The sequence below is a fragment of the Columba livia genome, chromosome 6, assembly GCF_036013475.1.
Source record: "Columba livia isolate bColLiv1 breed racing homer chromosome 6, bColLiv1.pat.W.v2, whole genome shotgun sequence".
In the NCBI taxonomy this organism is placed as follows: domain Eukaryota; kingdom Metazoa; phylum Chordata; class Aves; order Columbiformes; family Columbidae; genus Columba; species Columba livia.
The window spans coordinates 11,718,900-11,779,847 of NC_088607.1; the positions used below are offsets into that span (position 1 = coordinate 11,718,900).

The window sequence follows — 60,948 nt, forward strand, 5'->3', positions numbered from 1 at the left end:
TCCGAACTAATAAAGATGCTCTTGTGCTATGCATGTTATATACAAAGAAACTTCCTGATAATTTTGAGCTCTCCAAAGTGGTCAGTACTTAGCTTTTCTACAGTCCTTACTGTGCCCTAAATCACTAGATGGTGCCAAGTATAATGTATATAATTTTCTGGTTTGCATTGATAAAGAAACACCTATGCTGTAAGAGGTCTTTTTGTATGCTACTTTAACATAAAATGTAGGAGCTTTGTAAACACTTCAGTGGAAAAAAATATGCAAAAGGAAATTTAATACAGGCTTCTGTGTGGTTCTGCAGAATTCCATGATAACTTATCTGCATTAAGCTGATGTGGATTGCATTTGTGCTGGTTTTGGTGCAAAGGAAAAAAAATTGTTCTGATAGGAAGGAATAATGGGGGGAATTCGATAATACATGTGAAGAGATGAAATTTCATTAAGCTAATTTTAACTTAGAAGGTGGGTTAATGGACAAAAGCTCATCCCTAGTGGTATTCTTGTCTGTGATTTGCCCTTTTTCTTTATGAGTGAGGGACAGCAAGGAGCTATGTTCCTAGGCTACAACTGGGTTACAGCTATCTTCTATCCCCTCACATGGCACCTTCTTCGGTGTATATGCAGTGTCCAGAGACAGCCTGATACTGGTGGGCCTTTCAGGACCATGTCAAATACATGACCCCTTAAAAGCCAGTGTCTTTGATAACTTCTCTTGGGAAATAGCTAAGAAAGCATCAGAGATGGAAATTACTACAAGTGCACTATGGGGTCTCATACAGAACTGAAATCCAGCTAAAAAATTGAAAAGGCAAGGTTGAGATTTGAACTTCTGTTCCAGACCTACCACTTTTGCTGGTATCAAACTCCACTGCAGCTGAGGTTTGTCCTCACATACTCTGAATGTGACCTGAATAGACACGCTCATCACTTGATGAATTATGCGTTTGGAATGTATGGTTGTTACTTTTGTGTTATTTGTTACTTCTTATGCTAAGTTACCCCTTCAATGGTCTTTAATAGTAACTTAAAGGCAATAGCCTATAGGGAATATTTACTATTCGAAGTATCAATATCAACGTTCATTTAGGAGGGGGATCTGTTCTGAAAATTTTGCTTTGACCACACATAGAGCAATCCAAACATGAGACTTCTCAGAGCTTTACAATATATTTCTTGGTATATCCAAATTCCCCATCTGTCTAAGTGGTTCCAGAAAATCAGGGCATGCTTTATGGTGAAAACCTAAAAAAGTCAATGTTATATTTTGCACATAACTGTTTGTATCTGTGTGCAAGTGACCTGAGTGTTAAGCACTCCTGATCATTTCCCTGAGGATGCAGCAGCTGTTTTCCCCCCTTTTTTATATTTGTCTCTCTCATTTTTTGTTTGTTTGTGTATGTGTGTGGATATCTATAGCTTGGTATGAGTGCAGAGGGAGTGGAGGATGGAAATGTAATCTGGAAGAAGCTGTGAAGGCATGAAGGACCTGGTGAGAAGTGACTGATATCATCTGTTGTTGTTGTTCCAAGCAGCCATAGCGTAAGTGACTTGTGTTTCTTTTGAAAAAGTTCCTCTTATCCCATCTGTTGGCCATATGGGTGGAAAACATGGTTTTCAGCATGCCCACACCTATTCGCTGGCCAACAATCTGTCCTGGCCTAAACACTGCTGCCTACTGTGCCTTGGCAAATTGTTCTACTTAGGAACAATCAAGGGAATCTCTGCCTGAGAGGTGGGCTTGAGGAAAGATCTGAGAAAAATGAACATATGCATCAGGCTATTTTGAGCTGGTGAGATTCTTTAGCTTGCCTTGCTGCTCTGTCAGAGGACAGAGAGAGGAATTGTGCTGGATTTTCAGCCAACTGGATCAACTGAGACAGTTTTCTGAAGAGTGTCTGTGCAAAGACTTAGTATAAAATAGGCTGGCCACATTCCAAGTTTGAAGAAGCCAAAAATGGGTCATATCTTAGAATCCATCTCAGATTTTTCATTGGATCCATACATATATTGCTTTAGTATGCTGAAGATGTTGCTTTTAGGAGGGAATCTGCCTTGTGTTTATACTTGGAGTTATTTGATATGCATTTGAGTGCAGTGCTGCTGTCCTCAGTGTGGTTTTCTTCCTGGTTGAGCCAAAGTTGAAGCCTACACTTGAGCACTATCAGAAGCCCCCTGCATGCCAGATGGATCCATGCCTTCCATCATTTAGTCCTCTACATATGCATGCTCTACACCTGGGAAAATCAACTGGAGAAACTTCAATGCAATAACTACAATGCAGACATGTGATCCAGAGTCATAATATATTTCTGCAAATTAAACTCCTTCCCTCTTTCCATTTCATCAGGCTGAAGACGTACCCACTGAGATGTCACGCACCCTTTCTGGAAGGGTGTGTGGCAATTCATGTGGCACAGAAACAACAACTAAAATCCCCATTTGTGTGCCTGATTAATTAATCTGAAGACCTGATCCAAATGTTACTGAAGTACTGGGTGAAAAGCATTTTTAAAACTTCTTACTGACTTGTTTGGGTTTTGCTTTTGAGTTTTGGACTTTGACCTAATTTAGTGGTGACACTTTTCTCCTAAATATCAAATAGTGCTTTTCACAGCTGATATTGTTTTCTCATTCTTTTCAGTCCAGAGAAATAGTGTATTCCCATTTACAGTGGAAAAGTTTGCTCTCTCCTGATAGTGACTTTGTATAATTGTCATCTATGGGTGTAACATTTTTAGATAAGTTTTTCTCATAATATGATAACTCATCATGGCCTTCAGAACATCACAATTTTATGTTTGGACTCAATAAATCATTCCATTCTTTATATTGTGCAAGTCAGTGGGAAAATGGTCTCTAACATTCTATGCATTTGAAAGCAACAAGAACTAAGAACAGAGTCTAAAATTTGATCACACTTGTAACATGAATAACACCGCTTAAATATGAGGTCTGGGGCCCAGCAAAATCTTGCCTGTAATGCTTACTTCAAAAGCTGGGGGAATCAGGAAAGACTTCCAGGATTAAAAGTGGTTAATTAGTGAGAATCTTCTTCAGCTGATGCCCATTTTGAGAGTCTGTCTCTACTAATTCTCTTCCTGACTGTGTTCACCTGTTTCTCCCTGTGTTTTGGACTGTGTTTACTTGCTGCATCCATCAGGTATGCTGATGCTTTTTTTTAAGAGGAAAACAAAAAAGTAAAGTATCAGTCTTAAACTTTGCAGTATGCTCCTTATACCATAAAACTACATATGGAGACAAGATCTGGAAGGCCCTGGATAGTAAGTAATCTGAATCATTCATTATTCTCTTAAGTGTAGATGCGAAATGCAGGTGCCTGAATCCAGTGAAACAGGCACTCGTGTATACTCTAAATACAACTCCAAGTGGCTATAAAATGTTAATGTTCCATACCAAGGAAGTATGGAATAATATATGAAATGGAATAACACTTTAGTGACTCTACTTATCTTTGGGCTTCAAGTGATAGTTTTTACAGGATTACATGAAGTTTCTTGTGTGATTATGAATACACCTATTACTGTTGGAAGCAATTATTTTGCTGAGCCTATGTGCATGAAATTGTTTCCTCTCCTTTTTAGGGTGTGCAGAAGTCTGTTTTACCAGGACAAAGGGAGTGCTACCTGTCTGTATTATTTCCAATAAATCCTGAATCCCTATGTGATTCCAGTCATCCTTGAGCACTGTGGAGGTAGGTCAATACTTTGGATGTGCTGGAACCTTGCTCTTAAACAGCAAGATGTATTGAAAATTCCAACTATTGAAAGTGTTCTGAGTTAGCAGAGAAAACCTTAATATTATTCCCCTGCTAATGATTTTCTGGGAGCTGTATCTTGGGGGTGTTCCTTTGCCCTTTCACTATCTCCCCGTAGAAGAGCAAATAGGCTGTCCTTATCTCAGCTTAGAATCAAGCTATGAGGAGGAGGAAGGTGAGCAATACCACACCCTGGTGTTGTCTCTTGGTCTGGATTTTCGTATCAAAAATCACCAGGCTACTTTTTCTAAGAGAAAAGTTATTGTCAGAGTCCTAGTGATGTTCTGTATGCTGACTTGACTGCATTGAGAGGCCACACCAAAATCTGAGACAAAGTTACAGGTTTCAAAAAGAGAGGAAATCAAAATCCATTTCAGAAGGTACATGAGCTGTGACCAACAGTCTTTTTTGTTTGCTCTACTTACACTGCAGACTGGTGTACTCTTCACAACAAGGGAAAACATTTTTCTAGGTTGTTAACTAACGTTATGAACATATTTCCTTTTGGTGGAACCTGAGTTTTTATTGCTCTTATTCTGTCACACAAAAGCAAGACTGGGAAGGACAAAAAAAATCCCATCATAACATACCAGATTTATTAAATTGGGGCTATTTGCTTACAGATTGGTGCTGAAACTAGAAAAGGCCTTGTTCTGTCAGATAACTGGTTCTGAGACATAGCTTTTATTAAAACTTAACACCCACGTAATCATCTCTTGCAGTGGTGTAAGGAGAAAAGAAAAAAAATAACGACAAATGAACAAAGAAACCATTTAAAGTGAAAGTAACTGTGGCTTGCATGGTAGCTTATCATGTTGAGAGGAGGACTTTCATGGTAGAAGAATCAATTAATTAATGATCATCTTTGATTACCTGCCCTTGGGGTTTCTTTGCAGTCCTGTGTCCTAGAGTGCTCTAATGTGGCTGAGAAGTTCTGTGTGGCTATACTGGAATATTTCCATTTAGGATATATAGTCCGAAACTGAGAAAGCATTACAAGTCTATGAGTGTCCTGCTGAAACACGTGGAAAAAGGAGCTGTGGTATTGTTACCTGCTGTAAGTTATGGCTGTTAAAGAACAGACTATATGGCCTAGTGTCTCCTAAATATTGAGTGACCTCCTCAGTTCTCTTCCTAGTCCTGCCTGCATGAATCTGAGCAAATCTAGTTTTGTTATGGTTTTTCCCTCCCTTGCACCTCTTGTGTTGTCTCCTCTGTCTCCCAAATGCTCTGGAAGCTAGAAATTTGCTTTTTGCAAGGGACTGTACTTTATTCAGCTCTTGACTTATTTAATGTCAATTTTTTGCCTGGTGATTACTTACAAAATTAGGTATTTGTGCATGATGTAGAAACTCTTTGCAAGATGGAAGCTTTGCCTTTGTGTTGTAGGTGCTTCCTGGTGGCAGAAATACCCTGTGTATCCATATGGATAAGTTCGGGCTGCACAGATGACAGCTGATGTGGCCTGGGTCCAAAGATGATCTGTGTCTATCTTATGCCTTTCTGCTCCTAAAAGTTCACCAAAGTTGGAGGCAACTGTTGTACATACTTTAGGGGATTTCCAAATCTCTACCCAAGCCACCTAATGGAAATCTAACAAAAGTTACTACATGCTCTTGTCTTCTAAAAACCCACGTTCTCTCTGCTTGGGTTGCATGGGGTTAAGTATTAGAGTTATCTCTTCAGTGACTGAGATAATTCAGGGCCCTTCGGGATGGCAGAATTGTCACCCAAGAATGATAAACTGTTAAAGGGACTTCTAGAGAGTGAGAGGCTGAGCTGTCCTTCTGTTTGGGGAATGCCAGGGACACACTGTGCCTTGGTTTAGGAGATAACAAAGACCACAGAATTTGCAAAGGTTTGTGGTGCAGGTCAGCAATGAGAGTCAGTTTGTATTTGTCCTCTATGTGTTTGGAGAGTACCCTGCAGCAATGCCATTGTATTGCCATTTCAGAGATGAACAGAATTTCAGCCAATAGTTTCCCTTTATGCTCCCTTTCCTCAAGAGCTGAATCCTTATCCTCCAGTCTTAGCTGCCTTTCACTTCTCCAGTTAGCTAAGTGCTTTTGGAAATGTATATTGGAGTCAATGAAGGGTAACAGGATCAGATCCTCGGTGTCAAGCAGTATTGCTCCATCGTCATTGAAGAAATGGCACCAATTTATATATATTCTATTGTATTTCTCCCGAGGACTAACATCAGTAATGGGTTTGTGCTCATTAAATGGTGTCTTCCTGACTTTGCTTTTCTCTGCTCCCATGGAAATACACCAGTTTAAAAGTTCAATCCCTGTAAAATACCATGTGTAAGGCAGCTGTTCACTGAGCGGAAAATTATCTGGTTTGTTACAGGAATGCATATATAGATCACTGTTGGGAAACACTATGTTAAAACTTACTGTTACTGAATCCTCCACATTCTGAATTGGAAACATTGTTAACTGAGGAACTATTTTTCCTTGGCATTTTGTAAGAGAATCCTAAAGACGTCAAGAGGAGGAAGGAAGTGGGTGCTGATGAATTTGATAACAATGTGTCATTTTAGATCTGGGACAGTTTTGGTAAACATAATCAGATTTTTGCAATTCCAGTAGAAATTCAGGCTTCATCTGAATAGGTTTTACTAATGGCCAGGACAGACAGTTCCTTGCTTGGAGAGCTCAAGCTCTGGGTCATTGTGGTAGGAGGTGATGGTATTCAGTGTGGTACAGACTGAATGTGCGAGATGAGAGCTCAGAAAAGAAGAACAACAGAACAGAAGAGCCAGACTGGTTTGCAGGTCTCTTGCCCACAGTAGCCAAGTGACTTTTTTTTGTTGTTTTGTTTGTTTGGTTGGGTTTTTTTTTGTTTCCTTTTTTTTTGACTCAGCTGTTATAGGAGCATATGTTTTCTCTTATAGCCTCTGACAAAGAATTCCCCATTGTCCTAAATGGCTTGGTCTCCTCAAGGCATGAGCCACTCAGGAAGAGGTGTTCACTGTCACATGTCTTCTGCCTAATTCCTTGGTAGATCACATATAATAATCTGTGTTTATGCTTTTGCTTTCTCCTTGCCATGGGGAATCATCAGTTTCTCCTAAGACTTCTGTTAAAATTCAAGAGTCCTTTGATAAGTGAAGTTGGTGGGATAAGCACCAGTACAACCAGTGCTGTTATATGATGAAAGTATATTGTAAACTCTAGGCAGAAGTCACATTTGCTTTTTCCGTCCTTATCACACCTGTTTGCGTTTCTGAGAACACGTTTTCCAAACCTTGGGGGAAAAAAAAAGGTATCTGACCAAAAGATGGATGAGAGCACTCTCTAGGAGACAGCCTGAATTGTGTTGAGTGCCCTGCAGCCCTTCAACACGTCTGTCATCTCTGTGCTTCTCTTATGCATAACAAGGTAATTCTGGGGTTTGAAATAGGTGAACTATTTTTGTTTTGCCATTTGATGACATAGTGTAGTTTATTCAATTTGTGTCTTTCCATTGCTGGGTTTCTGTGGCATCCAGGTTTGCTTTTTAGTTTTCTGGGTTGATTTTTGTTTATTTTGTGCTTTTTGTAATGTGACTTTTCTCTCTCTCTGCCTGTCATGACATTTCAGTTATTCATAATCACTACTATAACACAAGACATTTCATCTACCTGGATTCTTTTGACATTCCTCATGCTCTATGTGCCTAAATCTTTCTAGATGTTGATGTGGCACAAAATCTTGAAAGCACCACAGAGCCTGCTTTGTTCTCATGGTCTTTTCTAAATTCAGACAGTTTTAGGAAGCTATATTTCACCTATCTTTGCAATTAATTGCTGTGAACTCCTAATGTCTATTCAGTCTCAGATTAAAAACTAAACATAATCATGATCTTTTAGGTGAAATTATTTACTTGCCTCGAAGCAAAACATTGGCAAACTTCTTCTTTGGAGATGGGGACTGAGTGTCTTGTGTTCATGACAGTTATATGCTTTCCAACTAGGAAAACAGGCGACAGCCTCCTTCATATATTTGTATGCTTCCTAATTCTAGTGACACCTATCAGAAAGTGGTGTACAGAAAATGCAGTAACAGATGATGATAGCAAAAAAATCTCACTATTGAGTTAAATACCCCTCTCCCATCTGGGAAGGCATAGCAATAGCATGTCGGTGCCGAGTCTTTCTGTGCTAATGTGTGTCATGCCACAGACACTGACACCACGTTTCTTCCAGGTGGAGATTCTCAGCAAAAGTGCTCTGAAGTTGAGAGAATTGTGCTTGGGTAAAACAGCCCTGAGTGAGAGCACAGATGTGATGTGAGAATGTGACAGCAGACACGACGTATAATAAAGGTCTAAGCCCGGCACTGCTCCTCTCCCCTGGCTTTTTTTAAGGTCACTGACTCCTTTTGGCTTACGTGGTAGATGATACCTATTTTATTTATTTCTTCTCCACTTATATAATGTGACACTTTTTAATAATAATTGTGTGACTCTTTTGGGTGGAGGCACTTTGGAGCAAGGAAACATTGTTCCGTCCCTGAGGAGCAGCTGAAGGGTGGTCAGAGACTTCACAGCAGGGCAGGAAGAAGAGACCCCCTCCATCAGCTGCAGAGCCAGGAGGGCTGCTCAGCAGCAAGGGGAAGTGGGCATGGACACATAGACAAACATCTGCAGTTACAGGAGAAACCTCCCAGGGAGCACACAGGACTGCTATGAGTGTGGTGTGTCCCAGGTGCCACTGAGCTGGCAGCAGCCATGCCAGCAATTGGCTTTGACCTGCCATCCAGCATGTGAAACCCTCCAGGTTGTAAAACTTTCTAATGCTCCTTCCTCATCAAGTCACTTTGAGTTGCTGCTTCTTTACAAAAGTAATTGCTCTAGTAAAACCTGGCTTTTTGGTTTAAAAGCATTTAGGGAACTCATGAAGAAAAGAATAAGATTAGTTGATGAGATGCTCTGTGGCTTGGTTCTCAGGGATTTTTGGCCAGGGAATTGTGAAAGGGATGGAGAGCTAAATGTTTTGCTTGTGGGCTGCAGAAGGTATCTGTAAGCTGCAGTTCTGCATGGGCAAGCCACGGGACCCTGCCGCAATCATGGGGAACCACAGAAGTTTCTCACATGGATGATTCCTGGCTGCTTTTCTTAAAATGTGAAACATAAAGTCCTTCCTGAGATAGGTACCAGTCACCATAAGTAATGTCAAAGATTTTTAGGGAAATATTGAAATCACTAGGCAAAGAAAAAACAAACTTAGCCTGTCTAAATCATGTGCAGTCCCACCTGTCTTCAGATCCAGGTGATTTTTATTCCGTTAGAGATATCAGAGGGGAAGTGGAGGAGAGTCCACTTTTTTGGTTTTTGGCATGAATTTGGGCCATTTGTTTCTGGTTTCCAGCAGTGTGTTGTCACAGATGTTACTTTATCACTTCTTTAAGACAAAAGAGCAGGTCTTCTTTCCTCACCCTCTCCCCTTAATTTTCAGCAACAGTTGCTGTGCTTGAATCCTGCTGCCATTTTTATGACAGTGGAATGTTCTACCTCCTTCTGGCTAATTGGTGCTCTAACAGCAGGAGGTTGTGTGGAGACAGCAGAATTCCCTGACTGTTCAGCATCTGTAGTTTGCTCACATATGTAATTTCAAGATGAAGCTTAAATGTTATAAAAGTGAGACAAATAGTAATTGGTTGAAATACACACAGGGATATCAAAACTTGTGTAGTTGCATGGTTTCACTTAAAGTTGCCAGCCTCTTAGAAACAATCATGAGGAACAGGCTTAAAAGGAAGTCCCTTAACTTATACAGCAGTATGTTAGAATTTCAGGGTTGATAACTGTAGATACATTTTTTTCAGAAAATATTCTTTTTGTCTGAGTAGCTACTTCTCAAATGAAGTGTTATGTATTTCCAGCTTAACAAGTACAGATATATATATTCACATTCCCCAGAAACTTTTTCTCTTTTAGTGTAGGCTCAAGAATTGGTCTTTATCATCTTTTCTGTGTAATGTGCTGTTAGAATATTGAGGACTAATGAGGTAGGCCATCAGAGCAGCCAAGGAATCTCCCTCCTTCATCAAATTGCTTCTTCCTGGGCCTCAGACTGAGTGTTGTATCAAAAGAAACTAGGGAATCTGTGGGTTTCAGTCCAAAATCCTATTTCATTTCTGACCTGTAACATTCACAGTGCACTGAGATCCACCAGGAACATCATATCAATCCCCTGTCACCTTTTCTGCTGTTAAAGGTGAAGAAGTGATGACAGGGGACAGAGCAGATTTGAAAACTAGGCTTGTGGAAATGGTTTATAGACAATAAGATGGATGTCATCTAATCACCTCATAGTGAATTTGTGCCTGCTTCATGCTGTGTTGTTCTATTGCTGTCCTCTTGTTGATTCTCATTATCACCCAGGGCATCCCTCTCCCCTTCTGCTGCTCTCCCTGCTTCTGAAACCCCAATCTGCATTTAGTAAATATAGAGTGAAACAAGTTCTCATCCACCTGACTGATGTTTTAGGTCTGAAATGAGAAGGCCTCTGCTGACAATGCGGTGCCCAATTTAAAGCAATATCACCTGTCAGTTTGAAAAAAGACATGGAGAAAATATCCAGTCTCTGCAAAAGGGGAAAAAAGTGTCATCTAAAATAAATGCTAACCTTAGGGAAAAAAAATACACAAACAAATGGCTAGGAATTGTTTTTATAGTTCTATTCTCTGGGGCTAGTCCTCAAAGCATAGATTACTGCTTATTTCTAACTCAAACAGAATGTCCAGGCATGAAGCTTGCACGCCAGCAAAGGTGCAGACTTTCTGTGGGTGCTTTTTATCATAACTATTGAAATTTACAGTGAAAGGTGCATTTGCAGAATCTTAGGCTCAACTGTCTCAGCCCTTTGATCTTTCTTTTTGCCAGAAAATGAGTCAGTATATTTACCTTTTGTTCTTGTCATCCTGAGCTTCTGCTCATGTTTCAGTCTATAGAACTGCAAACAGTGTCCTGCTTGGTGTGGGTTGGTTGGGCTTCTTTTGTTTGATTGGTTTTGTTTTTAAATAAGCATCTTGCTTAGCACTTCAACGCTTTCTTTCACCGTGTTGTAGCAGAGCTGCTTCAAGGGGAACAGATGTGGCTCTGGAGTTGATGCTGTTAGTTTATGAACACCAGTTTCACCTTCAGTTGCAGATTATGATACAAGAGGCTTTACAACTTGAATACAGTTCACCATCCTATTTGAAACTGATCCAGTCACTACCATCCATCAATGATTGCTACCCCATACCTACAGTTTGGAGGGTTTTCCATCCAGATGACCTGCAACACTTTTCCTGGATCTAGTCAGGTCTCTCCTACTTGGCTTGGCCAGACTGCTGCAACAGAAAATATCTATGAGATATATAAAGAAGTATGTGGTATACTGCAAGATAAGAAATCATCATCCAGGAGGTTGCCATCTATCTTGAGCTGGCTAAGAAAAATATTGCAACAGCTATGCGTAAGAAAAGGTATTAATTGGAAAGTGAGGCAATGAATTTAGTCCTAGCAGATGACAAATAAATGTTTCCACCTAAGAATGGTAAAAGATGAATAAGCAATAGATCCAGTCTATCCGCCCTCTAAAGAGGGGATAATTCAACCTAGAGCAAGGCCAAATTTGTTGGCAAGGCTGTGTTTTGGACTCAGGCACTGAAATAATTCTTATTACTGTTATGTTACCTATTAGACTGCAGTGAGGGTAATCTAAAAGCTTTTACCAATATGAAATGGACTGGAAACTGGACAGAAAAAACTAGTTGTATTTTTAATGACAGAATCTTTAGGAACATTTTGTAATCTGGAAATAGTGAAGTTCTGTACGAAAAATTTAATTATCAGAAAAATAAAATGACACTTTACTACCAAACACTGTGGGAATTTCAAATGTAGAAAGAATATGGCCATGTACAATTAAGTCTATTTTTCCCTCCCAGAGTAGAAAGAAGCATATATTTCTTCTTCCAGAAGGATGCTGTAATTAAACAATTCTGCTGTGACTGAGGTGGACTTTGGAGCCATTAGTGAAGAATCTTTCCCCAAGATATCTAGCATAGAATTTCGATTTGGCCCTGGATATTTTAAAAACACCAGTGATAACTTATAAGTTTATGGACACAGTCAAAAGCTTATATTTTGCTGTCTTTTGATAGTCAAAACCTAGTTTTCTATAATTTCTTTGCACCCTCTCAGGAGGATGCAAGTGTCGTAACTTTTATAATGGGAGTTGGATCCTTCAGGTAGCTCAGTGCAGGAATATCTAAAAGTTCAGACATTATGCTAAATGTAAGCCAGCCAAACTGTAGTTTGTGACTTCTAGTAATTATTCTTAGTCTGGATTCACCATCAGTTGTGCTGCACTAATTGCCGCTGCAGAACCCACTCCAGATTTCACTGAAATCAAAAGGAGTCTTCTGGATTCAAAAAGCTTTAAATCATATCTTTACTGTAGATGTGGTTAAGTTTCATTAAACATTTTAATTAACTTCCATGCCTAAGCCATATTCATATTTGCCTCCAAATGGATCATGTATTTTCTGTTTAAATCCCCGAAATGTCAGGATTTGGCCATTAAAGAGGGACAAATTTTTGCTCTAAAGGAATGTGGGAATGTGGTAGCATGAGGATCTAAAAAACTAGTGCTGGAGATCACTGTTAAGACATCTATGGGCAAGATATCAAGGAGCAGTAAAGCCCATATTAAGGTCAATAACATCTGTGAAGAAAGTCACATGGATTGTGAGAATGTCTCAGAAAGTGAGTTGCCTGGTGTGGGGAAGGACATGTGGAACCTATGAATCACAGGGAAGAGTTAAGTATATTCATAGCTCTCTCACCTCAGGGTTTAAGTTTTACTCCAAAGCCAGTATGAATCTGATTCCAGATGAATGCTTTTACTCAATCTGTAATGCACTGTGATATCCAGCAGGTAGAACTCATTGAGGAAAATTGCTTCCTGTGATGATATATGATTCATTCAGTCACATCTCTGAGCTATTTAAGGGAAATTATCCATGGGATCGTATCATTAGTTTAAAAGCTGCCTCAATTGTTTTTCTGTCAGGATAATTTTAAGCCACGCAAGAGTATTAGTTGGAAAAACATGTTTGAAAAGGAGTCTAAATCCTCCCATATTTCTCAAATCTGGTTTTCAGGTATTATTTTTCTCTTCATTTGTAACCACTCTATTGAGGGATGAAGAGCAGAGTTCCGTCTCTGAGTTGGTCAGTGACTCTCTCTGAATACAACTATCCTCTATTATGAGGTACTCAACTTTCATGGGTTTGTACTTCAGCCACTGGCCTTGTCTGCCCTTGCTACATCAAAAGGAATACAGCTTTGAAAATTTCCAACCGCAGTCCTGACTAATGCCAAAACCCAGGAAATAACAAAGTGCAAACAAAGGAAAGACCCTATTCTCATTAATCAGTAATGTGAGCTGTTTCTAGAGGAGTTTTAATCAGAAGTCTCTAGAGGGAGTCAGAAAGGAAATTTAGACCAAATGATGAAAGTCTCAGAACTAGAGATACTGAACAACAGATATGATTGTTGGCATGTTGATGAGTTGCAAGTTGGTGGAAATACCATGTTAGAAAGCAAACAAAACTTTATCCGAGGGAAAAGTTCTGTACATCAAAGAGAAAAACTGAATTGATAATAATGGTAAATAGAAACGTGACCTAAAGACTGAATGAAAGACAATGCAGACAGACATGAAGGCATGAGAGGAATTAGCAGGTAGCTGTTGGCAAGTTGCTTTAGCTTCCAGCAATAAAATGAGTTGGCATGGCTATGTTGTTCAACTGGAATATAAAGTAAAAGACACAACGAGCTTGAAGGGTATAAGTACTCTGACAGTAAGTGCTCTCTGCGTCTGAAAATGTAGCTTTTTTTCCTTTAGTTGCAGCCTGTTTACTGAGCCTTTCATGACTGATTTCTTCCTTGAAATTTGGATGCATGTTAGGAAAATACAGCCAAGGATTCTGCCTTGGGATGGATGACCTGGACTGGCAGCTGCTGCAAGAACAGGCAGGCTGGCATGACAGAATTTGCATGCTTGGTTTATCACAGTGATCTTGAGGTACATGGCAGGACCAGTAGCCTTAGCGATGCAAAAATGTTTTGTAATAACTGCTGTAAGGGCAGATATTGAAGAGGGATCCCTCGATATCATCGACAGCACAGCAGAATTTAACTTTTCTCATGATAGGCCAGCTGTGCTTGCTTGCTCTTCTATGAGCAACAGTTCTTGACAAGCTTGACTGTCTTCAGGTCAATAGAAATAATTCCAAAATTTCTAGTCCCAAAATTGGTATTTCAGTTTGATTTGTAATTTAGATTTTTGCTGTCTGAATCCATAAGACTGATCCAAAGTGGTGTGATGTACATTCAGTTAGCAGAAAGATGTAGCTACAGGTATCATAGACCACATTTATCACAAAGCAAGACAAAAGAGCTTTTGAAGTTTGCTTGGCTCCACTTGCTTTTCACCAGAGGGAAGATAAGACACCGTCATGCACTACCGGCAATATCAATGTTTCTTGAATGGAGTCTGTGATAGATCAGCAGCATGGATGTGTGTAGCTGGAAACACAACCAGGAGCAAGTAACTCTGATGCAAGGAGCATTTGCTTGTGCCTTTTTAATTTTTCCGCGAAAGATACTCAGCATTTAATAGAAATCTCTTATTCTCACCCTGAAATAATTGTATGCCATCAGACCACAAGAGACAGACTGCATTTTAAAAATTCATGCAGGCAAAAGGGGAAGAGTTTGCAAGATGGTGCTTTATTTTCTGGGAAGAGTCTGGAAATGGACCATTAGCATCCTCCTTTCTGTCCTCTAATGCAATCCCTCAGCATTTAGGAGGCTCAAAAAATAAAAAAGGCTCATCTTATAAGAAATCTCTTTCTGAAATTGGTCAATTGGAGGAGAAATATTCAATGACAAAACATTTGAAAGCATTAAATGTATATGACCTAAAGGACCCATTTATAGAACTATACATATAATCATATTTCCAGAGCTAACTCCAAGGTGTGCCTCAAACCACTGTATGGTGCCAAACAAATATTTGGATATAAATAGTACCAAGGAACAGCTGGAGTCTGGAGAGACTCTGAGACCAGAGTGTGTGGAATCTATTTCATCAAAGGCCTTCTCCAAACCTCTGGGTTTGTTTGGCTTTGAGATTAATCTGACTTTTTCAACTTAAGATCTTATCTGATTAGAATGGGATGTAAATGCTGTCTGTTCAAAGTTTGGCTTTTATGTAGCTGAAAAGCATACCCAGGATATCTCTTGCCCTAGACTTCCCTCTCTCCTGTTGCCAGTTAGCATTACAGTAGGCTTAGATGGGACTCCTTGCCTAGGCAGTACATTGTGTCATTTCAGATGTTCTAGGACATCATACCTGCTTTCTAACTGCCTAAAGAACACATGTCTAACAGGTGAGAAAATCGTACCTGGCAGCCCTGTGCATGCTCAGCACATCAGCATTTGTGCAGCTGACTCTTAATTCCTCTCTCAGTGCTGTTGGAATTAAATCCTGTCCCCCAACACGCAAAACCTGCAGATCCTGACAAGAGCACAACTCCCTGTCCTCATAGGTGGTGATGTTAGTCAGAAAAGAGCAAGCTGTTACAAGGGAAGAAGTCCTGTCCATGGACAGAGAGATGTTACAAACACTAAATCAATGTCCCTTAAACAGATGCTCAGGGTAAAAACAGCAAGAAATACCAAGACATACCAAAATCTGTGTAACCTGGATGTTACCAATCACATCAGAGCTCAGTTCAGCTCATTCAGGCTTTCTGTCAGCTTTGGGAAATTTCAGCAGATTAGGAAAGCCTACAGAGAAAGCACCAAAGTGTAAAGTGTATTTTAGTGGATCTCATTTCAAAAAGAAGTAAATGAAGTCTCTGCATAGCTAAGGGAAAAAAGTCTTCACAAAAACAAAACATTACCAGAGGACAAACAATTATGCATTATATTCCAGTTGTTTGTTGTGTTCCTCGCAAATCAAGATTATCTGCCTGTGTATTGTGCTCCATCCTGGTTACTGATGTTGTAAAAAATTTCTATAGGAAAAAAAACGTAGTAACAACCATCCACAAGAAAGCCACTTTTCAAGCTTCTTGTTGGGAGAGACTTTAGGGAAGGATGGCTATTCTGCATATGCTGTCTGTAAGATAATTGAAAATAGCTACTGGGAGCCTGATTTTTTTTTTTTTTTTTTTTTTTTTTTTTTTTTAATGCACTACTAATAACCACCTGCTGTAGATCTTGCCTCTAAAATCCACAATATGCTACTTCCGTGTTATATTAAAAAAGCTCTTTTTTTCTGTCTGAGCACCATTAAGTAGCGATGTGCCTAGTGATCTTGAATACAAGGACATTTGGCATCTAGTATTGATGGAGAACAAACCCCATCATCTGTCCATAGCTTATAATTATCCCTTTTCAATGATTTTCCTGACTACATTACTTTGTGAAAAATTAACCATCTGCAGCTCAAAAAGTGATTTCCATTTCATCCTCCAGAGGTAAAATACTCCACAAGAGATCGGTTCTTCACCTCAGCTGAGGTAGCTTTGCATTAGCAAAGTGTGTGTTTTGCATATCTGTCTACTTTGCTGCACCTCAAAAAACCACAAATGTAAACAGTAATTACATGTATTCAGAGATAAACTATAACTAGCATGAACATTACTGTTTATGAGAAAAATGGATCTCAGATTCAGAGTTAAATGTACTATAAGCCTATAACTAGCATGAACATTACTGTTTATGAGAAAAATGGATCTCAGATTCAGAGTTAAATGTACTATAAGCCTAATTGAAACACATGTGTTTCTGATAGTCACACCTTCCCAATTTGTGACATCAGTACACCATATATCCAACGGGACCATTGTACATAATTAGAGTTCATACTATACTTTTTAAGTGACACTTATTCAATGTTCAGCCATGATGGAAGTTTGGGATGAAAGTGTGGCTTCTAAAAAATGTTGTAGATCACATGAAAGACATTGCCATAGCAAAAGTAACTCTGAGAAGTGCTTGGTAGAGTGAGGATGACATATATTTGGAAGATGCCAGATATATAGCAACTGACTTGGCGGGACCCAAGGAAAAGACGTGATAAGTGAACACCAAATACCCAGAGATGCTACAAGTGTTGAGTGATAGCAACATTTCAGCATAATCCTTCTCAGGAATGGTGTCATATCATCTGATATATACTGATTTGGTGCCTGGCTCTGCTCTGTACCACAGAAAATATTCAGACAATAAGAGAAAATATTAGTGTGTGAGCATGCATGTGTGAGATAGACCGAGTAAGAGAGGGAATGCAAAACCGTGACCTTTAACTGATGGAGTCAGAAGCAATCAACTTTACATCATAAGATCAACTGAACGTCAGAAGTTTTTCAGAGTGGCAACACTGTTGGAAATTCCTCCTTAACTCAAATTTTTGAGCTTCGTAAGTAGGATGATTTCAGTATCACACCAATATCTCTTCAAAGTTTCTGTGAATCATGACATGAAACATAATGGAAAAGGTCCTAGACAATGGTTGCTTTGTTCCAAGATGTCTGCATCTGGAGTATTTACAAATATCAACTCCATTTTAAGAAAATTGAGGGGTGTGGGGGTTTTTTGGTTTGTTTTTGTTTTGTTTTGTTTTTTTAATGTGTGTGGTGTGTGTTTTTTTTTTTTTTTTTTTTATATCACTCCAGTTATCTCCCCCTCCAACCTTTGAAGGACCAAGGTGCCTATGGACCATATTTAGTTACCCTGTATTACGACTAGTTTTCAGTAAAAGTAAGTTGATTCAGGTTTCTTATACACACCAGAAATCTGTAAATGTACAGGTGTTTGTCCAGGCCTTCTTTTTCCATTTCAGTTTCTTCCTCTCTTAGGATTTGACACTTTTGCATTTCCAATGTTTCCAAGACTTTTGTTCTACAATCCATCTGTTTTTAGACTCTCTGTTTTTTTCTTTTTACTTTGTCTTTTTTAATTGTTTTTTTCTTTGTTTGTTTGTTTCTTTACATAGAAATTGTTGAGAAAAGTACTTGAAATTCTGGAGTAGGCAATACCAAAGCAGAACAAAGTGGTATCACCAGTATTTCTCTCACTGGATTTTATAGGACTAAATATGCCTCTCTACCCCTTTCTCATTTGAACCACTTTCAACTCTGGAAAAACTGCTGCTGTGGGATTGACTAGGTACCTCTGAAGTATTTTTCTAATGCAAAAGTTTTCTGTGAGGAAATGAGGATCTAAGGTGCTATATTTCACAGATGAGTCGTGATTGCAGAGAACTTTTCTGTGCTTCATTCTGAGAGCCTCCGCAGCAGTGCTTCAGCTTCACAGTATAATAACATGCAATTCAGTGAGCACAATCTAATCCAATCCATTGGAAGCACTTTCACAAAGGCATTGTGGTATTACTTACAGTTTGAAACTTCTGATTTCTGGAAAACCTCAAAGCTTCAACCTTTTGGTCAGATTTGGGAATAGCCCAAATGTTTGAAATTCTGAGTTTTAGTCGGTTGTAACATGAGTGGTTCAATAGTATGCTGAGGTTAAGTTAAATTCTTGTGCCTTTTTCTTTTTTACAACCTGTTGGTTACTAATTCAACACTGAATATTACAGTCATAGAAAATGCCACGTGGACTGAAGGGAACTGTCCTTAGGTTTCTGATGCAAGTTTTAAAAAAGAAAAGAAAAAAGAATGATCAAGATATGATGTACCACAGGGTTAGAATGATATCTCTTAGTGTGGCTGCCAGTTTGTTAGGTAATTTGCAGTTGAAGGAACCTGGGAGCCATATCAATGTCTGATGAACATTTGAGGAATCCTAAAAGTGCTCTTAGCTCTCTTGCTACTCTCTTGTGTTTGCCCCAGTTGCCGCTTACAATTATTGTTAGTGGTTGCTCCCTGGGGAGAAGAGAAGTTAGTGCAAAAAGAGGTCAGAGAACTGAGAACAGAGCTAATGGGCAAATTATCTTTCTCTGTTGTGTGTGATGGTGGTGTGATCCTGCACACTAGTTAATTCTTGGCTGGATTTTTGGCAGGGCTGCCATTTCTTTGGGTGGATTTTGGTGATGCTAGAAAGCTCCTTTCTTCCTTTGTTCAGGATATTTGTCTGTAATTGAAGCTGGAGATCAATGGACAGATTCAGAGAGGAACAAAGAACTTTTCCATGTGTTAATGTCTGTTTAGTGAGTATCTTCTGGAGGCAGAAAACTCCCAGGTGTCTGGAAAGCTTTTTCTCCTTGCTCAAGCTGCAGATTGAAGACAGTTAAATACCTTTGAGTTAAAGATATTCTGTGAATTTTCCAAGGGCGAAGTCCTGAGCTCCCAATGTACTTCATTTATCTGTATTTTTGGACCAAAGAATACCTTTAAGCTCAATGACTTCTACCCAAGTTAGAGTGAGCCCTGAATGTGGGCTGAATATTGTCTAGTCATTTTAGACAGATCAAATCATGATTGCATGCATCACAGTTTTATTGTGTAATGGCTGCATCTATAATTTACAAAGATCTCAGTCTTCTGTAAGCTATAAGGACCTCAAAGTTTAGCATGATTTACAATATACAACCTGCTCTTCTCCACGTTAGAGCTGGACTACTCCCTCCAGAAATTTGCTAAACACCCTGTGCAAGACCAAGTATCTCTGGCCAGAACATGTTCCTTTTTAACACTCAGGTCATAAAGTGCCTATTAAAAGGACATTAAAGCCAAAGAAAATCTATTCACAGCCTCAAATAGGCACTAGATAAGGCCTACACTACAGAATATGCTATATAAGCATGCTTATAAATCATTAAAATTAAGATTAAATCCATCATTAATAAGTAAAGTTCAAGGACAGCCTTTATCTTGTTAAATTATCCAAATTTTGCTGTCTATTAGCATACCATTTAGAATGTAAGAGTGGCTGCAGGGATTTTTTTCACCCTTCTTGGTAATGACATATTATGCAGAGTAAGAAGCCTTAGCAACTGTTCTAAGATGCTGTAATAATGCTGGAATTATTCTTTGGGGGAGGTCGTTGCATTAAGCAGTAAGTAATTAATGGTAAATTGCACTGGAAATTCTTGGAAAAAAGACAAATTACATACGCTCTTGTACTCATACCCAGCAAGTCCCATGTAATTAACAATATTAAGATAAATATGAGAGGAATTATTAATGATGAGATTAACTTCAAATCATCGTGCAAACAGATGTATTTCACCTATGCATGTGGTAGGAATTGAGAGTTAGTTGTAATTGCTAAAAATATCTGACGTTATTGCTTCATGGAAATTAATTGCAGAACTATTGATTATTATGCAATCCGTGACATTTGTATTGTGACTTCTGTCCCCACAGATCTTGAGTCACAAGAGCAGTTTTGCTGGGTGGATTGAGGGGTATTTTGTTAAAGCTGCAACTGTTTGAGAATGTGAAACATTCATTCTACATTATGTGGGTCAGACCCTCAGTAAGCTGCAGTGATCAGGTAATATATTACAAATCAGCAGAGAAGGGGGCTGACCCACTTAGCACCATATTCAGCCCAGTTCATGAGTTAACTCACCATTAAAAAACAAGGAGAAGTAGGGAATTGCCAGAAAAGGCAACACATCACAACAGAAGGTAACTCTTTCAGATGGGAAGTGAAGAAGGTTAGTGCATCCAGATGAAACTTCAAAGGCAAGGGACAGAAACAGCAGAATAATTTCTTCATTTTAGTATGTCTTCAATAGCGATAGTACTTGCTCTAGTGTATTTGCTCTGTGTGTCCGGGATCTTTCCAATGTAAGCGGAAATCTACAGATTATTTTTGAATTCAGAAAAATCCAGGTTCAATTTCTAGCCTTAGTTCAGTTTCTTTGTGCCTCAGTTTTTCAACCTACACCAACTAGTATCTTGATATACATTATCAGGAACTTCAAAGTCTGTTGACAATATGGACTAAGGTATATAGTTTTATTCTAGTTTCCAGGCAGAATCATGTCCGCTATTATGAGCTGAAGGGCTATGGCCTCGGGGGAGTGTCTCTCAGATCACTAAGACCATTTCTATGAGCTTCCTGGCCCGATTTTCCTGTCTCCCTAAGGGTCAACTTGGATCCTGTTCAATTCTCTGATCTGACCTGTTGTTACAGTAAACTCCACCTGTGTCAATGTTGAAGCACACCTTTCACATAGCAACTTTTAATTTGATGATCAACTGGACATCACTTTGGTGCCAACTAAGAGCATTTTGCTTTGTTAAAGCACCACCAGGAAGAAAGAGAAATGTGTCTACTTTAGCACAAAGGCCTAGGGGTGGTGCTTATAAATCTTGCCTCATTTGATCTCACTGTCACGTACAAAGGAGCAGTCACCAGACTTAGGTTAATGAATCAAGACTCTCAGAAATGAAGATTCTTAATGGCTTCAGGTGCTTTCATCTTTCCTGTAGGTCTAGGTTTGAATCCAGCTTAAATCAGTAGGGATGGAGGGATTCAAGTGACTTCTGCCTGCTTTGTTCAGCAGTGGCAAGAACTGGTGACCTCAGTCGAGTTTTCATTTCATTAGGCTCACTTCATTAGGTTTAATATCAGAGTAGTAATTAGCCATCTCAGTGGGCATACTTGGGCTGAATGTATGGAGTCCCTTCAAGTCGTGCTGGAGGGACACTCCTCCATGGTTGACCGGACGCTTCAGGTAGCCGAGTGTGCTCTGCTTGTGCAATTTTCCATTGCTTGCTCTCTTGCATGTTCCCTTTCTGAGGGAAAGGGGAATTAAAGGACAGCATCTTCTCTGTCAATCAAGTAGACTGGTGTCTCTCATGAGAACCCAACTGCACTCAAAGTCATTCAGCTTATTTTCTAGACATACAAATAATAGAAAATTGTTCTACTCTTTGCTTATATTTCTCCTTGATTATTTTTTTTTTTTTTTTTTTGGTAAACATAAGGATACTTTGGTGATTTTTTTCAAAGTAAAATAATTATCTCGTGGAGGTGGAGATGCCAGACTGTGTGCATCTCCATGGATTTTTAAAGCTTTACTATGGGGTCTGTATTTTCTGATATATCTGTGCAGTGCTGGGCACAAAAGGATGATGCTCATGGTTAGAGTCCACAAATTGGTCCTTGAAGGGGTACTGTATCATTATTGAATGCAATTTTATGTATTCTCATGTGTGTACACTGCACCTTTGACAAACTACACCCCTTTATTAGGATTCAAAAAGTCTTTATGCAAAACGAGCCAAGGCAGACACAGAGGTGGGGAACAACAGTGAAGACCATGGGAGATAAGAAGCAGCAAAATTATTAGAGAAGAGAGGACCTTTGGGATACATTTTCTGCTTTTCTTCTCTCATAGTACTGAATTAAGTTGTTTAAGTCTATAACTTGAAGGTTATAGGGAGGAAACCATGTTCCCTGAGATTGTTTAATGCAATTTTTCACCTGTTTGATGTGTTAGCAGGATTATTTTTCAGCTGTCTCTGGTGATTACCTCTCACATTTCTTTGCTACCCAAGATGATTCTTTGCTGTTATACTGTGGGATTTCCCTGGATATTTTTAGTTTCTAATGTGCCTGACAACACAAAAATTAAAGATTTTGGGAACCTATACATAAATGACCCCTAGCATTCTTCTGGGAACATAAAAGGTTTAGACTTTAAAGCCCTGAGGAAATGCAGCATCATTCATGTATGACCTCTACAGTATGCTGAACTCTTGAATGCTTACATCCCTCAAGCCTGGCTTGATGTCCTCATCAGTAATAATGACTGAGAAGTCACTGAGAATGGTGTGGTTTGTTTTTTTTTTTTACTGTGTCCACAAAAGTGCTGTTTTAGCAACTGTAACTTCTGCTTTAAAAGAGGATGTCATCAATGCAAAGGGCAGCTCTATATTTTTCTGTGACTACAGCAGTACCATTACTGTCCAGAAAAATGACAGAGGAATGGATTTACTGTTTTAAGAGCTCCTCAATAAGTCATTGGTTTCAGTGAAGAAGCGATTGCCTAATTTATTGAGGAAGTAATCAGTCACCAGAAAATACATCCCATACACTAAAGTAAGCCTTTGGGTCTCTGCCCAGTTCAACCAAATGACCCGACAGGTCTCTGTAAGGTAGCCCAGACTGCTGGTCCCTAACATTAGGTGGGATTTTTTTTGGTTAGTGGCTTCAGAAGCAACATGAAAATGCTAGCATGGGGAAGACACAAGCCTTGAGAGGTATCTGAGAGCATCTTTACAGAGAAAGGGGTTTGATCAGTGCATCTGCTGTCGAAAGGACAAGGAGTTGTGGTCTTACATTACAGGGAGAGATCCAGGGTAGGCTTTATAAAAAAAAAAAATATGTAACAGTAAGGATCAGTGCAGTTTTGAAATACATTATCTAAGTATACTAAGTGTAGTTTAGTCACTGAAAGTTTTAAGACCAGGCAGGATGTGGTATACTTCAAGATAATTATGGTAGCTTGAGATGGATGTCACTATGCCAAGATTTTTACACACCTTAAAAGAAACATCCGGAAAGAAAGGGGACGTTGAGATTTAGAAAGATGAAGCTAAAGCCCTGTAGTCAGCTCATGGTGGAGCCATCCCAGCATTCATGGCCCCAGGCTGCTTGCCCAACTGAGGAGATGGAAGAGAGGGCAGCCCATAACCACAGCCCTCTGCTCCTTGTCTCTACCAGATGTCATTCTTCACTGTAGTGAATCCACAATAAAGGCCACACAGGGCATCCTCTGACCCCTGTAAGACTTGTTACCAAGGTTTGTCCTAACTGGCTCTCATGACTGCTTTGCAGATCTCTCCCCTCTGTCAGCATTTCTCTATCCCTTCATCTGCCATAGGTAGCAGTTCCAGGAATCAGAAATGGTCTGTGACCTTTCTGGAGGACACGATTTGGGTATAGATACTAGATAGTGAATTAACCGCAGGAGATGAAGGAAAGTTAATGCACACTGACCTGATCCTCCACTGTTGTTCTTGCCCAGCACTATGTCAGACCATCAGACAAATGTAGTCCTTGCCCCTGGTTTGAGGAGACCAAACACAACAGCTACTAGCAAGCAACTGATGCAGAACACATGCCACCAATCCTGCAGCATGCTCAAGAACAAACATATTTTACTGCAAGCTGATCAGCTCTACAGTGATTATTTTGTAGGTGACCTCTGCTCTTATGAGAGCTATTTACTTCTCATTCAAAAAAAGGCTAACTGCAGCAGAATAAATTATAGCTTATAAAGCTATTTAAACTGATATAACAGTCTAATGAAAACATTTCCGAGGTTAAACATTACTGCTTCATATGTGCCTTTTTGATTGAATGTCCTGAATTTGTACTCTAATGGACAATAGTAGAAGAGGAAAGAGTAAAGTAATAGATTTTCAATATTGCAAACTTAGGACATTTTACTTCACTGATTTTGATATTTTTCTCAACAGTCATCTCTGAATTATTGCTATGACTAACATCAACTTTCATGAAAAAGAAACATTGATTTTGGCCCTTCATAGTCACAATGGAAGGCAAATGTGTGAGCTGTGATCAAAACACAAGGCACAATCTTTTTTAAAAAACAAACTAACGAAAAAAAAAAAAACTAAACCACACAACAAAAACAAACAAACAAAAAACCAAAACAACCACCCACCACAAACAACACTCAACATTGAAACACCAAACTGCAAAACATATTTTTCCTTGACTTTCCTCCTTTTAACTCAGGTCATGATTTTGAGACATGATTCCCTGTTGCTGAAATCATTAGATTAAAAATACTGCATATATCAGCAGGCAAAGAGGTATCTCTTCTAATGGTCAGGTCCCTTCTGCAGAGATGTTGTCATACTATTGATTTCTTTTGAAGTCTGCATCTTTACTATTGACTTTCCTAGCAGTGGAGATATTTCCTATATTTCCCGATATTAGTCGTTCTGGGATCTGGAACTGAAGCACAAGCCCTTGCCCTTTTTATTTGTATTGCAAGTGGTGTATAGCAACTACATAGCTAGTTGAACAATTCCTTTAAAAAGTGGGTAAAAAGACATTTTTTTTAAACTAAATACTCAGTTTCTTAGTTTTCAATTAAATGCTACATTAATGTCAGAAAGTGTGTCTGCTGTGTTGAGGAAATGTAATCTTTTGGTCAAAATATTAAATTTCAAAGTTAAACCAAGAAACTGTATTGCCATGAGTGTCCAACCCATCTTCTCCAGGATGCGTCTCCACCACTTCCTGCATCTCCAGTAACCGTTCCTAGTGAGCACCTGGTAGATCTTTTCCTTTCCAGAGAAGCACTAATGGTGCGTCATAGAAAATGCATTACCCTCAAGATGCTTCATTTAGAAAGGCATTTGAGGCATTTCAGATACAAGTCCCATGAGGCGTCATGAAAGTGTTCAATATACTTCCCAGTACTTTCTGTAGTAGTTCCACTGCGTACACTAATCCTTCCAAGTAGATGTCCTCAGTCCTGGGATTTTCTTTCTCATTCTATTGATCTGACGAAGTAATTCAACATATTGTAAACCTTATGTACTCATACAGGCTTTTGCTGGAGGCCAGTAGTTTGAGAAGGTTGAATTTCATTTTGCAGGTGTGAGGGAATTTATGTGAGCTAGTTCTTAGTCAATTTTGTATCTTGTTAATTGGTGTTCTATCAGTCTTGTACATGCATCTGGAGGGAATTTGCTCTTTTTATGGTGTGAAAAATAAATGAAATGACAGAGTCCCTGAGGGACTGTTCATCACTTTTATCCCTTTCACCAGTGTAGTCTTCTGTAAAAAATAGAGATGATTCCTCAGCGGTCACTAATTCTTCCAGAGGTCTGGTGGAGATCCCAGGAGAAACCTCACCTTGTCAGATACATCTGGTGTTAGTTTGCCTCTAGGAACATACCCTGTATATCTGGAGTTGCTTGCAGCATTTAACATTTTCTAGCACAAACTCTGGGTGCACAAAAACAGAACCGTGAGGGGGAGACTAAAAACATTTTTCTAAGAAATGGCAAGATGTTATTTCACAGTTTCTCATAATGGGCCCTACTTTGTGGGACTTCTTCAGAGGAACTTGTGATCACTTTATTGAAAAAGAAAAGTGAGTGATGAGAGGGCACAGAATTGTTGGCAGAGCACATGCTTTATAGTATTCAAAATTTCTCCTCCATGGTAGCAATCGTGTTACAAAGCTATGCGTTTGCCATAGCCAGGCAGTTTAAGTAGCAGGACTTCACTTTTATCTGAATCTGCTAGCCAGAAAAGTCAGGTCTCCATGAATACAGTTTAAAAAAAATTAACCAACTGCTGCTGATGGAAGCAAGCATCTGCTAGACACAGTCTTTATCCTCCTAAATTACATTCCATTCATATAATGCATGTAACTAAGTGTTCAGATACCTCTCAAGTACTTTAAGGTCAAAGAGACCATTACAATTGATGACTTATGCTGTCAATAAGCACATGTATTTCAGTAAGCTCACCACATCCCCTTCAAAAACATTCTAGACAAAAACTGCTTATTATGAGTTGTTTTTACTATTTCTAAACCATTTATAACGTGGAGAGACTAGGAACTTAATATAGACCTTTTCCTTGAAAACTTCTCTTAAGGGATCATTCACAGTGTGTGCATACAAGGCCATTTCATAAAGCTTCAGTTTAAACTGATATTAAACTCCATGCCACTTTATAACTAGTCATCTGAGAAAGAAATTTTGCACAGATTTTTGCAGATAACTGGGCATTTTATTTCCCCTGTATGTTTTCTGCATTTTCAACTCCATTTTTTTTTCTGTTTTATTTACTGGAACATATATCTTGTCAAATCCTCGACTGGATATGGAAATCTCTTGCTGAATCTCCAAAGAGCTGATTGGTGTGAAGATGCTTTTGTTGGAATGAGCCCCATGTGTAAAATAAAAGCTTTCAGTAGTAATTTCCCTTTTGTTATTCCAGTACATATGACCAGCACCGCCTCAAATTGTGCAAATTGTGAATATTTCTGATAATTTTTACAAAAATACCCTATATTTGAATTCATCCAGGACTCATCTTTTTTGATGTCTCTCATTTTCCTGTAACTTTTTTCTGTCTTCTGATTTTGCTCCTCAAGCCCCTTGTTTTCTTTCCCGTATTAATAGAGGCTCTTTATGCATTTCTATTTCTTTTGCATTCCTTTCTTTCCCTCATTTCTTTTTTTTCCTGTTTAGTTCTTCTATTGCTTTTGGGGCCTAAGGTCATAATTTAGTCAGCCTGTTCTGCTGCCTAAAAAAATTCTTTCTCTTCCTGGAGAGTAAATAATTCTTGAGCATGTCTGCCTGTCTTTCATAATCATCGTTGTTGTTGTTATTATTATTATTCCTTTTCCTACTGCTACCGTGTCCTCTGATTATTCAGATGAAATGTCTTCCTTCCTCTGACCTCCCTGCCTTCTATGCTTCATGCCTTACACTTCTGGGCTGCATGGGATGCCACAGAGTGGGATGTCTGTTGTTGGAGACTGCAAACAGATTATCAACCCCAGGGCCATCTCTTTACGGCTATATAGACAGCAAAACCTTCTCGGCATTTCCTGTGTCGCCAGCAATAATTTGAAAATCTGAATTCTCATTTAAAACCTCACACCCCTGCAGAATGATAGCTGTAGTAAATCAGATCCTGACTTGTTTTAATGAAATGTAAATGAGAGCCAGTAGTGGGCTAGAAACAACACAGCAGGTGGAATGAACATGAACAATGAAGGACCATCTGAGCAGGGGGTCTGGGCTACCTGGAAGATTATTGCGGTTATGAGTTGATTGAGCCTTTGATCATGTGCCTTAATGGACATTTTTATGGTCAATTACCACTCAGTAAGTTTGTTTTCAGGACGGCTGTTAGAGAAGCTTTTATGAACACTTTTGCAATTAAGGGCAGCAGGCTAGTGCTCCATTCTTGAGTCTGACATATTTACCTTGTATGATTCCAGGTAACTAATTTAAAATCTTTATACCTTAATTCTGTAAAATGGCAATGGCAGTCAACCTTTGGCTGACCTTGTTCATTTACATTGTGAAGTTTAGGAGCCATCTAATTGACCAGCACCTAGGCAACAGTCCTCCTAGTACAGAAACTGCAGAAAACATTGAATCTAGAATCCAAATTCCTCTTTTGGTTTGTGATTTCCTAGTGTCATGAATCAAGACCTCTAGTACTGCACTAGAAATTTTGATGATCTGCAGGTTAGTTGGAACTCAGATTGGGATTTTATTCTTGCTATTGAAACACATCTGGAGTCTTCCTGCCACCAATGACTTCACTGATATACACAAGAAAATACTGGAGAGCAAGGACTTAAGAAAAATTTCCAAACTTGGAAAATTTAAGTCCAGGATGCAGTAACCATCAAGAGATTTTTGTATAGTTACAATTCAAAGGAACATAGTCTATGCCTATTTTTTAATAAAGAAACTTAATTATCCATGTGTACCTCTATACCTCTGCTTACCATCCTAAGGAGAGACCCTGCCATGATAGATTTTGACATGCACGTTTCTGTTTGCATACATGCAAACAGATTTTTTTCTAGTATTTAGTGTACTGGAGAACAAAGAATATATTATATTAGGGCATATATTCTCCTTTTACATACATACGTAAGCATATGCAGCCTCACACATGTACACTCTCCTATTGTGGATGTTTTTAAGAAAAAAATCTTTGTGCTATTCACTGCTACTTTGTACCTCTTGATGTTTTTTAACCTTTTGAAAAAAATTAGGCCCTCAAAGGCAAAAAATCTCAGTCAGAAGTGTACAGATGGAGGTTTTTCTTTTAAGGCAAGAATAAAAAGCAGAAGGGATTGGAAAAATGTAGCATGAGTATTTCTTATTTCTTTCTCTCTCACTTTCTTTGCAAGAGTCATTCAAAACTAAACCATTGATGAGTAAGTTAACGTGGTAGAAAGGGATTTTTAAAATGGATTAAATATCAATTTGAAGTTAACAACCCAAGAATTGGCTAAATCCACAGAGATTTCTGAAACAAACATCAAAAGACACATTTCAGGACAGGTAGTACTAGGAATTAAAAAGGGAATTTGCTATTGATTCTGGGCTGCCTTCTGTGACAGTCCCATTACTGCTCAAGTCTGAGTGGCTTGAGATTTTCCTCACACTGCTTGCCTTATGTGTTCTATCTTCATGGTCCCCTTATTGTTCCTTCCCATGTCTTCCTCAAAAATGTTGCTGTTTTCCAGTGGGTAGAATAGAGTGGAGAGTTGCTGGGAACCCTTCATAGAAGGCCTGGTCAGCCCTATCAGCAAGCTCGATTGCAAAAAAGATCTTAATCCAAGAAAGGTAGTAAATAGTTTTAAGGAATATATCCTAGAAAAGATATGAAAGGCTTCTGTATGATGGAGTATGAAGTTTCCAGAGCTGATGAGTGAAGCAGAACTTCAAAGTCAATGGATAAACACAGTGTATTGGGCTTTTGCAGAGCTCATTTGCGCAGTACTGTGAGTTTTAGGTGACTCATTGATCTTGCAGTAGTGGCACCAGAGAAGAAAGAGCGATGAGCTTTCTTCCTAGATTTCAAAACATGGAAAACAGAAGTGAGAAGATTCTGGAAAGAGATGGCTGGCTGGGTAGGGAGTTCTGTAAAACAAAGTGTTTTTTTGGTAGCAGCCATTGATTTTTGCATCATCTTCTATCTCAGTAACAATCTTCTAAAGGTTATCATGCTGGCCAGGCTGATCAGGAAAAGACTGAAGAAACAGCATAGGAAGGAGGGAAAATGTCAAAGATTAATTGTTTTGGCACAAAATTAAGATATCATGGAAAAAATAAAAGAAACACAAAAATAATTAAAAAGACTGGGCTGCATAATTATCCGTACTCTAGTATTTGGAACTTTGTTTACAAACAAGTGTAGTTTCACATTTATGAACCCAAATTTGTTTTGATGGGTATTACTCAAGTCTAGCAAGAGTGTTTACATACCGAAATTATGATAATCGCTATTTATAACCAGTTTAGGAAGGCTCAAATAGGCAAATTGATTTTCTCAGGAATATCATAATCCGTGCCATTGACAGCTTTGAGAATTATCTTCCGCATTTACAGATAATATTAAAATATTCAAAGAACAATATGGATATTTGTTGCTGCTATCTACTACCAATCACAAAAGCACAGAAGAACAATGTAAACACTTCCTTAAAGATCCCTTTGTGAGGCTTAGAGTGGAAATTGTTGCAGGGAGACAGGCACATTCAAAGTTTCACACTGATCGTACTAAAATACCCTTTGTAGCACACAACAATTATATTGCATTCAACACTGGGGAATTCTATATTATGCTTTATATTCACAGTCAAAGAGAAACTGATCTGGAAACTGTGAGTGAGATGTGCATGATCATGTCCTCAATGCAAACAGAATAAATTCAAAATTGTTTATTTATACCTCATGCTTTAAAAAGATCAGATTGTCAGAGAGAGAAGCAATTATGAGCAAAATTTTCAGGGAGACAGCATTTAAATGGAAAAATGTAAAAAATAATTTGGACTTGTTTATGAACATTTTAATAAATGTCAAAAAACACATACTTAGAGGAAAAAGCTATGTTGCTTTTAAAAGACCCCAACTCTGCTTAGAATGAAAAGGAAAATAGCCAAATCTAAATGTGTATGTGTATGTATATATGAGTGATACATGGAAGCAAAAACGCACATGTAGAAATTCGTAGTCAGCAGACGTAAAGATAACACCAACATTTTTATATTTTTTTGCAAGTATATAAAAAACATGAGAAACATAACAACAACATTATTGCATTACTGCAATTGGAATACAGTTTAGTAAGATTTTCTGTTCCATGCCTCAGAGTTAATGAAAATTAATATCAGATGGTGATCACAAGGAAGAAATAATTTCAACTCCAACAAAATTCTAGGATAGTGTCAAGCGGAACTTCTAAAATCAGCAGATATGGATAGTTTACAGCTAAGGAAAAAAAAAAAAAAGAGCAGCGGTCTATGACCATTAATATTGATTGATTTTAGGAAGGCAGAGTGTAGCCCAGAGAACTTGAATAAAATCAGCACAATACAAATATTTGAAACCAACAAACAACAACAAAACCACAAAAAAAAAAACCCAAACAAACAAAAACAACAGGATGATTTTAGATAATTACAAGTTTTTCAGCCCACCATCAGTTTGGGGCAAAATAAAGGCATGACTGACACATGACTCTAGTAATAAAAGAGGTAATGAGAGGGAAATAAGAAATGCCAATCAACATATTTTTATGAAAAAGGGCCTTGTTGAACTGAATTGCTACTATATTCCAAAATGAAATTTCATGTCTGTTTTATAAATGTAATATTGTTGAGATAACAGACTTTTCTTATATATTTGGAATGATACTCACATGATGTATTGATTTGTAAGCTAGAGTGATACAAAGTCAACAGGGCACACATGGAATGCATTGAAACCTCATTAAACAATGGATCAGAAAATCTAATAACAAAAAGAGGATTTTTGTCAAATGTCTGTGTTTCCTATAAGAGTCTACTCAGTCATACACTATTCAACAAATATATCAAGAACTTGGAAATAAAAATTAAAATGTAATTATGGATTAAGTCTATAAATAACACAGGCTTGGGGGAACTTGGAAGGGAACAGATTGCTGAGTGATCTGGCAGTTTGAAGATATCAAACAAACAGTATGTGTTTCAGCTGAGCCAAATCTAAGTTTGTATGTCTGAAAAAATAAAAATACAAAATATGCACATGGCATGGAAGAGTTCTGAAGGCAGTGGTGGAAGGAAGTCGTGGGGGTCGTAGTCTTAATGCTCACTGAGTGTGGTTCAAAAAGCTTGTGTGATCTTTGAATGTTTAAATGTGAGAGAACTCACCAGGAGTAGTGAGGTTAAATTATCACTGTGTTTGGCACTGGTGAGATTGCTGCTGGAATGCTATTTTGTTCTGGTGTCTATGCTTCAGATGGATATTGATGAATTGGAAGGGATTCAGACAAGAGCCATGTGAATGCTTACAGGCTTGGGAAATGTGCCTTGTGAAAGACTCAAGCAACTCTAGTTATCAAAGAATACTTAGAGGGGTGACCTGATTGCAGTCTAAATATATCTGCAGGGGGAACAGAAAGGGCAGAAGGAATAAATTTGATAAGACTCTGCAGTGTAACAAACAAAGGTGAAACTATGACTGGTAGTTCAAACAAGACAAATCCAACTGAAAATGAAGCGTGAATTCAAATAGTGAGCAAACTAACCGCTATAACAACTTGCTAAGAGCTGCAGTAGATCTATCATTGGAAGTTTGAAATTCAACATTGATTGGGTTTATCTTTCCTAAAGAGAGGGGGGGGAAAAAAAAAAAAAAAAGTCAAGAAAACAGCTCTCTGGTCCATGGATTTAGTATCAAAATGAGTAGCATGAAGACCCATGCCTTGTGTTATGCATATCACACTAGACAGTCACTGGGGTCCTTTCTGGCCTTAAGAAAAAATCTATGAATCTTTTTCTCCACACTGACTTCAGGGGATGAAATTGAGCCAAAAGAAATAGACCCAGAATATAAAGTAAAACCCTCTAGCGGTGACTTCCATTAATTTCTGGAATGGTCTCCCAAGAGAAGTCAGGGCTGGCAGGAGGAAGGGCCCTTGCTAGATTATTTAAAAGGAAGGTGGTAAATGGAACGGAAGAAATATCTCAACATTGAGACAGCGACCAGGGTAATAAGCTCAGGCATCTTTTCTTACCCTGTTTTTTAAACTGCTGAGCATTTAACTGAGCTACAGCTGGAAATGAAACATAGTGTCTTCAAAATTTGCTTTATTCCCCAAAGCTGTCCATCCCAATATTTTCTTGTCCTTTTAGGAGAAAGGAAGTCCACCTTTCCAGGCTCTAGGGGGGACCACTGTTCTCACCACTACTTTACAGCTTGAATTGTGAACAGCCTGTCTTTTAGAGGGGCATTAAAGCAATGTGTCTGGTTCAGCCCTGTAGAACAATGTCTGAAGTGCATTGCTCTCAGTTTATACCTCAATGGGTAACCATTACGGAGGAAGACAGGTTATTTCAGTTAAAAGTATATATTCCCACAAAAAGAAACATACAAATTTTCTACAACCAAATTTCTGCAGTCGTCTTGCAGAATCTGGGAATGAAAAACCTAAATAACTTTAAGATAGGTCCTAACATTATCATCAAGTCATTACCTGCAGAATCAAAGAACCGGTGCAGCTAAGATTCTTTAAGGTTCTGTGTTTCTGTGAAACATGCTGCCATTTCTAACCTTGCATTACATATTCCTCTACTTCAGGAAGTCTCTAGTGGCTGTGTATTTCGTATACAGTATAAACCCATAAGCCTAGTGCTGTCTGTCGTATTTAGAAACTCACTGCTCCCATATTCATGACACATCTGTCACTCAAACCTGCTCATAAATCCAAATTCACTAATAGGAGTCCTGCATGTTCCTATTTATCAAGGAACAGAATGGTGACCCTGGGCATAGAAGTAAATGGCAGCAATAATGCAGGTGCAGCTTTATAAATCTGTAAAAATTCTGGTGTACCAGAAAGCTAAAATTTCAGAGTTGTTAAAAACTCCTCAAACCCTGCATGTTAATGGCAGTCTTTTGCAGTGAGAGGGAAATTAATTTCTCTAAAAAAATTAAGAAGACAAAAACCTATTTATTTTCCCACAGTGTATGACCACAAAGCCTGAAAATATGTTCAGTTTTTCTGATCCCGACAATATAAATTGCCATAACTTTTAGGTTTTTCTGTGCTCATTTTTATCTTGAAGCAATCAAAACAAACCAAGCAAACCAAACAAAACAAACAACCAACAGACAACAACAAATTTTTCTCTGAAAAAGAAAAATCGGTGTTATTATAGTCCATGTTCAATCTGTGACAGTCATCGAATTTCAGGGATTCTGAGTGTTGGTGGCTCCTTCCAAAAGCAATGGGACATCTATGAGGAGAAACTTGGGATTTTACCCAGACCTGAGATTCCCTGAATGAAAGTTAAGGAAGTGCTGAGCAATATTTCCTGTAACTTACAGACACTGTTATTCTTTAACCCTGGACTCCTGAGCTTGCTGAGCTCTGCTGGCTTGTGCTCCAGGGAAAGTTGCAGTAGTTCCAGTGTTTTAGGCTAATTGAGTAGGGTTATGGTAGTAACTTGCTGTTGATGAGGTTTAATTGAAAATGCAAGGCTTGCTGCATTAACACCATGTTCTGAGCATAAGCAGAGTGCTCACCACAGCCGACTGCATCGTGAGCTAATGCCAGCTCTCCTTCAATCCCAAGAGGAAAAAAACATGGCCTTTATGAACAAGAACAACCAAATAACACTGAGTAATACCTGAAGGGGGTGGGGAAAGTAAAGGCTTATGGTCTTTGTGCGTGCAAATGTTTTTTTTGTCCTTTTCAGAGCAAGTTTAAGTCACTTCAGAGTGGCAGGTGGGTAGGTCACCTTGTTCACTAGACCCCAGCATTAGGATTGGATTTGGCTCTAGCTGAGAATCAGTGTAACTCAATACCCATCAGATAGTGGTGACACTTAGGTGTTGTCTTGAATATTTTTCTGTCTCCTTTCTAGAGAAAAGTGATGATTTAGATACCAACAAGCCTCAAACAGTCAGCTAAGGAACACAGCTGGTTTCAGGCTCCCTGCCCAGGAGCTCTGTTGTCTGGGGACATACTGGTTTTGTTCCATGGTAACTCTGGAGTTTCTGCCCCATGCAGTTAAAATTTATGTGATTAACACCATCTCAGTGAGGATGAAGCTTCTTAGGGGGTAGGATGTTGCAATGTGGAGTGCAGCAATACCAAAATATTTTAAAGTCTGAGATTTAGCCAACTACTTTTCAAGGACAGGGTATTCTCAACTCACGCCCAGTGTCTCTGCAGCAAACACATCTCTGACTCATCAAAATCTTCCTTAAGCCAAATTGATTATTTTTTTTGCTTACTTATTTCTTTCACTTTGGCCACTGAAGCCAAACAAATAAATGTGCATTCCCTTACCAGCAGGCAATTTATGATGGTTGTGTGGCAGCCCCATGGTTTGGAAGGTGACTCTCTTCTTAGGGGGCTTTTCTCCACAATGCTGGGGACCAGCTTTGCGGAGCCTTCGCATTGCATCCAAAGCAGTCAGAGCAGAGCTGGGAAGGATTCCCATTGTTCATTCACCTCAGATCTCTTGTTTCTAAGTGTTTTGTGTAATGCACATCCACATCTATCCTGAAACTTGCTCTTCATGTCCTGGTGCTTCTTGTTACATATTTGGGATAGATCTAAATGTAGTCCTTTCAGACTTAATCCCCATATTATCTGGAGTGACACAGTGAAAAGCTGACAGCCATACTGTATTTTATCACCCTTCTTGACTGCAAGGAAAAGAAAATTATCATAACTCAGGTTTCCCCACCCTTCTCCTTCTCCTTTTTTATAGGGTATCCTACCAGTCTCCTCAGGGAGACCCATCTTTGCAGATAAATGGTGCTTGCAGAAATATACAAAACTATGTCTTTTTGATACTAAGTTTGACTTTTTAGAAGTTAACCTGTGGTTTAGTCTGGGCCTTGAGCATGTTTAGAGGCAGATTCCTACCACAAAGCTTAGAAGCAGAACTGGAGTCTAAAGCTGGTACGTAAGAAATACCTCTCTGTATGGGCCCACTTCCAAGGATATGAGACATTTTCAAATCATGCATTGCATTTAGATTCAGATTTAAAATACTCAAAAGTGTTAGTTTACTAAATATTTTCCTTTACACTCAGGCTCTATACGCTATATATAGTACAAAAGACTGTCTGCTTAATCATGTACAATTCTATTTTTAGCTCAGGAAACCTTATGTTTCTGTTTTCCTGATTGTGCCAGCACTGATCACAAATCTGCTTCATGGTATGCTTATAGTGATACTGTGCTCCAGTTTCTGTACAGTAAGAAAGTCCTCATAGCATTAATGCTTCAGAGACTAAAGCATGGCAAGGGTTATGGATGTAAGGATGGGAAGATAGGGACAAGGAGACTAAGAATGAGAGGAATCACAGAGAAAAAAATTTGCTGGAAGTCCTAAAAAATAAGTGGCTTCCTAACAAATGTGAAGAGCATTGGTAGTGAGAGGAATCTGCCCTCCCTTTTTCCATCTATTTTCCAGGTGGCAGATTGATAGAGATTTTCATTCTCCAGCTGTAAATCTGAAGTCATATACTAGGGCACACTCACAAAAAAAATCACTTAAAAAGAAAATAATAATCCTATTTGCTGGATAATTAACAGAGAGTAATATCATTCTGTGCTTTATATTTTCATTGAAATTCTTTATCTCACAGTAGTATGGACAGAAAATTTATTTCAATTATACAGCTATGCATGTCTTTTATATTAGGTGGAAATGTTTCAATAGATGTTTCAGTTATCCGTTTATTGATCTTAATGTATTTTTAATATGCAGGCACCGGTCTCTGCTAACTGAGATATATCTGCTTTTCCCTAGTTGAGTTCTACAAATTAAAAGTAACTCCTTTTCTCTTCCAATAAGTAGTATATGGTGGGCTTCTGTCTTGTGGGCAATACCTGCTATGAGCTGCCTTTTAATTTATGCAATTAATCTGTGTTCACAAAGGGAGATCTGAATGTGAGTAGCAGAATTTGGCTATAGACTGCAGAAGAAATGAGATCAGAGAGAAATGTTGACGTAGGACATTTCGCTGGGGTGGACCTCCTGTATTTTGCCCTGTATAGGAGGCCACAATCCTCTATATGACCTCTAAGGATCTATCTGAGGATCCTTACTTGGGAATGGTGACATCCCATGTTCAGGCTATTTCAGTGTTTGTGATTATACAGACTTAATTTAGATAGCTGAGTGTGGGAAGATTTTCTTATCATCCATTTTGACTATGCTTTCTTCTCTCATGGGGCCTGATTTCAAATGCTTTTTATCCCAGAAATTCCAGAGGGATGGCCTCTGGACCCAAATGCACCTCCCATGAAACACTGGATATCTACCTGCTAAAAGCATTTCTAATTACTTGGAAAAATATTAAAAATCAGTGAGGAATTTTCTTTTAGCCTTCTGGTATAGATGAGAATGATAAGGACAACATTCTGCATTGTTTTTCAATGTGGATATTTTGGTCATTAGACTGCTAGGTTAACAGGAAACCTTCATCCTGTGATGACCTGGTTTACTCCAGCCGTTACCTTTATATTTCATGTCTTGTTTTTTCTGTTGGTCAATGGGAATTATAATTCCTGTTTTGTAAAATGTTTTCAGATAACCAGTTCTGTGAAAGGGCTATGGATTCATCATAGTTATTTCCTATGCTAAGGTTCTCGAAGGAGATATCCTTTCTCCAGGCAAAACTGAGACCTGATTGTGCTGAAATATCTTTGAAAATATCATCTTTGATAGGGTCAAGGACATATTTCCAGGAGTCCCAACATGACACAGTAGCAATGAAAACAAAAAATGTGATGAGATTTGATGCACAAAGGCAAAACACAATAAGAAAACCATCCAAAGTAAGTATTATTCACACAGGAGACAGCAATCACAAGGAACAGTAGCAGTAAAGAAAATAATGAAAGGAAGATGGCTGCTTGTCTTTCACCTGGGCAGATTGTGAACAATGAGTGGAGCCAAGGAGGAAATGAAGGAAATTGTAGGTGCAAATGACAAACTCAACATCAGGAGAAATATTGGAGGTGTTAGAAGTACTAAGTGTGAAACTGGAGGGTGGTAAAAGACATGAAAGGTCCTTTGAACGGCACACCAACCAACACAGTAATAACTGTGACAGATTTTTGAGTGTAGTGAACTTGCTTAAGTAGATGGAGATATTGTTTCTTGTTACTTTTTTCCCCCTTCTCATCACTTTCCAGAGTAATGAGGACAAAAAAATGGGGGAAAGAGCTTTTCATCATAGAGAAAAGATATGTCCCTTGTGCATTATCTTTCACCTGCTCAGTTCCAGCCTGGATGTTGCTGTCAAGTATTTTTGTTCTCTAGTCAGACATCTTTAAACAGGGAGTGATTCATCAGGACAGCGGGGTGGCTGTGACCATCCTTTGGCCTGTATGAATCCACTGGATAACCACCTTGCCACTGGGAACAATGAGTCTGTTGTTTGGCAGTAGCATCGTCCCCAGGGAGGCTCCAGGGAAATAAAAGAGATCTTCCATTTGCAACCCAGAGCACTTCCACGCAGGAAGATGAGGGAAAGAGCCTATTTTTCACCCTCACCAACTCAATGCTGTTGTGTTGATACACCTTTCATCTATCTTAGCAGTTGTATACTGAAATGGATTTTCTTTTCTAATCCTGTCATCTCCTAGTTTGTATCAGTTTCAGTCTTATGCTGATTATAATTGTAGAGTTTATTCTTCCCCATGCTGATATTTTATGGAGCGTTGACATGCTTTGCCACCTCAATGCAGGACTGGCTCATGAGTCAGGGTGTTAATATCCTCATTTATACTTACACGAAGCTGGGAATACATTTCTCTTCAGAGAACTATGCCAGCAGGGTGTAAAAAGGATAATTTTCTTGCACAGTATAAAAATGATCTTTCTTTGTTCTGTGAACTTGGGGGTCTGGATTCAGAATGTGAGAGCATGTTCTTGCAAACTGAAAAAAAAAAAAAAAACAAGCCAGGATTCAAAGAACTTGCTGTCATCCTAGGGAGAGATAAGAGCTAGTGCCCCTTATATAATTAGTTGACCCACAAGTGCAAGGCAAAAGGTGGGAGCACCAATACATGCATCTATAAAATAGAGTTTTTTATTAGTAAACTGTCATATTAGTTGTCATAAAGATGCTTACAGAGGGAAAACAGCATGTTGCACTTGGTAATGCACTAAATTAAGAACTGAGAAACACAATTCATTCTTAACTCTTCCAATTTGTGTGGCTTTGGCAAATTTGCTTCTGTCTTTTAACCTGTGTCCCTCTACCTCAGCAAGTTCCTTTCTAATCTTCATGTTCACTAAACACAACACAAAAAAATATGCAATTCCGTTGATGAACTCGACATCATGCTATGATACACGTAATAATGCAATTGAAAGGATAATCATGCCTTTGTGTTAATCCTCTTGTAAGAAAAAAATTATAATCTCCCATAACAGAATGTATAGGCTGTTAACTTGTTCCTATACCAGTCTTTTAAAAGACGTTAGCCATGGAGCATTAACAGATATATTTCTCATAGTTTTGTGATTAGTTTTCCCAAAGTTATTGAAAAAAATGTATCTACGTGACCAGAGGTGGAAGTTTTATAACTATAAAACTTTCAGATCTATAAAAATGACGTATTTATAATTGAATATTCCTAGGGCATTTACTCCTTTATCACATGCATATTATAAAGATGACATGATATAATATCTGTGTACAGTGGTGGAAGCATTTGTGTATGTGTCTGTGTGTATGTTAAGCATACTATTATCATTCTAGAGGGGGACAATACCTTGCTGTTAGCTCTCCAGCAACTAGCTAGAGAAGGGATCCTTCAAATTGTGGCAGTGATTCATACAGAGAAGGCAGCAAGAGCAGAAAAAATCCTGAATTCTATTAATTATAAACAAATAAAAATTACAGACTAAGGAAAGAGGTGAAAGGTTCAGAAAAAACTCAGGAGTATGGAGACACCAACCAGAGAGACCCAGCCTGTTGCTGCATCATGCATTGACAGAGGGAGCTGGTGGATACCTTCTGCTGAAGACCTACCCAGATGGAGGAATGGGTGTGACTAAGGGAAACATCCTCACTGTGCCTGTGAATGCCTTGTGGATTTCAGCATGCAAGCTGGTGCTGGAGTGAGCCTTTGAAGAAGGACACTTCAGATACAACAGAAGACCTTCTCTGTGAGAAGGTCTAAAAAGAAGGAACTCACTGACTGTGGAGGATAATTTTAAAATAAGAAGCAGCCTGGGCTGTCTTATCTGGCATCCCAGAGTACTCACTAGGTCATGGAACAAAGAGCAGGAATCATGGTGTATACAGTTTTGGGAAACTGATATATTTAGACAAACCAAGACTGAAGGTGGCAAGGTTTATTAACCAAGTTCTGCATCAGTATGAATATTGGCTACTGGGTATGAGAGTGGTACTTAGAAATGCATTTGGACTTTGGTAACATACGTATATACTTGGCTTTCTTTGGTGACACGAGTAAATTCTGTCCTCTGTCCCTTGAAGTAACTGCTAATCTGGCTGGTTTTCAGCTGAACCACTTTTCCATTCTGATTCTCCACCTGGCCTCACAAATTCTCAGGCTGGCATCATGGGTGGTGCACAGGAGTAAGAGCAAGCAGACACGAGTATCAAAAGCTGCTTAGGCACTACTGACACCAAGTTCTAACCATTGCTAGATGAAAGACTTACCATGGCCTCTTGTGGTACAGTTGGAACCTGCCAGAAGGGTTCTCTAAAAGATGTCTTTGCCAGGGTAGGAAGACGCTTTTGATGAGCTCTTCAAAGTTAAAAGAAATAGTTAAAAGTGAGGACCCTTTACTTTCTGCAGAATTATGAACTCACTTTGTATTTTGAATATACCAGCAAAGTCACCCTCTGTATTTTGAATAACAGTTGTACACTGTGAGTTCATATTAACATCATTGTCAGTTCTGCCACTACCTCCTTGCCTTTGGGAACATGCTAGAAACCAAACTGCCTCCTGCTACCACTTCTTCGAGAGGACCAGACTCTTTCTCCTTAATAGGAAATTAGTGTCTGCATTTTTCTTTCCAAGATAAATGTATGTCAGTGTCCATCAAATTCTTACTTAAATCTGTGTCTCTGCAGCTATTGATGTTTGGAAGGATGTCACCTTGCTAGAACTGGTGCTGTGTTGAATTTTTCCTTTCTATTGGGAATGGGCTGCATTCTAATTTAAGAACCTCCATAATTTCCTTAGCTGTCATCCCAAATGGCCTTTTCCAAATGCTATGATCAATGTCAACCTCCTATTTCCAATAAAGGAAGTTCTGAACTCAGGAGTGCCAACTAGAAAGGATGAGAAAGAAATCACAAAGCACTGAAAAAAAAATGCAAAAGCAAAAAGCAAAGGAAAAGCCTGTGTCATTATACAGCTGCAGTAATCTGTGGCATGTGTGGTCTCTACTAATTACCAGCTAGCATAGAAGCTTGTTTATGGATGGAGTGAAGATAGCAATTGCTTACTGTTAATGCCTTAGCAATCGTAAAACTAATTGTACCCCTCCTTAAATGTAAATATTTAACAGCAAGTATATTCTCAGCCTTTTATTCATCTGTTTATCATTTTAGAAACAACTGGTTTATCTGGGCATGGACACATCTGAGCAGGAAAAACAAGCAATAATTACAGAAATCACAGATGTTCCAAACAGTCTGCACCAGGGGAATTTCTCCCTAGAAGTCTGCAGAGGTTTTGCCCTTATTTCTTACAGCATCTGTTAGAACAATTGGGTTTCCCGGGGATAATGCCCATTGTAAGGTCTCTGAAAGTACCATGTGCCTGGGATAAGAGTCAGTTCCAGATTAAGACATGTTGATTTCGGTGTCTGCACATCTAACTGTTGACTGTCTCTGCAGTCAGTGGAAACATCATCAGTACAGGGAGTGGAGACGAGAGAGCTGTTCAGCTGGCTGAACATAGGTGTGGACTTCAGAGGGAGGTGAGCACCCTTCCATACTCAACAGATGCTATTGACTAGATCTCTGTAAACTCCAATGGCAATGTAAGCTATTGGCTCCTGTGTCAGCCCAGTTTTGTGGGAAATAGAGGCATTTGAGATGTTAGGGTATTCAAGACGTCCACATGCAACTGGTACAAATCCAGACCTGCACTACCCTGAAGCAACATCAGGAGTCCAGGAAGAACAGCACAGCTGAAATGCCTCTACTTTGTACCAAATTCCACCTCTAATCTGGAACTGAATATCCCATGTAGGGTTTTACTATCCTGACCTTTCTGATGGTTTTGGGTTCAAAACACTCAAAATGGTATTCATCTAAATATCTACAGTGTAGATGTCTACCTCTTAAGCTGGACATCCTGTGTTCTCTCTGGAGTTTCTGGACAGAAGGAGTACTTCGAGAATATGTTTCATCCATCCTATTCTTAAGGATTATTTTAAAATTAAAGAAATAATAATATAAAAGCATATGTTTCTCTCCAGTGTTTGTAAAAAGAGTCTAAACAAGTAATTTGAAAGTAGAAACATACCAGTTTGAAACACAAGATGATTTTCATGGCACCAGATTAATGAAGCATTTGTAACTGCACCAAGTGCCTAGGTTCCTATTAAATCAGTGGTGCTATTCTAAGTGCAGTCATCTGGGTATGATCCATGAATTCATCTGCAAATTGAGAGAGGTATCTACTTCAGGATGCAGCAAATTATTTCCCAAACTCCAAGGCTGATACTGAGCAGTTTTCATTGGTTATAAAGAGAGGAGAAGGTCTCAAACTGTTCTGAGTCTTATGAATTCTGTTACACATCATCTTTTTGAGCAACTAATTTCTGCTCCTGTCAATAAGTCTTAATGCTTTTTAGCAGGTAATAGAAGCCTAAATACTTCTGCACTATGGAGAGATGAAGGTAGCCTCTTCAGTCTCTGACATTAATATTTTTTTTTGTAAATTATGATATAGCTTTCTTAATAAAAAATATCAGAAATTGATACACTTTTTTTAGAACACAATTACTCTTTGGAATCAGAGGCTTCAGCAGGCATCAAGCTGAGAAACAAATTCTTTAACCTTCTAGTCAAAGCACCTGGATCGAAAGGAATTTCCACTGTACATTTTCTTGTGGAGAAAAAACAAACAAACATTTGTTGAAACATATGTTGTGGTTCAGTAGGACTGAGCACATAAATGGCTGTGTTTGCATTTCAAAGAGAAATTTACATCTTAGTGGGTCATTGCAAGCAACTTATACAGGAGCACAGGCAGGATTTTGTTGAAGGGAGGACTACATTAACAAGTGTCACTTGTGAAGAAGGAAAAGGTTAGATGAAAAGATGCTGCTGGATTTCTCCCCAAGTTTTTGGATTGCATGGAGGGGTTTCTAGCTTGTCAGGCAGCCGGTCCACATCCTACTGAGTTCACTAAACACAGAAAGCTGCAGTGAGAAGCAGCATAGGTTGCCTCTCAGAGCAGCTCTAGGGTGCTTGTAGCTATTAGGAGCTCTTGGAGAATCTTCTGAAGACAGAGAGTTTAGAAAGAAGTGGCCTATTCCCCCACTGCTTTTGCCTAACCAGAGCAAATTTCTAAACCAGTTCATCTGTGATTCTGTGATCTGCATGGCTATGGGGGATCAGGAGATGCCTGATTGCTGTCTGCCATTTAGAAGCTCTGTGAAGGGAACAAGAATGGTTTGGAAAGGTGTCCATCAGGACACTGGAGACAGAGACAGCACATTGGAAAACACTGGTGGTTTCGGAAGGGGAGTGGAAAACTGACTACTTGCCACATGAGAAGATTTGATGCTTTCAGCTGATATCCTTACCTTTTAAAATCATGTTCCAAGTGGTGACACGTACTCGGACAATTAGCTCTGAAAAGCAGGAAGTATCATGTGCAATAGTAGATTGTAATTATGAGCTCTGCAAATTAACAGAATTCATCAGGTGGCCTTCAGTGATAGGTACCAATTCCATCCAATACTGGAGACAGTGTTGTGTCATTTTATTCCTATGCAGTTAATTTAGATTAATGCTTTTTATTGTTGGTTGTCAGCTTTGATTGATTGAACAGTAAAGTAACATTTCATTTCCCTTCTTCCATTATTGCACTTTGTGAGAAAAAAAGACGAATGAATTCACATGTTTAATTGGAGCATAGAAATATTGGTTTTGGCCCTGGTTTCAAGAACAAGCATTGAGAGCTGTGTAAAAGCACTGATTGGGTTACTGAATGTGTTAGTGTAAATCTGTAATTGTTTGTTCTTTCTGTCTGTAGTGAGTAGTTTGACAGAAGTTGTTTTTCATTGCCAGTTTATCACTTTCTAGGATTCTGTAAATATCTGCAGAAAGAACAGTCATATTCCTGCAAAGAGATTTTTCCACTGCTTCAATTTCTGTTCTCTCTCTCAATTAATTTCCCTCTTCTGTATAATCTTAATCTCACTCTCTCTGACCTATCCACAGAGAAGGGAAGAAAGCCTGAGAACGAGGGCAGGTGTAAGAAGTTAGTGCATGTGCAAACTTAATTGGATACAAGGAAGAATGTCAGTCCTAGAAGCTGATCAATCCATCAGAGCTGGCAAATACCCTCATGGACTTTTATCAAGGATGAAAAATGAACAGCACAGGAATGTCTTTTCTAGTCTTTTTCTAGCTGAGCAGGGAAACAGTTTCACTCTTCTCTCCTGCATCTCAAAATGTCATTTTGGTAGGCTCTGTAATGCTGAAGGACACCAGTGGTATTTGATCTGGTCAGACTCCTGGATGCTATAGGGAGTTGAGTTCAGTGGAATAGCCAGTTAAACTGCTTGAAGTAATGAGGGAGCTTCAGACCTTGAAACCACTGTCCATAGCACAAGGCTATAGGTAAGTCAGAATAAATTATTTGGAGTGAGGTGTACCTTCTGCAGAAAGTGTGGAGAAGATATTTCAGGTCTGTAGGCTGCAGGGCTTGGGAAAACAGGAAAGCTAGAAAGAGAACTAGCAAGAGGATAGTAAGAGGAAATTTTGGTGGATAAAAACCATAAACTGACAGGCTTTCTGATTTCTGTCAGTGATTTTTGACCAAGGACACTACTTACTTTGGTTTATTGCTACAGTGCTCAGGAAAGACAGAGCCTGGGTGCATGCTTTAAAACAGAAGAGCATACACTGAGGAGAGTACCAGTCTCATATCACTGGTGATTTTATTTTTCTCTCAGAGCAGATGAACCTCCAGAACACCATATAATGAATCACAGTCCAAAACATAAGGAAAACAGATCTGGGTTGAGCAGACTCATTCACAGTAAAACTGTTTATTCAAGATGCTAAATACCTTCAAAATGAACCCATGCCCTCATTTTCTTAAGAACTGGAAACCAGGATTAATATCTGTGCTGATCTAACCTGAGTGTTCCTAAATCTCATTTTTAAAAGTTTATTTTTCAAAGACAAATTTGTTGTAGCTATTTTATGAAAAACCAAAACCAACAAACAAAGCAAACCCCACCACTAAATACGGTGCCCTACAATCGTGTCTGACCAGATTTGGAGGATCTTGCAGAGGAGATGCTGCTCATCATTGCCCACTCTGCACTTTTAGAGCCCTTGCACTAGCAGCCACTAGACAGACCTGAAATGCTAAATTAGCAGATTTCCTTATGTCATGGTAACATACTTCTTGTTAACTCTTTCAATTTGTTATATTTTTCCCTGAAATAAATTTAGTTCTGGTAAAGATTCCTGTAAAAGGCACCATGACAAAATGCAGATGTCTGTAGTGTCTAAGCACAAGAGAGGCTCTGCTAATTATACAGGGCTGTGCTGTGTTTTCTGAACAGTTGTAAGGGCAGGCTTAGGGATATTGGGTATTGAAGCAAGAAGTGATGAGGCTGTGAATGCTGTCCAGTGGGACAGGCAATGAGACATGTCATGATGTGGCATATACTCCTCCATCTTTTAGAGTCCGAAGAACTAAGGGTGATTTCAGAAGATTAATTTTTTTTTTTATTTCCTTGCTCTAAAAGTGCAGAAAAATCTATTGCAGTCCATAGGGGAAAAGCAACATATTCCCATCTACTTCTACCAATGGATAAGGAGTCTACAGCTTAGGAGGTGGTAAGTCCAGGAGGAGTTCAAAATCCTGACTACTTTCTCCTGTGCATATTAAAAATTTCCTTAGAAGACAGTTTCTTATTCACTTTGGAATTTTTTCGCTGCAATCAGGTCATTTTTATCTCTGGTCAATGAGTTCTGTTGTTATTGGAATGCAAGCCATCAAACCTGTCTGGTCTCTCTTTTCCATAAAAAGTAAGCCTATGGTTTTCAAAGTGGAAACTATAAGCCTTAAATCAGTGCTTTGCTAAAAGTGCACTGGCAAGAGGATTCTGTAAAGTTTGGAGGTGAAAATGGCAGCTACCTGGAAAGTTATTTTGTGAACTCAAGTTGATATAAGGCAGATAATTCAGGAAAGGATTAGGCACTTACATGAATATGAATAACATCAGCAATTGCACTGGCAAAGAGAAAATTTAGAGGGGTTATCAATCCTTATGCTTCAGACCAGGAGGTCATTTCTGGGAAGAAATATTTTCCTACCTATATAGCCCTTAATCCTCAAAAGCCTCAATGTGTGACATCACCCTTTAAAGCATTTCTGTGTTGGGGATTGGCTCAAGGAGCACAGACATGAGTCCACCAAGCAACTGTACGAGCAGAGCCCATTTTAGTTGACATAAGTAGGCCTTAGTTAGCTTGTCTATTAGGCCGTGGGAAAGGGGGGAACGGAAAAGTACTAACTAAGGCAGGGTTAGGATATTTTTGAAGAGATAAGAGTCAGAAGAATGTGGGATGCGCATAGCTAGCTAAACCCAAGTAGGTGGAGTAAGTAAATGTGCTTAGCCTATTAGATAGAGACAAGTATGCATAATTATGGTATTTGGTATAAATGCACGCTATCTCGGGCAATAAAGTTGAAGTATGCTTTATCACTCATATTGAGTCGGCTGCATTTCTTCCTCCGTCCGCTCGGGTCTGGAACTCTGATGGGACTTTTCTCTGCATTTCTGAGTGACTTGGAATGAGAGGCACAACAAAATTCAGGGTGAGGAGGGATGAGTTTCTTTAGGAGGTTAGGAAGGCAGAAGGGCTGGCAATTCCCACTGATCTCCACTAGTCCTGAAGCAGAGACTTAACAGTTCAGCTGTTTTTCTAGGAAACACTGAAATGTGAATTGCTGTTGCCAACTGAAGGGCAATAGATCTTTTTTAAGTGTGGTGAGGGTCTCTTCCAGGTTTTCCTCAGGGTTAAATACAGGAAACCTTTTCACTTCCCACCTTTTGCCCAGTGAGCATTTTGCTAAGTCACCACTAAATCATGAAGCACTGGGAATAAAGTCCTCCTTTGCTCCAGCTGTACACACCACCACCTGAATTACGAGCTCCACATCTAGATACTGGCTACTTCTGTCCTGCTCTTCCCACTGCAGCATTACACTCCTTGGGGAAACAGAGTCATTAACAGTTTGCACAACTGTGGTATTAAATCAATACAGAAAAATTTATGGAAAGACTAAGAGAAACAAGTTTATACTGTAATGACACCTTAAATAGTCATTTTCTGTTGCCTTTCTCAGAAGGCACAGAAGAAGGTTTTATCTTGGATGTAACTCTGCCGATGTATGTAGAGCTGCACTGGAAGTTAGTCCCTTGTGATGTTGTCTCTTCTGAGGGGGGTCTTATCTTCAAATTGCTTAAAGTACCTATTCCACAGCCCAAATGATAAAATAAAGCTTTAGGATCTGGATGTCCTCCAGGTTTCCCAGTAGGAGTATTTCATTGCCAAAAATACAATCCAGCCTTATGCTTGCCAACTCACATTTGCCTTGATGTCTCAAATGTGATATCCTCGATTTCATCAGGAGATTCCTATCAAATATGAGAGACAATGAAGCCAAAGGAATTGTTTGGAATTCAAACCCTCTTAAGCGCAGCATTGTATCATGGTGAAGCCACTAGCTGAAATGAAGACTGACAGTTAATTTCTTGAAGTACTGGAAAAGAAAAGACATCTGCCATGATGGCTACTGGCTTCCACAAGCTGATGGTAATAGACTATGAGGCCCTTTACAGCTAAAGAAATTAATTCTTTTTTTCTCCGTAATATACCCGTCATTTTCTATATGAGAAAATAGGTTTTTTACGATCTACAGCATGGCTATTTTGTCTTCCTATTCCTTCTATGTCTGCCTCTAGACAAAATCTGCTTTCCACAGATTTTACAAGTTTTACAGTCTAGTCTACCTTGTGATGAGGCAGAAGTGGGTTTGGCCAACAACAAAACCTAAACTCGAGAAGGTTTGCTCAAAACTTTGTTTTGTTCTGTTTGTCTTAGTTAAATATAAACAGGAGATTTCTAATTAATAATGTAATAATATACATATAATTATAATAACAAAAATAATCCTTCTCCACATGACATGGCATTTCATAAACAGCTATTTCCTTCCCTGACTCAATGAAAAATTCTGCTATCTTGAATCCATGACAGAAAATCACCTAAAAGGCAAAGAAATGGGGATGAAATTTAGGATCAGTAAAAACTAACTGGGAATTTAATAAGCAGCAGAGCAGCAGCCAGGATGTGTGTGTATTTGTAGTTGTCATCCACCAGAACAGCAGCGTCTCCCTATACCCAGCCTGGTCCTCTGGGTGCCTGTGGCTTCCTTGGATTCCTGCCTGCTCTGACTTGCTCCCCGTCCCTCTTCCAAGGTAACCAGCCCTTCACATCTTGCTTCTCTACTCAGGCAGTTCAGTGAAACTTGGAAAATGTCACTGTTTCTGGGACTTATCTCCCTCTTTCAAATGTGGTTTAAACTGCAAATATGTTCAAAAGTAATTAAGGGAGGAATGACGGACAGTTTGACAAGGCAACTGATTTCCTAAGGAAATCAAGCTAAAAAAGAAAAGAGGGGTTGTAATGTAAAAATAATAATTTTTTCCAAAATAAAAACTTATTTTGTTCCCTTGAGCATCAAAGATTAGCAAAAGCTGGAGGAATTTTAAATTGCAATTTAACTTCAGCACTCACACTAGTAGTTTACTATTGAATTGTCAATTATCTTGGTATTTTTAATTAACTCTGCTTTTGGGCTCTTGTACAATATTTATTTATTCTGTTTTTAATGAAAAAAATGGAACATAATACTTAATGGATATAAAGCTGGCTTTCCATGAAGGGAAAATAAAAACCATAAAACTAAAACATAATTTAATCCAACATTTGAAGTTTGTTTGTTTGGCTTTTTTTTAATATTTTCCATCAGTGGGGTCTGGCAAATGATGGGAAAGTGATTGTTTTCTAACACATGCTGTAGTGTTATTCTTTCCTGATCAATGCATTTTGTAGGCTTTTCTGTTGGGCTCATTTGTATAGTCTTTTTACTCTTGTTTGGTGAAGAACTGAAGGTGCAAAGAGAAGTGTCTGAGACAGCCCATGGTGTGTGTCTGTAATTCTTCAGATAGATGCAACATCCAAAACCAAGGTCACAACAGTTCTCAGAGGGGAGAAGAAAAGACTTGGCTACATAAAGGTTTGACCAGAGGATAGAAAACCTCAGAACCAGAGCATGTAAAATGCAACAAACATTGACAAATCCTCAGACTCCCTGTCCATGTAAATGCAGGAGTATGCAGGGTGCAAACTGGTCATGAAGTGCAAGAGCGATGGAGTAAAGGAGGCTTCCTCTCCTTTGGCTTCAGCCAGAGGTTGCAGGATCATCTTTCCCACAACACTTGTATAAGGCTGTGTGTGGGGTTACTTGACTTTCATGCTGGGAACTGGATTGAAGATCTACAGATCTGCAGAGTGATCTGAGAGGCAGAGCATCTCTATATTGAGACTATAACCTTTCGTATTCTTTATGGCTTGAGAGAAGAGAATTTTTGTGTACACTGTTTAGTGGGTTACATTCAGAATGCTTAAGCAGAGAAAGACTGAGACCTGTATTGCATGAAACTGTAAACAGATAAAATTAGACTTTAAGCTAGAATGTATCTGCCTGAGATTTTCTTCCTCCATACTAAAACAGGCAAATGTTTTCCTGGAGTACCAGAGAAGTGGTATCTGTATCAGGAATTCCTCATGAGCTTTCTGACACGCTAAGGTGAAATCTCCTAAAATCTGATGTTGAGATGAGATTTTGCAGAATCATAGCCAAAAAACCTAACATTTTTGCTGCAGCACAGAACCTTTGAAATGTTATATTTAACAATTCCATGAAACTGGATTCCCAAGGTTTATTTGTTTTTCTCTCTCTCTGTATGAGTTACAACAGTATTTTAAAATGTTCTACTGTAAAAAGCAATATTAGGAAAGCGTTATTCTAACACTAAATTTCAAAACTTTTGACCACTTCTTCATTTTAGAGCTGCTTTTTGGATGTAGTTCTTTCAAAAGTTCCTAGGGATGAGAAAACAGCAAATAGTGTCCTGAACTATTTTAATAATCTATGATTGATGACTAGACACATAGAACTTTTTGTAGGTCTTAAATGATGATTTTTTTTTTTTTTTTAATTAGACTGTGTCTTTGAACAACATCCCACATCACACTTTTAATCTTTACCAAGAGGCAATTTCCTCTCCTTGCACTGTGATGGTGTCTTTCTGTTGCCAGCAATAAATAAACAAATACCAGTAACCTAGTTTTTTATCATCTTACAGTGTTACATTGCAATCTGAACATCCTAGAGCCATGAAGATAACTGAATTAGTCGATGGACATTTGCAGATGGCAGTCAGGTACCAGAATTTTCTTCTGTGTCTCTTCCCTTCCATATGGAAATTTATCAATAATCAAGGTGTCTGCAACATAATTTTGTAAGGAAACAGACCAGTCAAACCCATGCCTGAAGGGGTCTTGATAGAAATTATGATGTGCCTGCTGGGACTTCTGTTACAAAGGAGGAAGGAGAGACTCTCTTTCTTTCATAATGAGCCCTTATTGGATCATAAGCAAAATTGCATTCAAGATCTTCAACTACAGAATTAGACATATAATTATTGATGTGCAAATATATCTTATATAGACTTCTGGAAGGCAGAATGCCTTATATTCAAAAATACCCTTTTCATGGCTCCTAACTGCTGTTACCGAAAAAAAAAAAAACAGAAAAAAAAAAAGTGATAACCAGGGGAATTGTTAACATGAATGTACTTTATATATCAACATGCCTGGTGTGTGTACATCTATACCTATCACATATTTGTGGGTTTATATGTGTGTACATATATATATGCATGCACAGTACTCAAAAAAAGTAATGTAGATGTTGTGCTAGGGAAATTTGGGCATCTGGGTATGATTTATATCTTCAGATGGACTAAAGAGATTTTTCTGTTAATTTTGACTTCCGTATATCTCTGTAACTGGGCTTCTAGTGGGTTGTATCAGTGTGTGCCCTTATAAGCTGGTGAAAAATTGTGACCTCTATGGAAATGCTAATGGCACGCATGCAATATACAGAACTGGAGATAAAATCTGTGCAGAGGAGACCTTCAATAGGCTGGGTGGAAAGCAGTGGGGAAGATGAAACGCTTGCTACAGATTTGCACTTGGTTTGGGAGTTGAAACATTTCTGAAGGGTCAAAGTGGGAGAAAGAAGAGTCACCAAAGTGAATTGTGTAACAATCTTCATGACTGTGCTTTTCATTGCATGCGTGGATGGTCCTCCAGCTTATATCTGAAATCTTCACCCACTCTGAACTGAGTGGTAAAACAAACAATTAACTGCTCAAGTCTCCTTGTAGAGTTGTAAAGTCGTTGACAGTGTTTCTGTCCTCAGGGGGTGGAAGTGAAGAATAGAAATGTCTTAAGGTAATAATTGCTTGCAGTCAGTATAGTTTGATGTTAAACTGCAATAATTGCAAAGGCTTTCTCAGGAACAGCCAAGTCTTAAGTATCTGTCTGTGCTGCCTTCCCAGGCTCTTTTGACTATTTTTTGGAGCAAAGTGCCCACATGGCTGTACTGGGTTTGAGTTGCTTTGGTAGCAATATGGCACCGGATCCAGCCGCCCTGTTTCAGGGTGATCAAACTCATCTTTTAGAACTTCTGTTACAGTGATTATCAACATTTTCTTTGAGAAAACTATTTCCCTGTCCATACTTTCCCTTAGAATTGCTGAACTTCTAGGTCTCCACACCTGCTTCCGATCAAGCTGGGATCAATATGAGATTGCTGGTTCTGGTCACTGTCAATGAACCAAAGAGCTAGCAAACTTCTTTCTTTCTCTCAGTTATTTTTACTATTTCCTTTTTCAGAAAAATAGCAGCGAAGGAAGGGTCTGCAATGGCAGAAGGAGGACTGTTTTGAGAAGCAGTTGGCTAAGGGTTTGAATATTTGTCTGATCCATTTCCCAGGACATTATCTGTGTACTTTCTCTCTGTCCTTACTCAGATTTGCAGTGTTCCTGTAGCAGGTGAAGTGCTGCTTTGTGCATTGCCAGTCCCTGAAATGTCTAAATCAAAATTCTCTGGTGTGTTGAATTTTGACATTATTATTCAGTAAATCATTTATCTTCCCCTCATCTGCTCTATCTTGATATGTCTTGTTGTTAAACAGCCAATGCCTCTGACACCAGATGAATGCAGCCCAGAAATCCAGGCATGGTGAAGCACGCTCAGGAACAGAGGTTGCTCCAGAGGCAGCCCTCACCGAGCGTGTCTCCAGACACATTAACAACGCTGCATCTAGAGCTGCTTATCAAGTGCCAAAAGTGGCTCCTGAGGTGCTGTTGGATATGCTTCTAACTCTATTAGACTGTAAAGAAGAGAAAGAACCAGTAGTAGGAGGGGAGCTGGGAGACCAAAGGCAATACAGGCTAGAATTTAAATCCAATAGTTACACACTATGTCAAAATCCCCTTAGCTTTTCAGTGAATGATCCTCTGGTCTGCATTATTAATTCACCAATTTGGAGGTACTTCTCCAGCCAGTAAGGTTCATTCAATCTACTTATGCATTTCTCTGAATCTTGGGTCTGACTTCGGGTTGAGACATTGCTAACTTCCTATAACAAATCTGTGGTATTTATAGAACTATTTCGGTTCGATCAACCTGTGCCATGGCCAGAAAGGTCCTCATCTTTTAACATTTTACAGAAAGGAAGCACCTGTTGTGAACCCAATGGTTCTTCAGTCAGTTCGGTCTCTTTCACTCGATTACTTTTGATGATTAACTCAGCTCTGCAACCTAAAGCATGCTTTGCTTAAGAGCTGTGGCTGTACTACCCTTTCAGAGCAAGTTATGATGCTTGTGAAAGTTTTTCAATCATGCTCCAAGGTCCTTTGGGACTGCTAACATTTGTTTATTAAGCACTTTTCTGATAATGACTTCATTTTGACATCTCTGTGCCTAAGACCACACTGTACTGGGCTTGATGATAGAATTAGTGGGGAAAGGCCTATACTCAGTGATTGTATGACAACACACCATTTTGATACCTCTAAATCCTCTGCCCATTTCTTTGACAATACAACCCTTTTTGCATGGTTAGTCATCAGCCATTGTGCTTAGGTGGGTTCACACCTGAACAATCCTTCACTCAGAAAAAATCTGAAAAGGGAGGAGGGCAGGAAGATGCAGCTAGAAATGGTCAAACCATTATTTGAACTCAACATTTCAAAATCACCCCCTTATTTTCCATCTTTGGGATGTTGTACACCAATTCTATAGGAACACCTATTGGCATACCCCTGTGGAGGACTGTTCTATACATCTATAGGACCTGTTTCAGTTCAGAGAAAAGCCACAGCAAAAGCTCACACTGAGTTTATTAGTCTGAGGATCAAGTCTCTCCTCGGATAGCTGTGTTACAGCAATTTGCCTTGTTGACACTTGGGGAAGGTGGAGCTGGTACAATTTGGCCCATTTAAAAAACAAATATTGCTGTCCTTCATAATAATCTTGTTTGTTGCTTTACAGTTGCTTCTGTCAAACACTGACAAGTTGGTGGGATTAGTGGGATGGTTTTGGCAGGGTAGCTTGCTTCTTCAGGTTCTCCCACCCCTCATCTGTCCATTTCAGCAAGTTTTTCTAAATTAGTGGCATTTAAAATATCATTTTAAAGGGGGAAAATCCAGTATTCAGAGGTAGCAAAGCAGAAAGCTGAAGATGCAGTGGCTTTTACTTTTTGTGTCAAATTTAAGATCTGTCATCAAGAAAAAACAGACAAACAAACAAACCAACACAAAAAATGACTGCCCCAAAAAAGAGGAAGAAAAATAAAAAGGAAAGAGCTTTCCTTATATTAAATGTACCCATGTCCATTTTCCAACCTGCAAAACTAAGGGTTAAGCTGTGAATTTGGAATACAAAACAGGCCATTGAAAGATAAAATCTATGGCAAAAGACATCAGTAATGTATACAGGGGACTGATTTGGGGAGATACAGGGACATGGGAGATGCTGTTTGAAGACATATGGGCAATTTCCTGGTGAATGTCCCCAGGTACTGTAAGAGTGAGTGTCTACTACTGTAGGGCTGAGGCTGTCTACTACCTTTTCTAGCTTCTCCAGTTTCTCTTTAAATAAATGCAGGCAGGTTTTGCTCAAAAGTTTCATGCTGTTGAATTGGTGTACAACCCCAGAAAGGAACACCATGCCAGAGTCCTTGAGCTATGTCAGATGCTCAGTCCATCCTCACTCCCTGCAGCTGCAACAGGCAGCGTTTGACACAGGTACTGCTCTGGAGCAGTTAGATCTGATGGAGTGGAAGATGGAGCAAGTGGTGGATCCCAAATCAAGTCCTGTATCCAAAGGCTTTAATGCATTCTGTGTGTATGACCCTAATCCAAATGTGGTTTCAGATCTGCCTTCAGAGGAACCAATTTGCTGCGAAAACAGTTTAGGGAGATCATTCAGCCTGATGGCACAAGTTTCACAAGCAGTACCCAGGTGCCACCAGCTTGGGTATTGGTGTAAAACTCCAGCCTGATTTCACCGCCTCTTTTCTTATTCCATCTTGATAACTGGCATAGGTTCTGTTTATCTATAATAATAGACAGTTTTTTCAGTTGTTGCCCTTTCAGTGTGTGATGGCTATAAACCACTGGTTACAAAGCCTGAACATTTAATAATCTAGTGGCATTTAAGGAAAAAGTTTGCCAAGCCCTTGAAAGAAACATGCCACTGAAATACACAAAGAAACAAGTGCAACTTCCTTGCTGTTAAAGCGATAAAGAAATTAACAGCACACCAGGTTCCAAAATCCCACTGCTGTTTTGAGATATCTCCTTTTTTCTCCCTTTTTTTTAAATTCTTCTCTCCCTCCACAATGTATAAAGGTAGCTGCAGTTAAAGGGATGGCAAGGCGCAGAAAAGATATTGCTTCCCCTGAGTCTTATGAAGCTGATATCAATCTTTTATTTCATAAACTTCAGGCCTGTTATTACCCTAAAAGCGTGTTCCACGGCATTTAATGTGACACTGATGAGAATACAAATAAGGGGAAGTGAGGGAGATGGAGGACAGGGAGAGAAGAATCAAATAATGTTAAATGAGAGGACCTGAACAACACTTCCATATCCGTTGCCATTGAGGAGAGTTTAAAAGGGGCCATGAAACCACAGAGCAGCTGAATTGTGTTTGGGGGCCGTAAATCAATTTAAGCTGCGGCAGTGAGGGAAAAAATACAATCTGAGGAAGGTGAGAAAAGGAATTTGGATTATGGAGGCATGAAGGCTTGTGTGTGAGCTAATGAGGCATGATTTCACTGAGTGTTGTGTGGAAAGTCGGGGTATAAATGCCCCTGAAATTGGGATTATTTGGAGTTTAAAAAGAAAAAAAAGAAAAAAAAATGCTTTGCATTTTCTAAACTTTCACTTGGAGGTGTATGAAATGCTGATTAGTTGTATGCCATGTTTATCCAGTGCAGAAACCCATTGAGAATTACTGCACGTATATGAGCCATTTTTGGTTTGGGAAGTCCTTCAGCTGCAAGCTGCTAAAGGTGGGAGAGTATTCTGAAGAAGTATTACTACATGACTGTCTAAGGCTTATATTTCTTCCTTGGCATCTGGTTTTTTTTTGCTTTCAGGCATGTGATCCCAGGTGGCCTTGACTCACTATGTTCACTGTGCCTATTACCAGCCTTAATACCAGAATCACTAAGATTTTAGGCATGATTAGAGATTATTCTTTGGAATAAGTTTACCCTGCCACATGCACACGCCAAGATAATTTTTGCATATTGCTCGGAAGCAGTCAGCTTTCCTTCTTAGCCCCACAGGCAGAAGCCAGGATGGAAGAGCAGGATCTACCAACATCATGGCCTTTCTGGAGACTGGTCTTTCATTGCAGCAGATATGTACACGAGGCATTGTTCAGCACTAGGCTGATCCAAGGCCAAGTGTGTTTTTTGCAGTACTAGAGCTGGACTTTTAGATGGACTTCATGAGGCCATGTCCTGGGGGAAAACCAGGGTGGCCTCACTAGAGTCTGCCTTGACCTATCTCAGCTGAAGATCAGACCTACAGTGTTGTTGACAGAGATGGGCTCACCAGACTGCTGTAGTGATCACGCAGGGCACATAATCCAGCTGCAGTGCCACAGGGTAACAAGCTAAGCTTTCAATTGGCCCATGAAGTCACTCCTATCCCCAACATACATCCTCAAACTTTATTGTTGTGAGGAAGTTTACAGGACCACGAAGACAGAAGAAAGTAACCACCTCTGAACAGAACCTGCAGGAGAAGTGGTGGACCCACTTCTTGTGGACCCAGGCTTGAATGCAGTCAGATCCATGATGTCTTTCTGTTCATCACATTTTTTCCAATGTGATGTACCATCAGCTCTTGGGAGACTAGTTAAGGAATCTGAGAAGTCAGTTCAGCAGCCTTTAGAGAAATTGATGTCAGCGCTTTTGAGAAGTGTTGCTGTGAACAGGATGTAGCTGAAATGGTGATAAATTACCTGATACTGATATAGGAAGCAGCACTGCAGGCATCCTCTTGGCAGCCCTTCCACACTCCCTAAATACTCCAAAAATATATTATTTTTTTTTTTTTAATGAATTGTACCATATGTACAATGTATTATCAGTTCTTAGTTCATAATTTCAGCTCAGGTACCCTGTGCCAAATTTGCATACATGCATATCAGGGAAAACTATGTCATTTTCAAATTACTATTCTGAATGAAGATTCAGATTATGTACATGAAGATTGTATGTAATTTTCCATATATATGAAACTTTTCATATAACTGAATATATATTTTGATAAGAAACAAACTACTACAACTCAGCTTTTGTCAAAAAAGCTATAATACTGTTTAGAAACAAGAAAATGGTGATAAAAATTGCAGCAGTCAGAGTATCTGTTTTGAGTTTTGATGAAATGTAAAATTGGCTGAAGTTATTTCAGATTTCTGCAAGACTGTCTTGAAATGTCAGTATTTGATGAGATTTTTCAATAGCTCTTCAAGTGACACAAAGTACTCTCATATCAACCTTAGAAACTCCAACTTATGCAGCTGTTCCTACATCAGGAATTTCCTTCACAAAAATAATTCACAGCTGAGGACCAAAACAGTTCTTCAAGGCTATTAGAAAGAGAAAACAAGTTTCAGGAGAGTTTGCAAGTCTGCAAAGCAATGCCTTTCTCAGATTTTTTTCCTGACTGAATGCTCAGTGGAGGAAGAGGGAATATCTGTTGCTGTGTTTTGAAACAAACAAACAAACCCAAACCAAACAAAAACACCCAACAAAACCAAAACAAAAGCAAACCAAACATTGACAATGTAATCTGAAGGCTTAATCCTGTGACATTTTGGGGTAGAGTTTTGCCCCAGACATATAATTTACATTGATTTAATGTTGCACACCTTTCAACTCCTCCATGTGTAGGCTAATGTCTGTTAACGCTTTGATAACTTGAACTACAACTTTTTATGGGAAGAGACTGTGGTCTTTACTCAGTGCTCAGTCTGTGAGTCCTTAAGGATTTCAAGAAGCACAATGATAAATTGGAAAAAAAAGGTACTTCATGATGTTCAGGTACCCTGTTTGATTTCTGGGGAGCTGTTCTTGAGAAGTCACGGAGTTTACCCAGTGCCAAAGTGGTACATGGACAACAAATGACTTCCTTCCAGATTTGTGATCATTTGTGGCCTCGGTACATCACATACAGCAGAAAAATCTTCCCATGTATCTATGTACCCACATTTAATCCTATGTTTAAGATGTCAGATTTTTGAACAGCAAAACCCATCAATTCCTGAATAGAGACACCCCAACACTATCAAATCATTCCACAAAATCCCCAGATATTTGTTTTTTCCCTGAAAAGCATTCCAAGAGAGAAAAAACACTGATGAATTTCATATGTGCATACATATATATTTTTTTTCCCCTAAATTCAGGAATAAGCCATCCTGAAATCCTCTGCAAAAGCATGTTTTGGGGCCACTTCAAGTAAAGGCAGGAAAATCACCAGAAGTGTCCTAGTTGTGCAAAGAAAAGCTATAGCAATGGTGTCACTAGGTCACTGCCTGTCTTTCTATAATGGTCCCGTGGGACCTTTGTGCTGTGACAACCCCCAGCCTTTGTGATGAGGTGGTGGTTTTTTAATTTATTTCCTAGCTGCTTGTGAATATTTTCGTGGATTTTATGAGAAGAGAGAGTTTGCCCTCTGCCTCTCTCTCCTTTAGTGGATGTTTCTGTTTGCCTGATTAACTTTCTCTTTTCCTTGTACAGTCTTCATTCCCTTGCATAATCCAGGAAGCAGATCAATTTTCCTCAGAGCTGATGAAGTTAGTAGCAGTACAGGGTGAGACAGACCAGGACATGATGTAATTATCCCCACATTTGTGAGAGCAGGAATTTATTTATGCCTTCAAAGCTGATAAAAATCCCCACTTGTTTGTGGGACGATTCTGCCAGCACCCAATAGGTGGCAGAACAATTTTCACTGAACTGAAATAGTATGTTTAAAAAAGGTCCTTCAGGAAATAGAAACAATTTTATTTTATTACTTAAAACTTGATTCTGCTGAATACTAAAAGACCTATCTAATAGCAATACATTTTTAAAGTAATGAAATATTTATGGCTGGAGCCTTCAGCAGAGGAACAGTAGAGTATGTTTATTTTGCAGCTCAGTAAATTATATATATACCAAGAATCAAATTGATGCTTTCAGTTGATCATGCTAATCCAAACAAGCTTTCTTTATGCTTTTTAATCTGGAGAATTTGTTTTCCATTCCCATGCACATAATTATCAAAGCATCTATTAAACACTATAAATAAATCCAGGCCCTAAAATTTGTCTCCAGAATCTAAATACACAGTATGACTGCAGGGCGTATAATTTCTCAGCAGAGTCTGGTGTATTTTTCACTCTCCCTGGGCCCTTTCTAGGCCCTTAAATGAAAACTGCAGTGATAGCTAAATAAATATTTGCTAAATAAGAACATATATATTGAAATTTATGCAAAACTGTTGAGAAGTATGTGGCAAAATTTCCACCTCTGTGCAACAGTAAAGGGTGCTTGTGGCTTTCCGTATGCTTTGCCAAGTCCAGGATGGACAGGAGCAGGATTCAGTTTTGACACTTTTTGTCATAACTTGTATACAGGGGAAAGTCCCAATGTGAACTTTCTACAGACAAATTCTTTGAGCATTTGGAAGGAGAGGGGCAAATCATATGGAAATACAGTGAATACTGCTGGCCAGCCAAGCCCTGCTGTTGCTTGAGCTCAGCAGAGTTCACCCCAGCACAAGTTAATAATTTGAAAAATGCAATGTGCAAAAGAGAAAAATAAAAATTCAGAAAGCTTAGGGGGCTTGAAAACTCAGATAAAACCTCAGAAAACTGTCAAAAAATAAGGATCTCAATTTATGTGAATGTATGTTTACCTGTGTGTGCACATATTTACTCAGAAATGTGGTAATTCTTCTGCTTCCTATCAGCTTTCCTGTTATCAGTGCTCATTGCTGCAGGCGCATAGCATAAACTGCATGATCTAATGCTTGTTGAGTCTCACAGGAGAGTCAGTGGCATCAACTTGAGCTGCCTGTTGGATTTGTGCTGGAGGCTTCTCCTGGTCACATCACTCCAATGAAGCCATTCAGCCAGTGGTCACTAAGGGGGACTTGAAGGTGGCTGGATGTGATGGTATCATTTTCACTTGTTGTTTGCTATTGAATCTGGTGAACTTCAGGTGTGCTAAACCATAAGAAGGAAGAGGCATGGATGTTGTGACAGGCAGAATAAAAAAGAGAAATGAAAAGGGTGACTCAGAATCAGATTAAAGGTCATCAGCAGTGCCATCAGAATCCCGGACCTGCTCTAGGATTCATAGAGAAGCATCCTTATCACCAGTGCTGCATTCGGATGGTTTTCCTCTCTCACACTTTCCTTCAGCACTGGAGCAGGGGCAGCCTTTATTAGATGAACATGGCTTCTGTTTCAGCATAAACTGTTGGATTCTCACCATGAATATTTCATAGTCACGCCGGTAAAGTCCATGACAAGTTAATTCCCATTATCCAAAGAAATGGCCTAAGTAGCTTTTAGGGTCCTTTTTTAAGAAGCTAAATGAGGAAAAAATATCACTAGAAAATGTGCAGAAAGCAAAAAGCGTGGTATTGCTTCGCTGGTTCTTTCCAGCTGGATTGGTCTCTAATGCTGAACATTAATTGGAAAATAACAGCATTCCTGCCTGCTTTTAGAAAATCAATATGAGTTTTTCTGTCCCCCTCCCCCTGTCCAGGTTAATTCATTACTGGGATATTTTTAGACAACCGAATAAATAAAAACAACCCTTTTCCAGTCAAAAATTAATAACTATAACCAGCCAGAAAGACCTTCCAGGTGCCTTCAGTGTTGCTCACTGTAGTCCTTGCCAGTCCCCCGCCCCAAATCACTTGTCAGCCATTCCACAAAACTGGATATGCATCTGATGGTCCTTTGAACTGGCACAAGCTGGAGGATCAATGGCTCTGTTTGGCAAGGGCTGAGCTGCTGGACGTTTTGCAGCACCAACATCTTGGCAGCACCACTTCAGTACATGGATGTTAATGCCAGTTCACCATTCCCTGTTCACCAAAGCAGGAGAAGAGAGGACAGAGATAGAAATGCGAAGAGGTGACGTCATATTTCACAGAAGATGTCTCACAACATAAGCAAACATTAATTCTAACAACATTGGTTTGCTTTTTTTTTTTTTAATACACAGTCCTACTCAAATCCCCCTGGATCTAATTAAAACTTTGTTGGCCACCCACCAATCAAGATAATTACATTGCCTGGCAAAAACAACAGCAACAGAGACAAAATAAGATTGTTCAGAGAGATGCACCTATGTAACAAAATAAAACAAAACAATACAGGAAAACAGTCCAGGCCCCATGCCTCATTTATTTATTTTTGCCTCTTTTGGAAACTGAGAAAAAGAACCAA

The 60,948-nt window shown here is 39.0% G+C and overlaps 1 long non-coding RNA gene across 1 annotated transcript; it reads left to right on the forward strand.

The window, feature by feature from the left end:
• Positions 1–3,137: 3,137 nt before the first annotated feature.
• Positions 3,138–50,692, forward strand: LOC110363279 (uncharacterized). The gene is made up of 3 exons (XR_002421240.2): positions 3,138–3,284; positions 3,606–3,715; positions 50,211–50,692. It is a non-coding gene; the product is annotated as an uncharacterized LOC110363279 (long non-coding RNA).
• The last annotated feature ends 10,256 nt before the right edge of the window (positions 50,693–60,948 follow it).